This window comes from Bufo gargarizans, chromosome 5 (assembly GCF_014858855.1).
Source record: "Bufo gargarizans isolate SCDJY-AF-19 chromosome 5, ASM1485885v1, whole genome shotgun sequence".
In the NCBI taxonomy this organism is placed as follows: Eukaryota; Metazoa; Chordata; class Amphibia; order Anura; family Bufonidae; genus Bufo; species Bufo gargarizans.
In genome coordinates, this window is record NC_058084.1 from 8,553,579 (window position 1) to 8,616,238 (window position 62,660).

Consider the following 62,660-nt stretch of genomic DNA (forward strand, 5'->3'; position numbering starts at 1 on the left):
TGCTGTTCCCTCAGCCACAGAAGTATTGTATGCTGTGGGCTCAGCTCCACTATACAGCGAGGACGAGCTACTAGAGACCACTCAGCAGCTACTGCCCAGCCAAGATCTGGATGAGACATCCGCCGCTTCCTCTGCTAGGTGGGCAAGTAGTGATGAGGAGAGTGGCTTGGGTGGTGGTGTTGCGAGCGGTCAGGCTCCTGACCCAGAGACCGTTGAGGAGGACATCAGTGATGTGCAGACACTACGCGCTGATGATGAAGTCGATCGCACTTGGGAGCCGGGTGCAGAAGGGGCTTCATCATCATCAGGTGAAGAGGGTGGCAGCTTACCCTTGAGGCAGCGGCGGAGTCAGCAAGGTGGTAGCATAGCTGGAATTCAGCAGTGGGAGCGGGAGCCAAAACATGCCCGGGGTAGACCACCCGCTTCGCAGCAGCTTACCTGCCCGGGAAGTAGTGATGCAGGGGTTCACGGAGGCAGTGGTGGTAGTAGTCAAATCACCTACTCAGCTGTGGCAGTTTTTTGTTAAGTCGCCGGAGGAGGTGAACATGGCCATATGTAGAATCTGTGGGCAGAAAGTGAAGCGTGTCCAGGGTGCCAATGTTGGCACCACGGCCCTGCATCAACATTTGCAGCATCACCATAAAGTGGCATGCACGCGGTTTCAGGCAGTCAAGGCTCCACCACCTTGAAAGAAAACGAATCCTGGCTTTCTCCGCAACAACTGAAAATCGGAACCATGGTGACCGACAATGGGAAAAACATGGTGTTGGCGCTGCATCAAGGAAGTGTTCCACCCATCTGCAAGACATCCTAAAAATGGCCAAGAAACGTTGCATGCACTTCTGCCACTCGTACACCGCAAAGCACACCCTCCTTGAGCTGCAGTGGCAGAACGGTATCCCCCAACATAGACTGATATGCGACGTTTCCACCCTCCATATGTTGGACCGACTATACGAGCAGAGAAAGGCCATCAATGATTTCTTGATGATCCAAGCAGATAGGAGTACTCCCTGGCGTAACTGCAATGTCAGCCAGTGGCAGCTCATGTGTGACACCTACCGTTTGCTTAGACCCTTTGAGGATGCCACGTGATTTGTCAGTCGCCAGAACTACGGGATGAACGTCATTCCACTTCTTCATGTCCTGGAACAGATGGTGGTAACAATGGCTAGTCAGGGGACAGGAGATGTGGCGCCTAGATCTCACGGCCACATAAGCCCTGTGGGAGCTGAACTGGACGAGGAGGACATTGGAGCACAGGCAATGTGTAGCGAAATGGGTGGTTTTTCTACTCAGCTGACAGAAGAGGAGGAGCAGGAGCAGCCAGAGGAGATACAGGCTGATGTGGAAGACTCACCGTGACAGTATGCAGTGGAGATGAAGGCAGGGAGTCCCTCTGAGTCACTTGCACAAATGGCCCGATGCATGCTCACTTGCTTGAGTAGTGACAGCCGAATTGTCACAATTTGGCAGAGGGATGACTTCTGGCTTTCCACCTTGTTGGACCCTTGCTACCGGTCCAAAATGGGGGCCTTTTTTTACACCCACTGAGAGGGAGGACAAACTTAATTATTACAGAGACATCTTATGTAGTCAGTTGGCCGCTGCCTATCTGCGCCATCGTCCATCCATTCGCAGGTCTGACCGGGAGGCCCTCTGCGCTCACGTTCCACTACCATGGCTGCCGTGGCAGGGTGGGGGGGTAGGAGCATTCCAGCTTCATCAGCAGAAACTTGAGTCTACAGTCGCTGATGAGCAGCTTTCTTCACCCACATAGTGAAGAAACTACTCACCAGCAGCAGCAGGTAGACCACCTGGAGCAGGACCTGAACCAACAGGTGGTGGCATACTTGGACAGCATTCTGCCTGCCGTCATTGAAGATCCGCTGGACTACTGGGAAGCCAAACTGGATTTGTGGCCGCAACTGGACAGGTTTGCCCTGGAAAAGCTGTCCTGCCCGGCCAGTAGTGTGACATCAGAGCCCAAGAAGAACTCGCCTGTCCACCCAAAATGTGGAGAGACACCATTGTCAAGATGAATCAGGCCTGGATCAGTCAGGATATCCACCCACCAATTCCTGATGCATCTGATTAGATCATCTATGCCACCACACCCAAACCTTGACAAAAGAGACCGGCTTCTTCTGGCTACCTGCCTCAGCTAATACTCTGATGCTTCCACCCGCCTGATGCCACACATCTGATGCCAAGTGCTCCTTCTTTCACCCATCTTCGTCAGCGGGTACTGGTATTGCCACCCACCTCCACACTTTGTCACCGGGTCACTTTGTGGTCTTCTGATGCTGCTGCTGCCATCTCCACACTATGTCACCTTGCCATTCTGTGGTCTCCTCCTGATGCTGCTGCTGCCGCCACCTCCAGACTCTGTCATTGTGCCACTCAGTGGCCTTCTCCTGATAATGCTACTGCTGCCACCTCCAGACTCTGTCATTGTGCCACTCCATGGCCTCCTCATACTGCTGCCAACTGCAGACTCTGTCATTGTGCCACTCAGTGGCCTCCACATACTGCTGCCACCTCCACACTCTGTCATTGTGCCACTCTGTGGCTCTGTGGCCTCCTCATACTGCTGCCAACTCCAGACTCTGTCATTGTGCAACTCGGTGGCCTCCTCATACTGCCGCCACCTCCATACTCTTTCATTGTGCCACTCGGTGGCCTCCTCATACTGCTGCCAACTCCAGACTTTCAGTCTGGATGACATCATCATTTATTTGACCTTTCTTCTGATCTGTCAGAATGAAGGAAAAATGAGACGCACAACAGATCCTGTCTGTGTAGCAGCTGTAAGGCCTGTATGGACCCATCAGAATTGGCTTATGATTTGGTAGCCAAAAGCAGGAGTGGGTACAAAACACAGAAGACATGCAAATATTCCATTCACGTGTCATCTCTGTTTTAGATCCATTCCTATTTTTTTGGGCATTTGCAATACTGATAGATTACTGACTAAATGCTGGCCGAGTGAAGGTAAATGCTCCACAGACAGGATCAGTTTTTTGTGAGTTATTGTTCGGACTGATCAGAGGAAGGGCAAATTAATCAGTGACATCAACACAAACTTACTGCTTACATCCTCTCCACTCTGTCGGGGGGGGGCTCTACTTGTATAAGCGTTTAATAGAACAGGTTCTGTAGACATCAATGTGGAATCAGCTGACAAGGGTGTAAAAGGAGTGCACTTCTTCTTGGCGCTAACATTGACCTGTAAGGCCGAGTTCATACTTGAGTTATTTGGTCAGTTTTGGCCCCGTGACTGCCCAAATAAGTGAAGTATGCAGTGATTCTAAGAGCGACGCCTGTCATCTGCATGTCATACGGACTCACAGTATTATTTCACTAGCACAGCAGACTCCCTATGCGTGTTACTGCAAGGCACGGTGTTATACACCACTATAAAGGCTCTCTGCAGCTAGAAAATAATTTTTTATGTAATTCGCATCGAACCGGAGAATCGAATTTTTGAAAAATGTGCTCATCTCTAGCAATGATGAGGCAATTTTGCAGAACATTTTTTTTCATTGTAGAATCAAGTTCAAGCACATCACTTGTACTTTTTATTATGCATGGACTGGCAGTTATTACGCAAAGTTGCAATTTCATAGATATTACAGGTTACACGGCTGTAGAAGTAGTTCCAGTGAGCCCTTGAGGAGCCGGAGCAGAGGATGAGAGTGATAGCAGCTCTGATTATTGAATGTGTCACAGTGGTTTCCTTCAGGGCATTGCTCCCTAGGGAAGGAGCAGTGAAAGGAGGGTGCACCCTTTTTTCCCTAAGAGCACTCCCTTAGTTTGGCTACTTGCCTGATGGTAGTTTGGGATGCCCTTGATGTTGGTGATTGTATGGGTGCCTGGCAGGAGGTATAATAGTACAATGGCCATTGTATGTTTGGTAGAAGTCAGGAAACCAAGCCAGAAGAAATAAATGTATATTTTTACTTGAGTGAAAAATAGGAGTTAGTACATCCAACAGTAATTTATTCACAGTGCAAATCCTTTACCCAGATGGCGAAGTATGCGGCTGGCAAATAATTGCACTTTTGATATGCTATCTGGTTAAAGTCTCTCCCTCGAATCTCTGGCTAGCAACTGTAATCTGGTAATTGTGGCTGCAGTGTCCACAACGGAAGGGTTTCTAGAGGCATATCTTGCCAGGACTTGGTTAAAGGGGTTGTCCGGGTTCAGAGCTCAACCCGGACATACTCATAATTTCACCTAGAGAGCCCCACTGATGTTAGCATCAGAGCATTTTATGCTCCGATGCTTTCCCTTGCCCTACGCAGGATCGCGCAGGGCAAGGGCTCTTTTATTTACCATAACACACTGCCGGGAGGAGGCTTCTGCCCAGCAGTGTGTTTGGTGACATCACCGGCTCTGATGGGCTGATTTAGCGCTGCCCTAGTTGTTTTACAGGCTAGAGCAGCGCTAAAGCCCGCCCATCAGTGCCGGTCACGTCATCGGGCTCACTGCTGGATGGAAGCCTCCGCCTGGCAGCCCTAAGGAGAGCCCGTTTCATCACCTGAACTCCAGAAATGCCTTTGCCCTGCGCAATTCAGTGCAGGGAAAAGGAGAGCATTGGAGCATGAACTGCTCCAATGCTCAAGTCAGGGGGCTGCCTGGGTGAAAATGGGGATATGTACGGGTTCAGCTCTGAACCCGGACAACCGCTTTAAGTGTGATAAGTGTCTTGACTGTAATCCCTAACAAGTAACAAAGTTTGTATAGATGTAATCACAGGTTACTCCTATGCTTGGGTATGCAGATTCTACATTCTTCATTCTTTCTCTATTTCTTTTTGTAGCAGAATCAGTAACTTTCACACAGTTTGTTTAGTCTCTGAATCATATGGCCTATGGAGATGGAGCACATGGACATGCTTCCTCCCTCCTCACGCATTTGACTATGACTTTCCCCATGCTGGGTGCAGAGTAACATAGCATAACATTACAATAAGAATAAACAATTTGCAGATCACCCCTGCACTTTAGTACTGCACAGTTAATAGGCCAAGATATCTCTTCAAAGCAATTTTCCTCACATTTCACTTTTCGAGCTGACTTTGGGGCACAAGCATTCAGAAATATGGTTGGAACGTTTCTCACTATGCAACCACAGGGCAGCCCCCAGTGTCATACTAAGTTCTGCACCTTTTGTACAGATTGCTGTACTCACAGTTATGCTTTCCACAACATCTTCAGTGGAATGGGGTATTCTTTTTGCTGCTGGCCAGGCCATTTTCTAATTTTCTAATGTCTAGGCATCGTAAGACTTAAATCTCCTAAACAATCTGCTGCAGAGCCTATAAAGTCTTTTCAGACAGCCTTTCTCCACAGAACATCTACACACACCTCCTCTCAACAATGGATTGCCTTTAAGACAGAGATGACCAACCACCATGCCACAGACCACTACGAGGCTGTGAATCATTTGTTACCAGGCCGGAGGGGGCTCCTGTGCCCCGCTGTTCAGCCTCATAGGCTGAATTCTGCTAAGTTTGAGGCTTATGAGTCAGTGCTACAGTGTAGGTTGGTCATCCTGAGCTACAGGTAGTGTGGAGATGTCATCACACCTAGCGGCCTAGTTACTATGACATTCGCCACCACCTGCGACCAGACACAGGCAGCCAGAACACTGCATCACAGACAGTGAGAGAAAGGGGACACTACTGATAAAAAGACTGACTCCAGTCAGAGGAGACATCACATGTAAGTCACTGAATGGGTTCCAGAACAGGATTAATAATGACAGAGACCTATATGGGTATGGTCATGGTGGAAGTATTTTTTGGCCCTTATATCGTGTTATTATTGTTAATGTTGATTCTGTTATATGCATTTTATTGTGTTTTGTTATTCTCCAGTAATGATTGAGGAATACAGCGCTTAACCAAGAGGGACGGTGCTCTGTCTTGATATAGAGCTAGGTTTGCTCCTACATAGCAGACTTGTCTTTTCTCTCTTGCGGCAATAAGGATTTTAGAAGTGTCCACATAGGAGAGTAGGCTGCAAATCACATAACACGGAGGCTAAGTCATAGGTTCTGGCCTTAAGGACCTACGTATCCTTTGTATGATGATCTGGGAAGCCACTTCCCTATCCGCTAGATCAGTGAAGATTTTTGGCCACCTTAAGCAGGGAGTCAGCGGATGGAGATTCAGGTAGGCCATGGAAACCAAATATTCTTTCTTCCAGTTCTTAATGAGGGTTAAGACTTTATTAATGTGAGCAGTGTGGTGCATAGCATGGGACGCCAGGGGCGCAGAACATGCCACAATAGCAGAGCGCATGTTTTCCAGGCTTTCTACTCTGGCTCCTATTTGTTGTATTGTTTTTCATACTACATGGCTGGATGAAGATGTGATTAGAGTTGAGCGAACACCTGGATGTTCGGGTTCGAGAAGTTCGGCCGAACTTCCCTGCAAATGTTCGGGTTCGGAATCCGAACTCGACCCGAACTTCGTCCCGAACCCCATTGAAGTCAATGGGGACCTGAACTTTTCGGCACTAAAAAGGCTGTAAAACAGCCCAGGAAAGGGCTAGAGGGCTGCAAAAGGCAGCAAAATGTAGGTAAATCCCCTGCAAACAAATGTGGATAGGGAAAAGAATAAAAATAAAAATTAACCAATATCAATTGGAGAGAGGTCCCATAGCAGAGAATCAGGCTTCATGTCACCCACCACTGGAACAGGCCATTGTCAGATATTTTTAGGCCCCGGCACCCAGACAGAGGAGAGGTTCATTCAACTTTGGGTTGCCTCGCAATATAATGGTAAAATGAAAATAAAAAGAGGATTGAATGAGGAAGTGCCCTGGAGTACAATAATATATGGTTAAGGGGAGGTAGTTATAAATGTCTAATCTGCACAAGGGATGGACAGGTCCTGTGGGATCCATGCCTGGTTCAATTTTATGAATGTCAGCTTGTCCACATTGGCTGTAGACAGGTGGCTGCGTTTGTCTGTAATGACGCCCCTGCCGTGCTGAATACACATTCAGACAAAACGCTGGCCGCCGGGCAGGCCAGCACCTCCAAGGCATAAAAGGCTAGCTCTGGCCACGTGGACAATTTGGAGACCCAGAAGTTGAATGGGGCTGAACCATCAGTCAGTACGTGGAGGGGTGTGCACACGTACTGTTCCACCATGTTAGTACAATGTTGCCTCCTGCTAACACGTTCCGTATCAGGTGGTGGTGCAGTTAGTTGTGGCGTGTTGAGAAAACTTTTCCACATCTCTGCCATGCTAACCCTGCCCTCAGAAGAGCTGGCCGTGACACAGCTGCGTTGGCGACCTCTTGCTCCTCCTCTGCCTTCGCCTTGGGCTTCCACTTGTTCCCCTGTGACATTTGGGAATGCTCTCAGTAGCGCGTCTACCAATGTGCTTTTACTCGCGCATCTTCCTATCATGCTCCAGTGCAGGAAGTAAGGTGGGCACATTGTCTTTGTACCGGGGATCCAGCAGGGTGGCAACCCAGTAGTCCGCACACGTTAAAATGTGGGCAACTCTGCTGTCGTTACGCAGGCACTGCAGCATGTAGTCGCTCATGTGTGCCAGGCTGCCCAGGGGTAAGGACAAGCTGTCCTCTGTGGGAGGCGTATCGTCATCGTCCTGCCTTTCCCCCCAGCCACGCACCAGTGATGGACCCGAGCTGCGTTGGGTGCCACCCCGCTGTGAACATGCTTCATCCTCATCCTTCTCCACCTCCTCCTCCTCGTCCTCCAGTAGTGGGCCCTGTCTGGCCACATTTGTACCTGGCCTCTGCTGTTGCAAAAAAACCTCCCTCTGAGTCACTTCGAAGAGACTGGCCTGAAAGTGCTAAAAATGACCCCTCTTCCTCCTCCTCCTGGGCCACCTCCTCTTCCATCATCGTCCTAAGTGTTTTCTCAAGGAGACATAGAAGTGGTATTGTAACGCTGATAACGGCGTCATCGCCACTGGCCATGTTGGTGGAGTACTCGAAACAGCGCAACAGGGCACACAGGTCTCGCATGGAGGCCCAGTCATTGGTGGTGAAGTAGTGCTGTTCCGCAGTGCGACTGACCCGTGCTTGCTGCAGCTGAAACTCCACTATGGCCTGCTGCTGCTCGCACAGTCTATCCATCTGGTGGGCACGTCGCATATGAGGCGGTGAGCGGGAAGGCCGAAGTTACGCTGTAGCGCAGACAGGCGAGCAGCGGCAGGATGTGAACGCCGGAAGCGCGCACAGACGGCCCGCACTTTATGCAGCAGCTCTGACATGTCGGGGTAGTTGTGAATGAACTTCTGCACCACCAAATTCAGCACATGTGCCAGGCAAGGGATGTGCGTCAAACCGGCTAGTCCCAGAGCTGCGACGAGATTTCGCCCATTATCGCACACCACCAGGCCGGGCTTGAGGCTCACCGGCAGCAACCACTCGTCGGTCTGTTGTTCAATACCCCGCCACAACTCCTGCGCGGTGTGGGGCCTGTCCCCCAAACATATGAGTTTCAGAATGGCCTGCTGACAATTACCCTGGGCTGTGCTGAAGTTGGTGGTGAAGGTGTGTGGCTGACTGAATGAGCAGGTGGAAGAAGAGGAGGAGGAGGCTACAGGAGGCAAAGAATGTTGCCCTGCGATCCTTGGCGTTGGAAGGACGTGCGCCAAACAGCTCTCCGCCTGGGGCCCAACCGCCACTACATTTACCCAGTGTGCAGTTATGGAGATATAGCATCCCTGGCCGTGCTTACTGGTCCACGTATCTGTGGTTAGATGGACCTTGCCACAGATGGCGTTGCGCAGTGCACACTTGATTTTATCGGATACTTGGTTGTGCAGGGAAGGCACGGCTCTCTTGGAGAAGTAGTGGCGGCTGTGAACAACATACTGTGGGACAGCAAGCGACATGAGCTGTTTGAAGCGGTCTGTGTCCACCAGCCTGAATGACAGCATTTCATAGGCCAGTAGTTTAGAAATGCTGGCATTCAGGGCCAGGGATCGAGGGTGGCTAGGTGGGAATTTACGCTTTCTCTCAAATGTTTGTGAGATGGAGAGCTGAACACTGCCGTGTGACATGGTTGAGATGCTTGGTGACGGAGGTGGTGGTGTTGGTGGGCAGCAGGTGTCAACATTCCTCCAGAGGCGGAGGAAGAGGCCGAGGCGGCAGCAGCAGAAGAGGTAGCAGGGGGAGCCTGAGTGAGTTCCTTGTTTTTAAGGTGTTTACTTCACTGCAGTTCATGCTTTGCATGCAGGTGCCTGGTCATGCAGGTTGTGCTAAGGTTCAGAACGCTAATGCCTCGCTTCAGGCTCTGATGGCACAGCGTGCAAACCACTCGGGTCTTGTCGTCAGCACATTGTTTGAAGAACTGCCACGCCAGGGAACTCCTTGAAGCTGCCTTTGGGGTGCTCGGTCCCAGATGGCGGTGGCCAGTAGCAGGCGGACTCTCTTGGTGGCGGGTGTTCTGCTTTTGCCCACTGCTCCCGCTTTTGCTCCGCTGTTGGCTCGGTCTCAGCACTGCCTCTTCCTCCGAACTCTGAAAGTCAGTGGCACGACCTTCATTCCATGTGGGGTCTAGGACCTCATCGTCCCCTGCATTGTCTTCCAGCCAGTCTTCCTCCCTGACCTCCTGTTCAGTCTGCACACTGCAGAAAGACGCAGCAGTTGGCACCTGTGTTTCATCATCAGAGACGTGCTGAGGTGGTATTCCCATGTCCTCATCATCAGGAAACATAAGTGGTTGTGCGTCAGTGCATTCTATGTCTTCCACCGCTGGGGAAGGGCTAGGTGGATGCCCTTGGGAAACCCTGCCAGCAGTGTCTTCAAATAGCATAAGAGACTGCTGCATAAGTTGAGGCTCAGACAGTTTCCCTGGTATGCATGGGGGTGATGTGACAGACTGATGGGCTTGGTTTTCAGGCGCCATCTGTGCGCTTTCTGCAGAAGACTGGGTGGGAGATAATGTGAACGTGCTGGATCCACTGTCGGCCACCCAATTGACTAATGCCTGTACCTGCTCAGGCCTCACCATCCTTAGAACGGCATTGGCCCCCACCAAATATCGCTGTAAATTCTGGCCTCTACTGGGACCTGAGGTAGTTGGTTCACTAGGACGTGTGGCTGTGGCAGAACAGCGCGTCCTCTCCCAGCACCAGAGGGTCCACTAACACCACCACGACCATGTCCGCGTCCGCATCCCTTACTAGATGTTTTCCTCATTGTTACCGTTCACCACAATAAGAAAAAAATAATTTGGCCCAATGTATTGAATTCAAATTCAGGTCTTTTTTTTACAGACACCTAACACTATCTGGCTATCTATTTAGGTACCGTATTACACTAATACAGGCACAGCAGTAACCACAGATTTAGCCGAATATAAATTGTAGGCCTATTATTTAGGCGCTGGGTTACAGGTATACGTTTACGGACAGAATTAGACTTGGAAATGCACGGTAGCGTGTGAAGTTATTGAGGATGACCCTATCCGCACCTTCAATCTAATATACCCTTTTATGGATAGATTTAAACTTGGCCTGCTACAGCAGAAACCACTGATTTAGGGAATTGCTAATTTGGGAATTGTATTTTAACCCAGAAAAAAATATATCCTTTGCCAGACAGCAGACAGTATTACAATTGGCTAGCCACAGCTGAAACACCAGATTTAGGGTACTGCTATTTTGGCAATTGTATTTCACCCCTCAATAAAATAGCAAGCACAGCCAAGCCCCTGATGTAGGATATAGCCAAAAAAAACAACACACTATTGATGGTTAAATGTACTTGGTGGCAGCTTGTGCTGGCGCACCACAAGACGCAAAATGGTCGCCGATCACCCCAGAAAAAAGTGACAGAAAAACGCTCTGGGCAGCCTAAAAACAGTGAGCAATTCAATCATCCATAGCTGCAGATCGATCTCTGAATGAAGTCTTTTGGAGGAGTTAATCACTGCTTAATCTCGCCCTAACAGCAGCAGCTGCAACCTCTCCCTACACTGATCAGAGCAGAGTGACGGGCGGCGCTACGTGACTCCAGCTCAAATAGAGGCTGGGTCACATGCTGCACTGGCCAATCACAGCCATGCCAATAGTAGGCATGGCTGTGACGGCCTCTTGGGGCAAGTAGTATGATGCTTGTTGATTGGCTGCTTTGCAGCCTTTCAAAAAGCGCCAAGAAAGCGCCGAACAACGGAACCCGGACTTTTACGGAAATGTTCGGGTTCGGGTCCGTGTCACGAACACCCCAAAATTCGGTACGAACCCGAACTATACAGTTCGGGTTCGCTCATCCCTAGATGTGATGTCTGCATCGAAACGCATTGCCTTTATCTGATATTATATTCTATGCCTTTATCTATTTATAATAAAAAAAATAACATTTTTTACACTCCTTCCTTGGCATTTTTTTATTTATTTTTAGTTCCTGCATTTTAACATTGGGGATTGTCCTTCATCACCTGCATTGTGCTGTGCTTCAGTCAAGGTCTACTACTATATGCCCTAACAGCGTGGAGCTTGCTTTGCACAACAACAGGTCAGTGCGGAGCCAGGCAGCTTCCCTCTACCTAGCTTTATCCGGTAATGTGCTAAGTTGGCGCTATGTTTTTTTTTTTATAAATATACAAAGTACACACATTTATTCCTTTTTATTTCACAAAAAGATTTTAAAAACTATACTGTGGGTAATCACATTAGCTATATTTATTATAGCAGGGAATTTAGTGCGTAAAATATACAAACAAGTTATTACAGTATAAATTTTTTACATATTGTAGGTGTTCTGTCCTTTGTTACATAGTTAATACGGTTGAAAAAGGCATAAGTCCATCAAGTTCAACCAAGGGATAGGTGGGGACGCAAATCCCAGAGGGAAGTGAGACTCAGATTTCTACACATTTTTATAAGCATTAGTTTTTTACTTTTAAGAAATAATCTTTGCAAAACTGTCCACTGTTCCTGCTGTGACCACATCCTTAGGTAGTCTACTCTACAGATTCACAGTTCTTACAGTAAAGAAGCTTTGACGTCTTTGGAGACTGAGCTTCTTCTTCTCCAGTCGGAGGCAGTGCCCCCTTGTCTTTTGAGCACATTTCACATGGAACAGTTTTTCTCATTATTTTTTGTATGGCCCATTTATGTATTTGTATAGGTTAATCATGTCCCACCTTAGATGTCTCTTCTCAAAACTAAATAAATGTAATTATTTTAATTTTTCTTCATAACCAAGACCCTCCATGCCCCTTATCAGTTTAGTCACTCTCCTTTGTACTTTTTATTTGCAAAGATTTAAAGGGATTGTTTCACTTCAGCAAATGGCATTTGTCACAAATGAATATAACGCACTTACTAATGTATTGTGATTTTTCCATTGTGTTATACACTGCTCATTTACAGGGGTTACGACCACCCTGTTTTCTCTGGTGGCCAGGACTCTGGGGGCGTGTATAGTCACGCATGTGCAGAAATTCCTGTCCCAGCCATCTTGTATCGCTGGGCACAGCTGTAGTCGCGACCCCCTGGATACAAACAGTATATAACAAGATGGAAAATGAATCCAGCCAGCAAAGGAGACAATATGGACAATCACAATACATTAGTAAGAGCCTTGTATTAACTTTTTCTACATGATAAATGCCACTTTCTGTATTGAGACAACCTCTTTTAACTAATAGAGAAAAGCTTCTTTGGAGTACTTTAGTCATCTAGGGGTCACATACATCTGGTAGGTCCTTGGTACTACTCCATTTTTGTTTGGTTCTGGGGTTATTTCAAGATCCTCAGGAGCCACTTCTGATTTCAAGTAAAATCTTTGTAATATGGTGGTAAGGAAGAGGAATATTTCCATCCGTGCCAGACCCTCTCCAATGCAACTTCTTTTGCCTATGGTAAGGAGTGACATATAATGATAATTAGTTTGACATATTTGCAGTATAACGATGCTGATCACCTCAATAACTTATAATGGGTTCTTTTAGGTCCAGCAGAGTTGCCCATCATTTTGCATGGAGCTCTGCTTTTTCTGTCAAATATGATGGCATAGTGTCACGACCCTTGGTCATGGTCGTGACTCCTGTAACCGCACGCAGTTGCCTGCGGTCTTGGTGTTGTTGTCAATCACAGGTGAGGGCTTTAGTATGTTGCCTCACCTGTGGTTGCCGCTGGCAACATTGTGTATGTGGCAGCAGAGCAGCCTGAGCGGTGCTAGGCAGCTTGCTGCAGTTGGCATGCGGTTGCACCTGGCAACCTCTCTTTATAGGTGTGCCTTTTATCGGTGTGCACGGGGTGTTATATGTGTTGTGTGCACTTCCCCTTTAAGTTGATGTCTTCCCTTCCCTGGTGTTGGAAGGGTTAACTTCCTTCCTAGTGTGTGTGTGCTCTGGGTGTGTCTGACTGTGGGTGTGGCTACTTGGCCCTATAAAGCCTCAGTGGAAGGCAGTAGTCAGAGAGGGTGCTTCAGCCATGCTTGCTGGAGACATCCTCCTGGTTACTTGCCAGTGAGGGCCACCCTGGTGGTCATAAACGTTATGTCTGGTGTTAGTTTATGGTTTATCTGGTATTGCAGCATATGGTTTACTGGGTTCCCGTGTGATGTCTGTTGTGTGCTGTGTCCTTGGTGTTGGTTGTGGATAGCAGCACTTGCACGTGGGTTCCAGGTTGTGTGTCTGTGGCAGGGAAGTGTGGTACTAGTCTCACTTACCTGTCATTGCCATATGTCTGTTTATGTTTCCCCTTTCTATGTAGCTTGGCCAGTGAGACTCCTGTTCCTCCGTGTCTAGGAGGAACGGGTCGTCTTACCCTGCTCCTAGTCCAGGGCCACCCTGAGGGCGAGCAGGAATATCAGGTTCCGGAGTATGAGCCCTCCTACCTTCAGGGTCAGCTCATACGGATAGGAGACAGGGTCAGAATTAGGGATGTGTAGGAGGTGACCAGCTCCCTAATTCTCTGTCCTGGCCTTGCAGCAACTCCATCTGCTGATACCGCACGGCTGAGGGTTTTCCCCATCCTCAGTCGTGACAGTATTAGCAGATGGAGTCGCTGCAAGGCCAGGACAGAGAATTAGGGAGCTGGTCACCTCCTACACATCCCTAATTCTGACCCTGTCTCCTATCCGTATGAGCCGACCCTGAAAGTAGGAGGGCTCATACTCCGGAACCTGATATTCCTGCTCGCCCTCAGGGTGGCCCTGGACTAGGAGCAGGGTAAGACGACCCGTTCCTCCTAGACACAGAGGAACAGGAGTCTCACTGGCAAAGCTACATAGAAAGGGGAAACATAAACAGACATATGGCAATGACAGGTAAGTGAGACTAGTACCACACTTACCTGCCACAGACACACAACCTGGAACCCACGTGCAAGTGCTGCTATCCACAACCAACACCAAGGACACAGCACACAACAGACATCACACGGGAACCCAGTAAACCATATGCTGCAATAACAGATAAACCATGAACTAACACCAGACATAACGTTTATAACCACCAGGGTGGCCCTCACTGGCAGATGGTAAATAACCAGGAGGATGTCTCCAGCAAGCATGGCTGAAGCACCCTCTCTGACTACTGCCTTCCACTGAGGCTTTATAGGGCCAAGTAGCCACACCCACAGTCAGACACACCCAGAGCACACACACACTAGGAAGGAAGTTAACCCTTCCAACACCAGGGAAGGGAAGACATCAACTTAAAGGGGAAGTGCACACAACACATATAACACCCCGTGCACACCGATAAAAGGCACACCTATAAAGAGAGGTTGCCAGGTGCAACCGCATGCCTACTGCAGCAAGCTGCCGAGCACCGCTCAGGCTGCTCTGCTGCCACATACACAATGTTGCCAGCGGCAACCACAGGTGAGGCAACATACTAAAGCCCTCACCTGTGATTGACAACAACACCAAGACCGCAGGCAACTGCATGCGGTTACAGGAGTCACGACCATGACCAAGGGTCGTGACACATACATTTCAGCAAGAAAAGGGCACTTGTACTTGCCACTTTTCTGGGATTACTTTTTCCTCTTGAGATTGAATGCCATTAAAAAAAGAAAAAGAAAAATACAAGCCACGTGGTAAATGTGCCTTACATATGTGTGACACATAGAGCTTGTCACAACCCAGGCTAAATGGGATTTATGGTCCTATGTCAGAAGACATGGCCACATTGGCTGACCTCTTAGCTCATCTGAAATGATCACTAACTCCCCCTACTTGACCAAAAAAATCTGGCAAATTATGACAAGCTATGGAATATACAGTATACTAATCTACAGTGGGGAAAATAAGTATTTGATACACTGACGATTTAGCAATTTTTCCAACCTACAAAGAATGGAGAGGTCTGGAGTTTTTATCAAAGGTACACTTCAACTGTGAGAGACAGAATCTAAAAAAAAAAAATCACATTGTATGATTTTTTAATAATTATTTTGCATTTTATTGCGAGAAATAAGTACCTACCAATCAGCAAAAATTCAGGCTCTCACAGACCTGTTAGTTTTTCTTTAAGAAGCCCTCCTACTCTGCACTCATTACCTGTATTAATTACACCTGTATGAACTTGTTACCTGTATGAACCTGTATGAACTTGTTATAAAAGACACCTGTCCACACACACAATCAATCACACTCCAACCCCTCCACCATGGCCAAGACCAAAGAGCTGTCTAAGGACACCAGGGACAAAATTGCAGACCTGCACAAGGCTGGGATGGGCTACAGGACAATAGACAAGCAGCTTAGTGAGAAGGCAACAACTGTTGGCGCAATTATTAGAAAATGGAAGAAACACAAGATGACTGTCAATCTTCCTCGGTCTGGGGCTCCATGCAAAATCTCGCCTCGTGGGGTATGGATGATTTGAGAAAGGTCTGGAATCAGCCCTGAACAACATGGGAGGACCTAGTCAATGACCTGAAGAGAGCTGGGACAACAGTCTCAAAGATTACCATTAGTAACACACTACGCCGTAGAGGATTAAAATCCTGCAGGGCACGCAAGGTCCCCCTGTTCACACCAGCATATATCCAGGTCTGTTTGAAGTTTGCCTATGACCATCTGGTGAGAAGGTCATGTGTTCAGATGAGACAAAAATATAACTTTTTGGTATCAACTCCACTTGTCGTGTTTGGAGGAAGAAGAAGGATGAGTACAACCCCAAGAACACCGTCCCAAACATGAAGCATGGGGGTGGAAACATCATAGTTTGGGGGTGCTTTTCTGCAAAGGGGACAGGACGACTCTATCGTATTGAAGGGAGGATGGATGGGGACATGTATCGCAAGATTTTGGCAAACAACGTCCTTCCCTCAGTAAGAGCATTAAAGATGAGTCGTGGCTGGGTCTTCCAGCATGACAATGACTCAAAACACACAGCCAGGGCAACTAAGGAGTAGCTCCGTAAGAAGCATTTCAAAAATCTCTGGAGGGAGCTAAAACTCAATGTAGTCCAGTGACAGCCCCGAAACCTGAAAGAGCTGGAGAAAATCTGTATGGAGGAGTGGGCCAAAATCCCTGCTGCAGTGTGTGTAAACTTGGTCGAGAACTACAGGAAACGTCCTGACCTGACCTCTGTAATTGCAAACAAAGGTTTCTGTACCAAATACTAAGTTCTGTTTTTCTATTGTATCAAATACTTACCGTATTTTTTGCTTTATAAGACACACCTGATGATAAGACGTACCTAGGTTTTTGAGGAGGAAAATAAGAAATAAATATTTTGAACCAAAAGGTGTGTTTTTGGTAGGTTTTGAACTAATGGTGGTTTGTGGATGATGCACTGTTATGGGGGATCTGTGGATGACGCACTGTTATGAGGGATCTGTGGATGACACTATTATTGGGGATCTGTGGATGACGCACTGTTATGGGGGACCTGTGGATAACGCACTGTTATGGGGGATCTGTGGATGACGCACTGTTATGGGGGATCTGCGGATGATGCACTGTAATGGGGGGGGGGGATCTGCGGATGATGCACTGTAATGGGGGGGGGGGATCTGCGGATGATGCACTGTAATGGGGGGGGGGATCTGCGGATGATGCACTGTAATGGGGGGGGGGGATCTGTGGATGATGCAATGTTATGGGGGATCTGTGGATGATGCACTGTTATGGGGGGATCTGTGGATGATGCACTGTTATGGGGGGATCTGTGGATTACACTGATGGGGGATCTGTGGATTACACTGATGGGGGATCTGTGGATTACACTGATGGGGGATCTGTGGATTACACTGATGGGGGATCTGTGGATTACACTGATGGGGGATCTGTGGATTACACTGATGGGGGATCTGTGGATTACACTGATGGGGGATCTGTGGATTACACTGATGGGGGATCTGTGGATTACACTGATGGGGGATCTGTGGATTACACTGATGGGGGATCTGTGGATTACACTGATGGGGGATCTGTGGATTACACTGATGGGGGATCTGTGGATTACACTGATGGGGGATCTGTGGATTACACTGATGGGGGATCTGTGGATTACACTGATGGGGGATCTGTGGATTACACTGATGGGGGATCTGTGGATTACACTGATGGGGGATCTGTGGATTACACTGATGGGGGATCTGTGGATTACACTGATGGGGGATCTGTGGATTACACTGATGGGGGATCTGTGGATTACACTGATGGGGGGATCTGTGGATTACACTGATGGGCATCTGTGGATTACACTGATGGGGGATCAGTGGAATACACTGATGGGGGATCTGTGGATTACACTGATGGGGGATCTGTGGATTACACTGATGGGGGATCTGTGGATCACACTGATGGGGATCTGTGGATTACACTGATGGGGGAGCTGTGGATTACACTGATGGGGGAGCTGTGGATTACACTGATGGGGGATCTGTGGATGACACTTAAGTCATCCACAGATCCCCATAAGTGTCATCTACAGATCCCCCATCAGATGCATCAGTGTGGAGGGAGGAGGCGGAGACACTCATGGCAGGGCACGGTGCAGTGATTCTACTCTAATACACCGGGCCCCGCAGGTGTTAATTACATTCAATCCGATCCATATTTTAATGTATACCGCACTGTTCTGTACTTACTGTAGTACCGTATATATAGCATTAAGACGGCGCAGACCGGCAGCTCCCTCGGTCATGTGCCGCCTGCCCCACCTGCTGCAGCTCCCTCCTCATGCGCTGCCTGCCCCGCCTGCCTGTTCATTCATAAAGTGAGATAGGCGGCAAAGTATCCACTTTATAAGACGCACGGCCATTTCCCCCCCACTTTTTTTTGGGGGGGGGGGGGGGGGGGGGGGGAGTGCGTCTTATAAAGCGAAAAATATAGTATTTCATGCAATGAAATGCAAATTAATTATTTAAAAATCATACAATGTGATTTTCAGAATTATTTTTTTTTAGATTCTGTCTTTTACAGTTGAAGTGTACCTACAATAAAAATTACACACCTCTCCATTCTTTGTAGGTGGGAAAACTTTCAAAATCGCCAGTGTATCAAATACTTATTTTCATCACTGTATACTGGTGCAAAAATGTTCATACATATTACCTAGGGAGAAGGGTACAAAGGCCTCATTCTTCTGGAAGCTGCCATTCTCATTCAGAAAGTTTGTAGGATCAAATTTTTTCGGGTTCTTAAAACATTTTGGGTCCTTCAGGACCGAGGTCAGCATGGGGAAAATGACAACACCCTGCAAACATGAATAAGAGAGCATGAACTTTGTTTTAAATATAAAAGTACATTTCACCAGCAGCAAGATATCTTGAGGTTTTGTAGGGTTCACCATCACATTACATTTCTGCTGTTTGTGGGTGGCTTCTGGTTTACTCACCTTAAACGCCATACATCTATTTTTTTTTCTTCAGATTTCTGTGCATATTACAATTTTGCTAAGTTTGAGGATCACATAAAGTCAGTAAATATAAAAAGCTGACCTTGGGAATGTGGTATCCTCTGAATGTAGTGTCTTGACTGGTTGCGTGTGGAAGTCCCAAAGGTGTGATGTCAGCAAACCTCTGAATTTCATGGATGACAGCATCCGTGTATAGCATCTGGACTCGATCTTCTACAGAAGGACATCGATTCTGGCCAATCACCTGATCTATCTCCTCATGAATCTTTCCTTTGGCACATATTAAAAGGTAATAAACACAAGTCAATTCTTTATTGTCTGTTTTCGTAATTGAGTGTGTATTTTTGAAGAGCATCGTAGCACTTGGTGCCAGGAAGCGGTCAGTTTCAGGTGCCAACATCACCAAAGATCTACTTTTTCTGGATTAATCCACATGTCCCTTGTACTGGAGTGAACACGTATTAAGCAGTAACTGTTGGTGAGAGGGCTCATCAACTACTACAGCATCTATACATGATATCTACTTGGAATCCAGAATTTCTGTAGACCTATTCCTATATCCCAAAAAAATACTACAAAATGCCTCTAATTTGGCCAAAAAGAAGGGTTTACATTAAATTTTAACTAGGCTGTATAACTTATCCTGTTGTAATCTCTTTTCCCTACTAATTGGTGCCCAGAATGGTTGTCTCTCTCACTCAGGAGTAGAAATGGAGCAGCCAATGCTGCAATGCATCATGGCTCAAAATTTTGTAACTGAAATTAAAATCATTTCGAGATTTTTGTGTAATTACTTTTACATTACAGTTTAATGCTAATTACTAGAGATGAGCGTATTTCATATTTTAAAATTTGTTTACGCTTCGTTTACTGGTAAAAGGTGAATTGCGTTATGGATTCCGTTACCACAGACCATAATGCAATTCTATGATGGAATGCCTTTAGAGGCAATCCGTTAATCATTCCGTCATAATAGAAGTCTATGGTCCGCAAATTGCCTCTAAAGGCATTCCATCATAGAATTGCGTTATGGTCCGTGGTAATGGAATCCATAACGCATGTCACCTTTTACAAGTAAACGAATCGCAAACGAATTTCATAACCAGAGATTTGCTTATCTCTACTACCGTAATTACCACCAAAAAGTTAAATGGATTTTTTGCTTTCCACAATCTCTACTTGTTAGAAGTGGAGTTTAAAAAAAAAAAAAAATGATTTCAAAGTGTCTCCTTCAGGAACCCAGCTATACTCTATGGTGAAACTATGGTCAGTAAGTATTCGGTTTCCCTGCTGCCACACCACAGGGGAAAGTGGCACTACACAAGTAATGGGCTGTTTGTGTGACACAGGACAGGATTAGTCCTCCAGAACAAGAGAAGCTCCTTGTCGATAGTCTACATGTTGGCCAAAGGTGTCTCTTTTAGCTCAGAAATGGATACATTTCAAGTATTTTCTAAGACTACTTAAAGGGAATGTGTCATCAGACAATGACCTATTGTTTAAATCATGTTTTTATGTTAAAGTATAACTGCCATTCTATTTTTATTTTTGTAATATGTAGCGGCAGTGATACTAACCATTTTTGTAATATACTTTAATTACTGAAATCATACATTTCTATTAGAACAATAGCTCTAAAGTGGCCCATTTTGAGCCTTAGCGACGCTCCTCTGACTTCTGTTTACATAACAGTGGAGACTTGCTCAACACTGACTGTGTTATGTAAACAGAAGACAGAGGAGCGTCGCTAATGGGCAAGAAAAAAAGTAAAAAATGGCAAGAAAATGTTAACTAACTTTTCAATGGATTTCAATGTTTTGTGTCACAAGATATCAGAGATCACACTGTGACGTGTTGTGCTGAAGAACAGAAGAGCCACCAGGATCCCCAGAATTCAACTGGGGACCACAAAAAAAGAAAAGAACCACAGTGTACTCCTGGTTGTCATCTACAACCCACAACTAGAGTTACTGAGGAAAACTGCTAAAAAATTACATCATGTCCTACATAAGGAGGACCAGCTAAAAAGCATTTTCCCAGACTCACTCATGTTACAGGCAATCTCCAAATCTGAGGACTGTTCTGATCAGGAATTCATTGCCATATATTACACAGACAGGAATGTATCCCTGCAATGTAAGGAAATGCAATAATTGTTCCCATGTAATGACGAAAGACAAGATCTGTATTCCCAACACGCATATACATACAATAAATGTGTGTAGTTTTCACACTTGCAACTAAACCTAATAATAGGCGCTACGTCTTGGCCTGTAAAGATTACTTCACTGCAGTTATCTGCTTATCATTACAGGCAGGATTAGAATGACAGATATGAACTATATATCTCAGCTTATCTACTCCCTCTTGACCTCCGTGAAGGTCACACAGCATGGCTAGGAAACTCTCCCATAGAAGTCAGTGTCTATGGCCCATAGTGGCTGCTATAAAGCATATTTCTAAATGCTGTTAAGAAAAGCTCAGGCAAGATGGTCAAACCAGAAAAATCTGTGATCAGAAAAAAAAAAAAAAAAAAACTGTTAGAAAAAGGATATCTATTGCTACTTAGTTTGAACTAGCATAAACAATTTAGGTGACACATTCCCTTTAAGGCATGGATGTCAAACTCATGGCCCTCCAGATGTTGCAAAACTACAACTCCCATCATTCCCTGATAGCTGTAGTATGCACAGGCATGATGGGAGTTGTAGTTTTGCAACAGCTGGAGGGCCACGAGTTTGACATCCCTGAAGGTCTCCCACTTTTTTTCTACTGTATGGAATCTGTGATCTTAGACTACCACCAAGAAGTCTGCAAAGCACCTTTAAAGGAGCTTTCTGGTACTTAGACAGACAGGTCATCAATATCAGATCAAAGGGGGTCTAATACTCCTAACCCCCACTGATCAGCTGTTTCAGGTATCTACAAGTGCAGAAAACTATACAGTGGACGAAAGTCTCTGTCTACTAAGTGAATACTAGTGTCGATATACTACAGCCCAGCAGCTGTTCACAAGAACAGGAGCTTATCTGTAGTAACCCGGCAGGTGTATACACAGTGGACAGAACCTTGTGCATCCAGATCTAGCCACTGTATAGTTTTCGGTGCCAGGTTGCCAAAAGCAGCTGATAGATGGGCATGTGGGTTATCAGACCCCACTGATCTCATAATGATGGTCTATCCTGATGACAGTCAATCAGTATCCAAGTACTGGAAAACCTTAAGTTTTCACAACCCTCTGATAGGATATTAATACATTCTTACTTTGCACATTGGGGTATTTGAGCAGATAGAGTAAACCATATTTCAGGGTTGTGCTTGTGGTTTCTGTGCCAGCAAAGAAGAGGTCCATGACCGTGCCAAATAAATTATCAAAGTGGAATTCTGTTTTCGGATTGTTCTTCTCCTGTAATATCACAAAGTATTTGGGATTATTATATATGTCTATCATAGGCATTGTGATTGGTCAACTCAATATTAGGCTATATAGATACTATGAGAACTACAGTAGCTTTCTTTCTTTTTTATTAAAACATTTTACATATAGAAGTAAAGTGTTAGGTGTCACCTCCTCCATCTTTATTAAGAAGCAGTCAATGAAGTCCCGAGGACAATTAGGGTCAAGTGTCGCTTTGTGGCTTTCCAAGGACTCTGCAACAAAGTCTTTAATTTTTTCTGAATTTGTAAATATCTTTTGGTGGGGTCCGGGAAGAAAGTGGAGAGTCTTGGGAAAGATATTGAGAAGCTGAAAAAACAAGTGGAGAAAAATTCTTTCAGTATGGTCCTTCAGAATTCATTGGTATTTGATATTCTTACAACCTCCTGATCTTACCAAGAGTAACATGTTAACTTACTATTCCCCAAGTGGAAGACATAAGTAGGAACATCTCTTTTATTAGGGTAAGAAGTGTCCTGAACTTATCACCTTCATAGTCAAAACGTTCTCCAAACACTATTGAGCAGATAACATTGGACACTGCCAAGGTCAGCAGATATGTTGGGTCAAAGGGCGTTCCTGCAAGGAAATATGAATATTTATTTAATCAATGACTTGAGAAACCTCTCTCTCCCATACATGTAGATCATGTAAATGTAGTGAATGGGGAGAAGGATGAAAGCCATTGCCAGACACCTCTGCCAGGAAGATTTCTCCTGAAAACAAAAGGAGAAGGCAGTTAAAATCCAGTGTGCCTAATCTTTAGGCTAATTTCACACTACCAATCTGGCAGGCTGTTTCGGCAGATTAACAACCTCCCTAAGTTCCCAAGTCCAACAGCCAGATACTGCCGCATTCCTGCAGTTTTTGTCAAGCTGAAGGATGATTCCTACCAGTTCCCATTATACGCAATGGGCTCTTATGGCAAGTGGCCGATCTGGAGAGCTCCAACAGGCTGTTCCTCTGCCGAAACATCCTGCCATATTGCTTTAATGCTAGTGTGAAAGCCTTAGCTCTTTCAACATCTCCCCCGGCATCAAACATAGATTTATTATGTATGGTCAGCTTTACAGTCCATATCTTAGCAGAGTTCATCACATCCTAAATCAAAAATTTGGGATTTTTATTAGAACCAGGTCATATGATGGGCATGATGACATTTGGGCAGCACTGGAGCCCTAGTTTCTGCCCATTTCCCAAAGACATACAGATAGGAATTAGGGAACTTAGATTGTGAGCTCAATTGGAGACAGTAAACAATGATAATGCCATGCCCCTGCTGTATGTGCCGGCATCGGTGAAAACACCGATGCTGGCGCATTAACTGTAGCTGTGCCGCAATCAGCTTTGACTGTGGCATGTGCGGGGTGAGTGGAGGGAGGGAGCACTGTGGTGACAGGGACCCGATGGCTGGGAAGGCAGCCCCGATTCCTTCTATAGCCATCATAATGCCTTCCATGAAAGCCTGTGAGATCCAGCCCCCTGGGTCTCACAGGCAAGCAGGCTGTAAGTGTATTACACTGTGTAAAACACTTGCAGCCAATGCAATACAATTAGAGATGAGCAAAGTTTTGAAAAATTCTATTTGGCTGCTTCGCCAAATTTTACTAAAAAATTTGCTTAGTTACGAATCTGCCTGACTTTTATATGTATTTCTATGCTGAAAGAATCTTCTCAAAGAAGAAGTTGCTTCGAGAAGTTTTGTTTTGCTGTGGCCAATTTCCAACATAATTATCTAACTGTTTAACACCTGAAGTCACAAGCTTTTGATCTGTATATATGTGCTTACCTCCATTCTTCCTAATCTCTTCTGCCAAGTAACGCGCCTCCTCTTGTATACGTTCTTCAATGCTCCTCTTCCCCATACCAAAATTTCTCAGAGTAGAAAGAGAAAACCTGCGCAGCTGTTTCCATCTCTCGCCATTGCTCATTATCACTCCTGAGAATAAAAATCAATAAACATAGATATACATTTTTGCCCAGATTCTGCAATGATGATTTTTTTTTTTACAGTTGTTTATAGTGGTTGGAGCTTTATTTTCTGATACAGAGCTCCAAATAACCTGCAGAGCCATAGATTTAAAAGACAACATTCTAACTTCCTGCAGCCACCACTAGGGGGAACTTATGAGCTTACTGCCAACAGTTTTTGTTATTGTGTTCAATCAATAACAGATGCAAAATGCTACTTAGCTCCCTCTAGTGGTGGCAGCAGGGAACCAGAACATTTAAAATGGTTCTGTGAGATTTAAGTACTAATGACCTATCCTCTGAATAGGTCATTAGTATCTGATCGGTGGGAGTCAGACACCTGGGACCCCCGCAGATCAGCTGTTTAAGAAGGCACCGATGCTCCTGTGAGCACTGTGGCCTTCTCCCTGCTCACAAAGCACAGCGCCGTACATTGTATAGCGGCTTTTTCATGGTATCGCAGCTCAGCCACATTTACTTCTATGGGTTTGAGCTGTGCCTAGGCCATGTGACCGATGAATTTGTCATCCCTAGCGCTGCTGCTGACCATTATGAAGATATATTAAGAAATTAGCCAAGGCAAAATTTGTCACTTATTTGGATTTGAAGACGCAGCAATACTCATGTGAGTGCTTCTAGTGCTTGAAAATAATTTGTGCGCCATATAATTTGCAGCGGCCGCACAACGTGATTACAACTGCTCTTTGCATTTACTTTAATTGAACAAGTAGTTGTAATTACACTACGCTGCCTATACAAGCGGGATGATGCACAGGTAATTTTAAAGAGGAAGCAGCACTCGCAAAAGTGCTGCAATCCCTTGAAGCAGCTCACTGTCAAGATCCATTCACACATCCGCAAAATGGGTCCGCATCCATTCCGCAATTTTGCGTAACAGGTGCGGACCCATTCATTTTCAATGGGGCCGGAATGTGCTGTCCGCAAAAAATAGTAGAACATGTCCTATTCTTGTCCGCAATTGCGGACAAGAATAGGCATTTTCTATTATAGTGCCGGCGATGTGCGGTCTGAAAATTGCAGAATGCACATTGCCGGTGTCTGTGTTTTGCGGATCCACAAAACACATATGGACGTGTGAATGGACCCTAAGGAATGATGGGGATCATTGGATATTAATGAACTATCCTGAGTATAGGTTATCAATATTTTAGTCCAACAACTTTACCATACCATATTTTCTTATTTTCAGCTCATGCTACCTGCTTAAAGAGGGTAGTCCACGGAAAAAATACTATAGTTTTCAAACCGGCACCTGGATCTAAAAACTTTTTTAATTGCATATAACAAAAAATTTGGTATAGTCACTGAGTTATTCAATAAAATGTATCTGTATAGCGCCACCTGTTTGTTCTTTTTTTCATTTCTTTGTCCTGCTCACTGAGATGGTCGCACATGCTCAGTTTCATGCTTCAACTGCTTCCTGAGCTGTGATAGGGAGAGCTGAGACACGCCTCCTGAGCTGCAGCATAATAGACACTCCCCTTAATCTATCAGCTTGATATAAATCTAGCAGAGCAATGAATGGGGAGTTCTCTGAAACCATGTGAGGTACAGTACAGACCAAAAGTTTGGACACACCTTCTCATTCAAAGAGTTTTCTTTATTTTCATGACTATGAAAATTGTAGATTCACACTGAAGGCATCAAAACTATGAATTAACACATGTGGAATTATATACATAACAAAAAAGTGTGAAACAACTGAAAATATGTCATATTCTAGGTTCTTCAAAGTAGCCACCTTTTGCTTTGATTACTGCTTTGCACACTCTTGGCATTCTCTTGATGAGCTTCAAGAGGTAGTCACCTGAAATGGTTTTCACTTCACATGTGTGCCCTGTCAGGTTTAATAAGTGGGATTTCTTGCCTTATAAATGGAGTTTGGACCATCAGTTGCGTTGTGGAGAAGTCAGGTGGATACACAGCTGATAGTCCTACTGAATAGACTGTTAAAATTTGTATTACGGCAAGAAAAAAGCAGCTAAGTAAAGAAAAACGAGAAATGAAGGTCAGTCAGTCCGAAAAATTGGGAAAACTTTGAAAGTGTCCCCAAGTGCAGTCACAAAAACCATCAAGCACTACAAAGAAACTGGCTCACATGCGGACCGCCCCAGGAAAGGAAGACCAAGAGTCACCTCTGCTGCGGAGGATATGTTCATCCGAGTCACCAGCCTCAGAAATCGCAGGTTAACAGCAGCTCAGATTAAAGACCAGGTCAATGCCACACAGAGTTCTAGCAGCAGACACATCTCTAGAACAACTGTTAAGGGGAGACTGTGTGAATCAGGCCTTTATGGTAGAATATGTGCTAGGAAACCACTGCTAAGGACAGGCAACAAGCAGAAGAGACTTGTTTGGGCTAAAGAACACAAGGAATGGACATTAGACCAGTGGAAATCTGTACTTTGGTCTGATGAGTCCAAATTTGAGATCTTTGGTTCCAACCACCGTGTCTTTGTGCAACGCAGAAAAGGTGAACGGATGGACTCTACATTGTCATGGTCTTACCTTCTTACTGTTCTCCTTCGTTTGACATGTGCTGGCGGCCATCTTGGTTTCTGGGTTTCTTGTAGCCTCCCACCCTGCGGCTTCTCCTTCCCACTGGGAGGAGCTGGATGCCTAGCTCATATATATAGGAGGTCTGTGGCTTCAGTTCCTTGCTTGGTCCTCCTGTGTTCACATGCTTCTAAGACTGCTGCTGCTTCTGGTTCCTGATCCTGGCCTCGTCTGACTACCCCGTTGGTTCCTGATCCTGGCTTCGTCCTGACTACCCTGCTGGTTCCTGATCCAGGCTTCGTCTGACTACCCTTCTGGTTCCTGACCTCTGTCTACGCAAGACCCTGCTTCGGTTTAGCCATCCGTTTGGACTTTTGCTTACAGCTTGATTTTCAATAAAGCCTTCTTATTTCCACTTATCTCTTGTTGTACGTCTGGTTCATGGTTCCATGACATTAGGACCAAGCCATGAATTCTGACGGTACAGGGCCATCCTCGCTACCTACGCTGGTTGCCAGACTTGATCAGCAGGATCACCTGTTGGGTCGGTTCGCTGTGGCGTTGCAAACCCTGCTTGAACGCACGGCTCATTTCGCTTCCGTTGCCGATGGGTCGGTTGTCGCTCCTGGGCCCGCTCCTACTGCCGCTCCGGTTGTTGCGCCAGAGTCTACCCCGACACCTGTTGCTGCGCCTGCGGTGTCTCGGGGTATGACCGGTTCTGCCCCCCTTCCACAGCGCTTTGGGGGAGAGCCAACTCAGTGCCGAGGTTTCCTTAACCAGGTGGGCATTTATTTCGAGTTGCTGCCACATGCCTTTCCTACTGAGAGATCAAAGGTGGGCTTCTTGATCTCGCTGCTCTCGGACAAGGCCTTGGCCTGGGCCAGCCCTTTATGGGAGAACAACAATCCGGTGGTTGCCGAGTTTTCCGGTTTTGTTGCTTCTCTTCGGAAGGTATTCGATGTGCCGGCTCGTGCTGCCTCTGCTGCGAAGCTCCTTATGTCCATCAGACAGGGTTCACGATCCGTAGCTGAATACGCCATTGAGTTTCGTACCCTGGCAGCAGAGGTGGGCTGGAATAATGAGGCTCTGGTCGCTGCTTTCTCTCATGGTCTCTCGGATGCCTTGAAGGATGAGGTTGCAGCTAAGGACCTACCAGTGGAGCTCGAGTCTCTTATTTCTTTCCTGATTTTGATTGACACCAGACTCAGGGAGAGACCTTCCTTTAAGGAGAGCCTGCGGAGGTCTTCTAACAGATTGGCGCCTACGTTTGCTGTCCCACCCGTGCCTCCCTCTCCTCCCACGCCTCCTGGGGATGACTTGTCTGGGGGTGAACCCATGCAGCTGGGGTTTGCTCGCCTGTCCGAGGGGGAGAGGGTACTCCGGAGACGCGAGGGCCGATGCATGTACTGTGGTCTCGGTGGGCATTTTCGGTTGGCATGTCCGAACCGTCCGGGAAACGCTCGCACCTGAGATCCTGTCGGGGGCAGATCTTGGGTGGAGTCTCCTCGTCCCCGGTTTCCCGTGTTGACAAACCACTGATCACTGTTGTCCTCTCCTGGGTCGGGGGCTCGGTGACGACCCAGGCGTTGGTGGACTCTGGTGCTGGTGGTTTGTTCATTGATAGTGTGTTCGCTGCCGCCAATTCCATTCCTCTGCAGCCTCGAGGTTCCCCACTGGCTCTTGAGGCGATAGACGGCAGACCCCTTCTGCCGCCACACGTGACTCATGAGACCCTTCCAGTGGGGATAGCCATTGGTGCCGTTCACAGAGAGTCGGTCTGTCTCCAGGTGATTTCGTCTCCACACTACTCGGTGGTCTTGGGGTACCCCTGGCTCCAGAAGCATAATCCGACTTTCGATTGGAGATCGGCCGAGATCCTCTCGTGGTCACCGCAGTGTGGGGCTAGTTGCATCCATGGGCCTGTCAAGTTGCTGTGTACTTCCTCGGACTCTCTGTTGCCTCCTGAATACGAAGAGTACCGGGATGTATTCGATAAGGTGCGCGCGGTTGCCCTACCTCCGCACCGCCCATACGATTGTGCCATAGAGTTACAATCTGGTGCCGTTCCTCCTCGTGGCAAAGTCTATCCACTGTCGGTAGCGGAGAATGAGGCCATGGAGGAGTACGTGAGGGAGGCGCTTTCACGCGGACACATTCGCAAATCCTCGTCCCCGGCAGGGGCTGGATTTTTCTTTGTGAAAAAGAAGGGCGGTGAGTTGAGGCCTTGCATCGATTACAGGGGTCTCAATCGCATCACGATCAAGAACGCTTACCCGATACCCTTGATTTCCGAGCTGTTCGATCGCCTCAAAGGGGCCACGGTCTTTACCAAACTCGACCTGAGGGCGGCATATAACCTGGTAAGGATCAAGGCGGGCGATGAGTGGAAGACCGCGTTTAACACCAGGACCGGTCATTATGAATCCTTGGTTATGCCCTTTGGGTTGTGCAATGCGCCCGCAGTCTTCCAGGAATTCATCAACGATGTTTTCCGTGACCTGTTGCAGCAGTGTGTGGTGGTCTATTTGGATGACATCTTGGTATATTCTGAATCCATGGAGGCCCACATTATGGATGTCAGACGAGTGTTGCAACGGTTACGAGAGAACAGGCTGTTCGGTAAGCTTGAGAAATGCGAATTTCACCGATCCCAGGTAACCTTCTTAGGTTACATCATTTCCGCTGAGGGGTTCTCCATGGATCCTGAGAAGGTTTCGGCTGTCTTACAGTGGCCCCAGCCCAGTGGTCTCCGTGCCCTGCAGCGCTTTTTGGGCTTCGCCAATTATTATCGGAAGTTCATCAGGGACTTTTCCATGCTAGCCAAGCCTCTCACGGATCTGACCAGGAAGGGCAGTAATTTCCAGGTCTGGCCGCTCGAGGCCATCCGAGCTTTTGAGGCTCTAAAGTCCGCCTTTGTGTCGGCTCCGATTCTGTCGCATCCCAACCCTGGGTTGCCCTTTGTCCTCGAGGTGGACGCGTCTGAGACGGGAGTAGGCGCCCTTCTGTCTCAGCGTAGAACACCAGAGGGTCCTCTGCTTCCTTGTGGGTTTTACTCCCGGAAACTGTCTTCCGCGGAGTGCAACTATCAGATTGGTGACAGGGAGTTATTGGCCATCGTGCAGGCCCTTAAAGAATGGAGGCACTTGCTCGAGGGTTCGGTGGTTCCGGTTCTCATCCTGACGGACCACAAGAATCTGACCTACCTTTCTGAGGCCAAGAGATTGACACCACGTCAGGCCAGATGGGCTCTGTTCTTGTCACGTTTTAATTACGTGGTCTCCTACCTACCCGGTTCCAAGAACATCAGAGCGGATGCCTTATCACGGCAGTACTCCGAGCTGTCCGGGGAGGAGTCGATTCCGACTTCGGTCATACCTCCGAATCAGATCCTGGCCGCCATTCGCACCAGCCTGACCTCTCCCCTGGGTGAGCAGATTTTGGCGGCTCAATCTGGTGCTCCCTCTGGGAGACCCAACGGCAGGTGTTTTGTGCCTGAGGAGTTGCGCACTCGGTTGTTGCGAACCTACCATAACTCCAAGGCCGCGGGGCATCCTGGAAAGAATCAGCTGTCCTGGGCTGTTTCACGTCTGTTCTGGTGGCCTTCTCTACGTTCCGACATCGCCGCATATGTAGCGGCATGCTCCGTTTGTGCCCAGAGTAAGTCCCCTCGGCACCTTCCGTTGGGCCTTTTGCAACCCATAGCCACCGGGGAGCGCCCATGGTCACACCTGGGGATGGATTTCATTGTGGACCTCCCTGCATCCCGAGGCCATACGGTCATTCTCATGATTGTGGATCGGTTTTCCAAAATGTGCCACTGTGTTCCTCTCAAGAAGTTACCCTCTGCACAAGAGTTGGCCACGATTTTCGCCAGGGAGGTCTTCCGGTTGCACGGTTTGCCCAAGGAGATTGTGTCGGATCGGGGGAGTCAGTTTGTGTCCAGGTTCTGGCGCGCCTTTTGCTCCCAGTTGGGGATTCATCTCTCTTTCTCCTCGGCCTACCACCCTCAGTCCAATGGGGCCGCAGAACGATCCAATCAGGCCTTGGAGCAATTCCTTCGTTGCTATGTCTCCGATCACCAAGACAATTGGGTTGACCTCCTGCCTTGGGCTGAGTTTGCCAGGAACACGGCGGTGAACTCTTCCTCTGGGACGTCTCCCTTCATGGCCAATTATGGGTTCCAACCTGCCGTGTTACCGGAGGTATTCTCTCCCCAGGATATTCCGGCTGTGGAGGATCACCTTTCCGTCCTACGTGCTTCTTGGGTACAGATCCAGAGGTCCCTTGAGGTCTCTGCGCAGCGCCAGAGACTCCAGGCTGATCGCAGACGAGCGCCCGCTCCTTCCTACCAGGTCGGAGACCGTGTATGGTTGTCCACCCGCAACCTCAACCTTCGAGTGCCCACTCCCAAGCTGGCGCCTCGCTTTGTTGGTCCCTTCCGAGTGCTTCGCAGGGTAAACCCGGTAGCCTATGCCCTTGCGCTTCCTCCTGGCATGCGGATCTCCAACGTGTTTCATGTCTCCCTGTTGAAGCCATTGGTGTGTAATCGTTTCACTTCCTCGGTTCCTCGGCCCCGTCCGGTCCAAGTGGGCAATCGTGAGGAATATGAGGTGAGCAATATCCTGGACTCACGCCTGGTCCGCGGTCGGTTGCAGTTTTTGGTCCATTGGCGTGGTTATGGTCCAGAGGAGCGTTCCTGGGTTCCCTCCGCAGATGTCCATGCTCCTGCTTTGCTCCGAGCCTTCCACGCACGCTTCCCTCAGAAACCGTTCCTTACTCCGCGGAGGAGGGGCCCTTGAGGGGGAGGTACTGTCATGGTCTTACCTTCTTACTGTTCTCCTTCGTTTGACATGTGCTGGCGGCCATCTTGGTTTCTGGGTTTCTTGTAGCCTCCCACCCTGCGGCTTCTCCTTCCCACTGGGAGGAGCTGGATGCCTAGCTCATATATATAGGAGGTCTGTGGCTTCAGTTCCTTGCTTGGTCCTCCTGTGTTCACATGCTTCTAAGACTGCTGCTGCTTCTGGTTCCTGATCCTGGCCTCGTCTGACTACCCCGTTGGTTCCTGATCCTGGCTTCGTCTGACTACCCTGCTGGTTCCTGATCCAGGCTTCGTCTGACTACCCTTCTGGTTCCTGACCTCTGTCTACGCAAGACCCTGCTTCGGTTTAGCCATCCGTTTGGACTTTTGCTTACAGCTTGATTTTCAATAAAGCCTTCTTATTTCCACTTATCTCTTGTTGTACGTCTGGTTCATGGTTCCATGACATACATGCCTGGTTCCCACCGTGAAGCATGGAGGAGGAGGTGTGATGGTGTGGGGGTGCTTTGCTGGTGACACTGTTGGGGATTTATTCTAAATTGAAGGCATACTGAACCAGCATGGCTACCACAGCATCTTGCAGCGGCATGCTATTTTATCCGGTTTGCGTTTAGTTGGACCATCATTTATTTTTCAACAGGACAATGACCCCAAACACACCTCCAGGCTGTGTAAGGGCTATTTGACCATTAAGGAGAGTGATGGGGTGCTGCGCCAGATGACCTTGCCTCCTCAGTCACCGGATCTGAACCCAATTGAGATGGTTTGGGGTGAGCTGGACTGCAGAGTGAAGGCAAAAGGGCCAACAAGTGCTAAGCATCTCTGGGAACTCCTTCAAGACTGTTGGAAGACCATTTCAGGTGACTACCTCTTGAAGCTCATCAAGAGAATGCCAAGAGTGTGCAAAGCAGTAATCAAAGCAAAAGGTGGCTACTTTGAAGAACCTAGAATATGACATATTTTCAGTTGTTTCACACTTTTTTGTTATGTATATAATTCCACATGTGTTAATTCATAGTTTTGATGCCTTCAGTGTGAATCTACAATTTTCATAGTCATGAATAAGGATGAGCGAACCCGAACTGTATAGTTCGGGTTCGTACCGAATTTTGGGGTGTTCGTGACACGGACCCAAACATTTTCGTAAAAGTCTGGGTTCGGTGTTCGGCGCTTTCTTGGCGCTTTTTGAAAGGCTGCAAAGCAGCCAATCAACAAGCGTCATATTACTTGCCCCAAGAGGCCATCACAGCCATGCCTACTATTGGCATGGCTGTGATTGGCCAGTGCAGCATGTGATCCAGCCTCTATTTAAGCTGGAGTCACGTAGCGCCGCCCGTCACTCTGCTCTGATCAGTGTAGGGATAGGCTGCAACTGCTGCTGTTAGTGCCAGATTAGGCAGTGATTTACTCTTCAAAAACACTTAATGAAGTGATCGATCTACAGCTGTGGATCATTCAACCTCTGCTATTTAATTGCTCACTGTTTTTAGGCTGCCCAGAGCGTTTTTCTGTCACTTCTTTCTGGGGAGATCGGCGGCCATTTTGTGTCTTGTGGTGCGCCAGCACAAGCTTCCACCAAGTACATTTAACCATCAATAGTGTGTTTTTTTTTTTTTTTGGCTATATCCTACATCAGGGGCTTGGCTGTGCTTGCTATTTTATTTAGGGGTGAAATGCAATTGCCAAAATAGCAGTACCCTAAATCTGGTGTTTCAGCTGTGGCTAGCCAATTGTAATACTGTCTGCTGTCTGGCAAAGGATATATTTTTTTTCTGGGTTGAAATACAATTCCCAAATTAGCAATTCCCTAAATCAGTGGTTTCTGCTGTATCAGGCCAAGTTTAAATCTATCCATAAAAGGGTATATTAGATTGAAGGTGCGGATAGGGTAATCCTCAATAACTTCACACGCTACCATGCATTTTCAAGTCTAATTCTGTCCGTAAAAGGGATACCTGTTATCCAGGGCCTAAATACTAGGCCTACAATTTATATTCAGCTAAATCTGTTGTTACTGCTGTGCCTGTATTAGTGTAATACGGTACCTAAATAGATAGCCAGATAGTGTTAGGTGCCTGTAAAAAAGGCCTGAATTTGAATTCAATACATTGGGCCAAATAATTTTTTTCTTATTGTGGTGAACGGTAACAATGAGGAAAACATCTAGTAAGGGACGCGGACGTGGACATGGTCGTGGTGGTGTTAGTGGACCCTCTGGTGCTGGCTAAATATCTGACAATGGCCTGTTCCAGTGGTGGGTGACATGAAGCCTGATTCTCTGCTATGACATGAAGCCTGATTCTCCGCTATGACATGAAGCCTGATTCTCTGCTATGGGACCTCTCTCCTCTGTCTGGGTGCCGGGGCCTAAATATCTGACAGTGGCCTGTTCCAGTGGTGGGTGATGTGAAGCCTGATTCTCTGCTATGACATGAAGCCTGCTTCTCTGCTATGGGACCTCTCTCCTCTGTCTGAGTGCCGGGGCCTAAATATCTGACAGTGGCCTGTTCCAGTGGTGGGTGACATGAAGCCTGATTCTCTGTAATGGGACCTCTCTCCTCTGTCTGGGTGCCGGGGCCTAAATATCTGACAATGGCCTGTTCCAGTGGTGGGTGATGTGAAGCCTGATTCTCTGGTATGACATGAAGCCTGATTCTCTGCTATGACATAAAGCCTGATTCTCTGCTATGACATGAAGCCTGATTCTCTGCTATGGGACCTCTCTCCTCTGTCTGCCGGGGCCTAAATATCTGACAGTGGCCTGTTCCAGTAGTGGGTGACGTGAAGCCTGATTCTCTGCTATGACATGAAGCCTGATTCTCTGCTATGACATGAAGCCTGATTCTCTGCTATGGGACCTCTCTCCTCTGTCTGGGTGCCGGGGCCTAAATATCTGACAATGGCCTGTTCCAGTGGTGTGTCACGTGAAGCCTGATTCTCTGCTATGACATGAAGCCTGATTCTCTGCTATGGGACCTCTCTCCTCTGTCTGGGTGCAGGGGCCTAAATATCTGACAGTGGCCTGTTCCAGTGGTGGGTGACATGAAGCCTGATTCTCTGCAATGGGACCTCTCTCCTCTGTCTGGGTGCCGGGGCCTAAATATCTGACAATGGCCTGTTCCAGTGGTGGGTGACGTGAAGCCTGATTCTCTGCTATGACATGAAGCCTGATTCTCTGCTATGGGACCTCTCTCCTCTGTCTGGGTGCCGGGGCCTAAATATCTGACAGTGGCCTGTTCCAGTGGTGGGTGACATGAAGCCTGATTCTCTGCAATGGGACCTCTCTCCTCTGTCTGGGTGCCGGGGCCTAAATATCTGACAATGGCCTGTTCCAGTGGTGGGTGACATGAAGCCTGATTCTCTGCTATGACATGAAGCCTGATTCTCTGCTATGACATGAAGCCTGATTCTCTGCTATGGGACCTCTCTCCTCTGTCTGGGTGCCGGGGCCTAAATATCTGACAATGGCCTGTTCCAGTGGTGTGTCACGTGAAGCCTGATTCTCTGCTATGACATGAAGCCTGATTCTCTGCTATGGGACCTCTGTCCTCTGTCTGGGTGCCGGGGCCTAAATATCTGACAATGGCCTGTTCCAGTGGTGGGTGACATGAAGCCTGATTCTCTGCAATGGGACCTCTCTCCTCTGTCTGGGTGCCGGGGCCTAAATATCTGACAGTGGCCTGTTCCAGTGGTGGGTGAAATAGTAATATAGTAACATAGTACATAAGGCCGAAAAAAGACATTTGTCCATCCAGTTCGGCCTGTCATCCTGCAAGTTGATCTAGAGGAAGGCCAAAAAAAACTGTGAGGTAGATGCCAATTTTCCTCACTTTAGGGGAATAAAAAATTCCTTCCCGACTCCAATCAGGCAATCAGAATAACTCCCTGGATCAACGACCCCTCTCTAGTAGCTACAGTCATGTGAAAAAATTAGGACACCCTTTGAAAGCATGTGGTTTTTTGTAACATTTTTAATAAAAGGTTATTTCATCTCCGTTTCAACAATACAGAGAGATTAAAGTAATCCAACTAAACAAAGAAAACTGAAGAAAAGTCTTTTCAAGATCTTCTGTAAATGTCATTCTACAAAAATGCCTATTCTAACTGAGGAAAAAGATAGGACACCCTCACATGTATTCCCTCTTAAATTGGCTCAGATCTCACACAGGTATATCACACCAGGTGCACATAATTAGTAGATCGTTACTCTGCATGTTGAATGAGGCTTGCCCTATTTAAACCTCAGACATTTAGTTTGGTGTGCTCCTGACTGTTGAAGTGAGAGTGAGCACCATGGTGAGAGCAAAAGAGCTGTCAGAGGACTTCAGAAAAAAGATTGTAGCAGCCTATGAGTCTGGGAAGGGATTTAAAAAGATCTCAAAAGATTTTGAAATCAGCCATTCCACTGTCCGGAAGATAGTCTACAAGTGGAGGGCTTTCAAAACAACTGCCAACATGCCCAGGACTGGTCGCCCCAGCAAGTTCACCCCAAGAGCAGACCGCAAGATGCTAAAAGAGGTCTCCAAAAACCCTAAAGTGTCATCTCGAGAACTACAGCAGGCTCTGGCTACTGTTGATGTAGAAGTACATGCCTCTACAATCAGAAAGAGACTGTACAAGTTTAACTTGCATGGGAGGTGTGCAAGGAGGAAACCTTTGCTTTCCAAGAGAAACATCGAGGCCAGACTGACATTTGCCAGAGATAAAGTTGACAAAGACCAGGACTTCTGGAATAATGTTCTTTGGACAGATGAGTCCAAAATTGAATTATTTGGACACAACAGCAGAGGACATGTTTGGCGTAAACCAAACACAGCATTCCAAGAAAAGAACCTCATACCAACTGTGAAGCATGGAGGTGGAAGTGTCATGGTTTGGGGCTGCTTTGCTGCAGCAGGACCTGGTCAGCTCACCATCATAGAATCCACAATGAATTCTACTTTGTATCAGAAGGTGCTTGAAGAACATGTGAGACCATCAGTTAGAAAATTAAAGCTGAAGCGGAACTGGACCATGCAACATGACAATGACCCAAAACATACTAGTAAATCAACCAAAGATTGGCTGAAAAAGAAGAAATGGAGAGTCCTGGAATGGCCAAGTAAAAGTCCAGATTTGAATCCCATTGAGATGCTGTGGGGTGACTTGAAAAGGGCTGTACGTGCAAGAAACCCCTCAAACATCTCACAGCTGAAAAAGTTCTGCATTGAGGAGTGGGGTAAAATTTCCTCAGACCGATGTCGAAGACTGGTAGATGGCTACAAGAACCGTCTCACTGCAGTTATTTCAGCCAAAGGAGGTAACACTCGCTATTAGGGGCAAGGGTGTCCTATCTTTTTCCTCAGTTAGAATAGGCATTTTTGTAGAATGACATTTACAGAAGATCTTGAAAAGACTTTTCTTCAGTTTTCTTTGTTTAGTTGGATTACTTTAATCTCTCTGTATTGTTGAAACGGAGATGAAATAACCTTTTATTAAAAATGTTACAAAAAACCACATGCTTTCAAAGGGTGTCCTAATTTTTTCACATGACTGTATATCCTGTAATATTATTACACTCCAGAAATACATCCAGGCCCCTCTTGAAGCCCGAGTCTCTGCTATGGGACCTCTCTCTAATTGATATTGGTTAATTTTTATTTATTTTATTTTTATTTTTCTTCATTTCCCTATCCACATTTGTTTGCAGGGGATTTACCTACATTTTGCTGCCTTTTGCAGCTCTCTAGCCCTTTCCTGGGCTGTTTTACAGCCTTTTTAGTGCCGAAAAGTTCGGGTCCCCATTGACTTCGGGTTTGGGGCGAAGTTCGGGTCGAGTTCGGATCCCGAACATTTCCGGGAAGTTCGGCCGAACTTCTCAAACCCGAACATCCAGGTGTTCGCTCAACTCTAGTCATGAAAATAAAGAAAACTCTTTGAATGAGAAGGTGTGTCCAAACGTTTGGTCTGTACTGTACATGGGCTGGTTCTAGCTTTGTTAGAAAGAGATTGTCATGTCCTATATGATGTTCGATTTTTATGTTTTACATTAATCATGGGAAGAACCCCTGTAATGTTTTTCTCTCTACATGGTTCTTCTACCCTTTAATACTAATATCTGTGCTTCTTCTACATCCTAGTCATGTCATTGTCACTTTAAGCGGCAAAGGACATCAGCCCTGTATTCGGCAAACTCTGATAATGCAGTGCCATGTTCTGTAACATCTGCATGGATTTTTTAAGCCCTCCCTGTGTTTGCGTGGGTTTCATCCATGCTCTCCAGTTTTCTCACAGAACAAAACCAATACAAAGGAGAAAGAGACCAACATAAATAATGGCAGCCTCTGTACAACTCAGCAGAATATGTTGGCTCTATATACAATAGAATCATGTAATGACTGTTTACTTACCATAATCTTTGAAGAGCAGATTACCCAATGCTGAAGGCCCCCTGACACTGAACATATCCCCATTGTCTATCAAAGCCTCTTTCACACAATCATAGCCAGTCAAGACCACCGCTGGTGTACTGGATGCATAGATGGTGAACACTGGCCCATAGGTCTCACTCAACTGAAAGAGAAGCATACAAAATAAAAATTATATTAAATTCACTGTCCTACCTTATATCAATGGGGCTGGTATTTCTGATTTCAGTTTCACGAGTTCTCTCTTTAGACAACCTCTTGAAAGGTCACTTGATTATAAGCAGATCACAGAGTATTCCCCTGCTGGGACTCCCAGCAATCAGCTGTAAACTAAGAGACAGCCTGCCAGTAAGTGTTCAGTTTCCCTGCAGCGCCACCACAGGTGAAATTAAGCAATACAAAGTGTCCATCCAAATCAATAAATTCTTTGTAGTGCAGTACAGGACGGCCCTCCAGAGGAAGACACGCTCTTTCTAGGCAATATATTTTGTGGTCAAGAGATGAGGGTCCTTAACAACAGTAGGGCTGAAACGATTACTCGATTAAATCAAATAATTTGACACAAAAAAATTCTCAATACAATTTTTTTTCTGTCATGTGACCACAGAGCGGCACTGATGGGGCAGTTGATGGCACTGGGGGAGCCTGATGGCACTGTGGGGCAGCTGATAGCACTGGGGGGGACGCTGATGGCACTAAGGGGGCAGCTGGTGGCACTGAGGGGCAACTGGTGGCACTACGAAGGCAGCTGGTGGCACTGAGGGGGCAGTTGGTGGTACTGAGGGGGCAGCCTGATGGCATGGAGAACCTGATGGCATGGGGGGGGGGCAGCTGATGGCATGGGGGGGCTGATGAGTTTTTATAAAGAAAAACGTTCTTTTAATTAGTTTTCTGTTAATAGAGTACTCGATTACAAAAATAGTCGATAGCTGCAGCCCTAAACAACAGAATCCTTTGGTAAAGAAATCCTGTCCCCTCTGACATATCTGCTTTAGTAACTCTTTTCATCCCTTTTATAATAACAATTGTGGAGTGTCTATTCTCATGATTCACATACAAGACTTATAGTAGTTATAAATGATTCACTAGCTGTTTGTAATGAAGGTCCAGCAGGATGTCAATGTTTCCGTGTGTGTCCTTGCACAGTCTGACACTATTTAATCAGTGCTGCCAGTGTCAGACTTTGCAGGGACACCCCCCCCACCCCCCCAACTGGTAACACCCATCTGTACCTTCACTACAAACTGCTAGTAATTTATTCATAATTTCTAGAAGGAATAATAAAGGAATGGCATATCATAGAGTCATACGAATAGATGCTCCAGAATTGTTAGTACATGGGAAATACAAGAAGTTACTAGATCAGGAGAGTTGACAGCATTTCTGATTCCCTAATAAATGAGAATGGGTTTCCTAAATGACACCACGCCCTGCTACTGTCTCCAATGGTTAACTAAAAATGTGTATTTATTCCAGGTCCTTTTACACTGTGCCTTAATAGTATTGCTATGAAACTGTTATGTTCATGTACTGTGCCTGGTTCACTAGCAGGTGGCAGTGTATCTGGCAGAGAGAGTACCTTTAGATAGAATGGAACTTACCATTCCGTTCTCCCCCTTTTGGGCAGAAGTGGGCTAGTCCTGTTTTCTAGCAAGGTAGTGGTTTCAGGAAGCTAAGTTCAGTTCTAGTCTAGTCTGTAATTAGAAGCAGATGTGTCAAGATGGTACAGTGAGGGGAATGGCTGCCTCTCCTGCAACAGGAGTCCCTAAAGGGAAGCAGCTCTTAGAGCACCGTGACTCCTTACAGATACAGACAGAGTATCATGAAAGGGTCAACAACCAGAGGCACCTTGCTCAAAAGGTACCAGAACAGTCATAAAGTCCAGCTACTGGACTGTGTTTAGCATAGTAGAGAGAAAAAGTAGAATATCTGAGTTTGCCTGCCAGTTTACCCCAAAACCTGCTCGAGCCAAGAGAAAGACCAAAGATTGTCCGGATGCAAGATTATTCAAGTAAAGCTGTTCAACTTTATAAAGTCTGGACTCGACTTAGGCTCTGAAGCAGTAAAGGGGAGAGTTGTAAGAGGTGGAGAATAACCCTGGGGAGCGACGGCATCCAGGTAGGAGCACCATGACACACACAGAAACCATTAGGCTGAACCACACCACTCGGCAATTCCTCAAAAACCTGGGACACGATCGGCCCTGGGGGGCGGCACGTTGCACATGTGAATACATAAAAGTTTGTAATATATCTTATAGTAGCCATAAAAAACTGGTTTAATTACTAAATAAATTGTCAGCTGTAAAAAGAATCCAGGGAGGAGGGAGATGCATCTGCGTTTCTCTGCATAGTCTACCTCTGGTGTATGAAGTACAAATGCTGTGGATTCTGAAATTAAGCCATCTTTAACTCAGTCCTGATAACTCACCTTCATCAAAGACTGGGGCATTTCTTTAGTGCTCACGTGCAGCATGGTGCCCAGTATGGGCAGTGGTGGTGGTCCGGGGGGCAGATTTTTCTTTTTCAGATTCCTCCTCCATGTGAAGAAATACAGGATAAGGCTTACCAAGATGGCGAGGAGAAGCGTCCCTGATACTCCTAGCTCCATCGTAAATCTAAACCTGCAATGTTAGAGAAAAATATTACAGTCAGCACATACAGTGTCGGACTGGGGTGCATAGGGCCCACCAGTAAAATCTATTTTGGGGGCCCATCATACTGATACATTCAAATATAATAAATAATCAAACTTTTTTATATGAACGCAGGCTGGTTGCAGGGGGTGGGAGACTAGGGGCCCACCTTACTCAGGGGCCCATCGGGGGATTCACCTATACCCCTGTGGACCAGTCCAAGCCTGAGTACATATAGAAATGTTTCCTACACCCTGCAACCTTTACACCTGTCTGTCCAACCTGCTAGATTTACACAGACACAGTGACGTCATACAGAGACAGCTGACAGGTCTACACTTCTCTCTATAAGGGATCTTTCACATGAGCGGATGCCGTGCGGGTAATCCACTGCGTGAAAGAGAGCCAAGCCCCGTTCCAGACAGCAGAGACACGGAGCATTAACATGATTAATAATGCTCCGTGCCTCTCTGTGACCCTTTTACTACAAAATCACAGTGAGATAAAGTTGTCACTGTGATTTTGTAGTAAAAAGGTCACAGAGAGGCACGGAGCATTATCAGTCATGTTAATGCTCCGTGTCTCTGCTGTCTGGAATGGGGCTTGGCTCTCTTTCACGCAGTGGATTCCACGCACGGGATCCACTCGTGTGAAAGAGCCCTAAATGAATAGTCACGTGCACGCCAACATATTAGGTCAAAAGGACCTACAGAACCATGTGATAAGTGGGTCTAGACAGACCTATAATGTAATAAAAGTTACGGTCTATAATAAACTACTATGTAGGACAAATAAGGGAAAGGGACAGAAGTGTTCACAAAACTCATAAGCTTCATAGAAAAACTTATTATGGCCCCCACCCCCATCCAATTTAAACACATCCAGACAACAAGAAACACAAAGCGTGGCATCCGAGACCTCCAACAAATTGACAAGTTTTTTTAAATAAACGGAAGAAACTTTGATTATGCAAAAAAAAAAAGTTCTAATAAAAGACAGTCGCCCTCCGCATCATCCACTTTACCTGACTTCTATGTCCTACAAAGTGGAGCACCATAGTTTAATGTATTTACAACAGAAATTGCATAAATACATTGATAAATCTTGCCCCATAACAGCTCTAAATCAATATTTCCATTCACATAAAAGATTACAAAACTGGATGCCTGCAGACACCACTAGGGGGAGCACAGTGCAAAGGAATTTATACAGTTGCCACTGGCTGCAATTGAAACTGTAATAATCTCTTTGCACTGAACTCCAGCTACCTAAAGGGGTTCTCCAAGAATTAAGAAAATGAAAATACTTAAATATTAGTTTATTATAAATATATTCACAAATAACTTTCATTAGTTATAATGTCTTGCTTTGTCTAGGGAGCAATCATTAGGAAAAACAAAATGGGCACTGACCTATTAGTAGACACTAACGTTGAGCGAGCATGCTCGGCCGAACACCTGTTCGGCTCGAGCATCGCGATGCTCGGCACTCGGCGGTGCTTGGCTCGAGTCTCCTCCCCTACTAGATATCTCAGGTAGTCAACTGTCCGTCCAAGCAGCAAAGCATGAGGTGAAACGCATTCTTTGTATCTGAATAACATTCTGAAGAAAAGGTACATCTCAGCTAAGGGTGGGCGGTATAGGCGATATGCGATATAAATTTGTGCCACGATATGGATTTTGTGCATATCGCCTATATCGCCGGACTGCGATATGACCACGGAGCGGCAGTTCCGATCGGAGTCCCAGCAGTGTAATGCTGGGGCTCCGATCGGTTACCATGGCAGCCAGGACGCTACTGAAGTCCTGGCTCCCATTGTATGTTAGTGAGCAGCATTATACTCACGTGCGCCGGTCGCTCCTTCTTCTGTCTGTGCGGCGCATTGCTAATGCTTATAGCTCACGTGCGCCGTGGCCGCCGGGCACTCCTTCTTCTCATAGGTCTGTGCGGCGCATTGCTAATGCTATAAGCATTAGCAATGCGCCGCACAGACAGAAGAAGGAGCGCCCGACGGCAACTGCGCACGTGAGCTATAAGCATTAGCAATGCGCCACACAGACAGAAGAAGGAGCGCCCGGCGGCCACGGCGCACGTGAGTATAATGCTGCTCACTTCAGTAGCGTCCTTGCTGCCATTACACTGCTGGGACTCCGATCGGAACTGCTGCTGCCACCAATGATGTGGGGCGGAAGGGGGCCCCTGCCAACAATGATCATTACTGGGGAGGGAGGGGGGGGGCGCACTGCCCACTGCCACCAATGATGGAGGGGGAGGAAGGGGACCCTGTGGCCACTGCCACCAATGATTAATACTGGGGAGGGAGGGGGGTGGGTTTGAGTTACCAGAGGGGGCTGAGGGAGAGGCTGGGGGCTCATGAGACTGGGGAGCGGATCAGAGGCTGGAGGGCGGATCAAAGGCTGGGGGGCACATGAGGCTGGGGGGCACATGAGAGGCTGGTTGCCATGGTCAGCTCCCTGCTGTTGTGTGCACAAAGCACAGGGCAGCAGGGATAGTGTAAAGTCCTACTCACCCTGATAGAGCTCTATTAGGGTGAATATGACAAGGGTTCTAGCCCTTACGGGGGGTAATAGTTATTAAATAAAAAGTAAAAAAAAAAAGTTGAAACCCCCCCAACATAGAAAACAATATATTGCGATATATATCGCATATCGCACATGCTTAAAATTATATTGCAATATAGATTTTAGGCCATATCGCCCACCCCTAATCTCAGCCTTTTTACATAATATCTATTATGGACCATGGTGGTATAATAATAGTATGGCTATAATATATCTCCTGTATATAATTATATATTTACGGCTGGAATAAGTTAGACATCTTCCTGTATATAGTGATATGGGCCATGCTGGTATAACCTGGGCATCTCCTGTATATAATTATATATGTACAGCTGGTATAAGTTATATATCTCCTTGTATACAACCTGGGAGTCCAAGATGCATCCAGACATTGTCCTCCTGCTGTTCCCGAACCATTTCAGTAGTGTTTCCCTCAATTTCTGTCCTTTTCCTGTGAACCAGACAGCCTCCCCTCTTCAGAGCAGGGGGTGCCTGGTTTAATGCTCTTGTTCTCCCATTGACTTCCAGCACACAAGCACTTTGGTGCTCGATCAACACTAGTAGACACAAAGCCTGTCCTAATCACACAGCAGGACAAGTTATTTCAGAACACTGAGATAAAGAGCTGCCTCATCCTCCTCTCTGCTCTGCTTTTCCGGGATGATCCTGAATACAGCTGATAATATCTTCAGCTGAATCTCTATAGGAATGGAGTTCAGGAGGGGACATGAAGTACAGAGAGGACGGACAGGACAGACTGTAGTTATGTGGGGCTGTGGTAATGGAGACTGTAAACAAGTGGTGCTGCTCATCAGCCACACCCCCACCTATTTCTGTACTTAATGTCTCCTCATGGATGTCATTCCTACAGAGATTCAGCTGAAGATCTTATCATCTGTATTCAGGATCATAACCCCTGATGAGCAGAGCAGAGAGGAGGATGAGACAGCTCTTTAGCTCAGTGTTTTTGAAGTACCTTGTCCTGCTGTGTGATTAGGACAGGTTTTGTGTGTACTAATAGGACAGCGGCCATTTTATTTCCCCTGATGATTGCTCCACAGACAAAATGAGCCATTATATCTAATGGGAAAATATTTATAATAAAGTAATATTAAAGTATTTTTTCTTTTCTTAATTCCTGGAGAGCCCCTTTAAAAATGCAGGGGAAGATTCATCAAACTGGTGTATTCAGTATATTGGGCAGACTAGATGGGCCAAATGGTTCTTATCTGCCGACACATTCAATGTTTCTATACGTAGAACTGGCTAAGGGTATTTTCACATTAGCGTTATTCTTTTCCGGCACTGAGTTCCGTCACAGGGGCTCTATACTGGAAAAGAACTGATCAGGCATATCCCCATGCATTCTGAATGGAGAGTAATCCGTTCAGGATGCATCAGGATGTCTTCAGTTCAGTCATTTTGACTGATCAGGCAAAAAGAGAAAACCGTAGCATGCTACGGTTTTATCTCCGGCGAAAAAAACTGAAGACTTGAATGAATATTTTTTTCCATAGGAATGTATTAGTGCTGGATCCGGCATTAAAAATACCGGAATGCCGGATCCGTCCTTCCGGTCTGCGCATGCGCAGACCTTTAAAAATGAGAAAAAAATAAATACCGGATCCGTTTTGCCTGATGACACCGGAAAAACTGATCCGGTATTGCAATGCATTTTTCTGACTGATCAGGCATTTTTCAGACTGATCAGGATCCTGATCAGTCAGAAAAAATGACATGCGTTTGCATACAGTTTGCCTGATCAGGCAGGCAGTTCAGGCAACGGAACTGCCTGGCGGAATCAAACAACGCAAGTGTGAAAGTACCCTTAGTTGATCATAGCAACCAATCAGATTCCACTTTTCATTTACAAAGGAGCTGTACAAAATGAAAGGTGGAATCTGATTGGTTGCTATGGGTAACTAAGCCAGTTCTACTTTACACCAGTTTGATAAATGACTCCTGCAGTGTTTTCATGTTGGGAACAGGAGAACGAGCCAAGTACTGGTAACACAGGCCAATGCAGAGTAAATGGGGTGGAATGATTGCTACTGTAGCCATTCCTCTCTCATTTAGTGCTACTGATTATCGGCAGTACATCCCTGATTATGCAGGGAGACGCAAATCAGTTGACAAACGATTGATTGATCCGGAAAACCCCAACAGGCTGCCGGCTTGCTGTGCCACCTGTGTGAAACTAACCTTAGGTACACTGCTCTCCAAAGCTATAGACATGACTGCTGTGTGTGGAATACTTCTAAGACACCATCCACACTTAGACCCAACCTGGCCGGTCCTTTCTGTAGGGTATTACTGTTATTGGCAGCCTCAGATTCTGCAGAAGAAGAGTTAAGGAGTACAGAGAATCTAAACCTGCCCTATACCCATACAAAACCATCTGGGGGAAGATTTGCACTGAACATTGTTGGAACCATGTTCTGGCACTTTTGGAAGTACTGCAACCCTCAGTAAAGAGAGACGTTTATTCTGTTAAAAGGGTTTTCTGAGATTTTTATACTGATGACCCATCTTTAGGATAGGTCAATGGGGGTCCGACACCTGGGACCCTGCCGATCAGCTGTTTGAAAAGACATTGGCGCTCCTGTGAGCACCGCGGCCTTCTATCATTTTTTCCTAGGTCAATGACGTCACATTCATCGGTCACGTGGCCTAGGAGCAGCTCAGGCCCATGAAAGTTAATGGGGCTGAGCGCGATACCAAGCACAGCCACTATACAATGTACAGGAGCGCCAATGCCTTCTCAAACAGCTGATCGGCGGGAGTCCAGGTGTCAGACCCCCACCATTCACATACTGATGACCTATGCTGAGGATAAGTCATCAGTATAAAAATCTCGGAAAGCCCCTTTAAATCTGGTCTGGTTACTGAACCTTACACTATACGCCAGCCATTAGACACCTTACATGCCCTTCCTTGTACCCATACAAACGTTAACACCAAGGGCACTTTAACTACTAGAGATGAGCGAATCTAAGTTGACGAAGTGGAATTCGATCACAATTTCAGGAAAAATTTGATTCGCACCGAAGCCGAATTTTCTTGCGCTTCGTGGTAACAAATCACATTTTTTCCCTAAAATGGCTGCTGCACGTGTGAGGACATGGAGAAAGGAACTCTGGGAAGGCAGGATGACCCATAATGCCATGCCATGCATGCAGCCAATCAGCAGCCAGCCAGACCTGTGATGTCACAGCCCTATAAATAGCGTCAGCCATCTTAGATTCTGCCATTTACCAGCGTACTTAGTGCAGGGAGAGACGTCTGCAGGCGCTAGGGATAGTGTTAGAAAAAACATATTTGTGCTAAAAAAAACTATTTACAAGTGCAGGACAAGATTATTCAAGGTGTAGGGAAACAATAGGGATTAATCATTCCACAGCATTTATGTAGAACAGGGTTCAGTAGAGGAGGTGACAGCCTGGGTAATAGGAACAATCCGATTACACCTTGCTGAACTGATGGGCACCCAAATTGCTATTATACAGCTCTGTAATTCCAGCAAACCGTTTTTATTGGGGTACAAGTGCTGTTTGATATAGCCATTCACAGTGTTTATTACAAGGAAATATTTCTACGTCTTATTTGCCCTTGTGCGGTGCAGTTATATGTTCGAAAGCATTTTTTGGCTTGTATTAGTGGGGAAAAAGGGCTTATTAGCCATTGTGTGGTAAAGTGCGAAAATTACAGCCCTTTTTGGCATGTATTAGTGGTAGCCCAAAAATATATTTGCCGTTCAGTGGTGCAGTTGCCATATAGGTTGTAAAGCATTTTGTGGCGTGTATTAGCGTAAAAAGGAAAAAAATATTTGCCTTTCAGCAGTGCAGTTACCGTTTATGTTTTAAAGCCTTTTGTGGCGTGTAATACCATACAAAGAAAAAATATATTTACCGGTAAGCTGTGCTGTCATCTGTTTTAAAGCCATTTTTGCCGTGCATTAGTGGCAAACCAAAAATATATTTGCCGTTCAGCGGTGCAGTTACCATATATGTTGTAAAGCCTTTTGTGGCGTGTATTAACGTAAAAAGGAAAAATATATTTACCATTCAGCAGTGCAGTTATCTGTTCTAAAGCCATTTTTGCCGTGTATTAGTGGCAAAACCAAAATATTTTTGTCGTTCAGCGGTGCAGTTACCGTATATGTTGTAAAGCTTTTTGTGGAGTGTATTAGCGTAAAAAGGAAAAATATATTTGCCGTTCAGCGGTGCAGTTATATATTCTAAAGCCCTTTTTTGCGTATATTCTAAAGCCCTTTTTTGGCACAATAAAGTATTTGCCGTTGTGTGGTAGAGTGAGAAAATTACAGCCCTTTTTGGCGTGTATTAGGCCTCTTTCACACGGGCGAGTTTTCCGCGCGTGAGTTGAACGCATTGCACCTGCACTGAATCTGGACCGATTCATTTCTATGGGGCTGTGCACATGAGCGGTGATTTTCACGCATCACTTGTGCGTTGCGTGAAAATCGCAGCATGCTCTATATTGTGCGTTTTTCACGCAACGCAGGCCCTATAATAGTGAATGGGGCTGTGTAAAAATCGCAAGCATCCGCAAGCAAGTGCGGATGCGGTGCGATTTTCACGCATGGTTGCTAGGTGACGATCGGGATGGGGATGGATCATGTGATGGACCATGTGATGAGCGCAGTGACGTCACCAAAGGTCCTTTTCTCCCAGATCCTCAAAGAAGAAGTAAGAAGACAAGCCAGGCTGCGCGTACAAGTAGATAAGGTGAAGTTTAATTTTTATTTTATTTTTTTACCCCTCCATCCCTAATTTACTTAGCATTCTGTATTAAGAATGCTATTATTTTCCCTTATAACCATGTTATAAGGGAAAATAATAAAATTTACACAACACCGATCCCAAACCCCAACTTCTGTGAAGAAGTCCGGGTTCGGGTCTGGGTACCAAACATGCAGATTTTTCCTCACGCGTGTGCAAAAAGCATTAAAACGCTTTGCACTCGCGCTGAAAAATCACGCATTTTCCCGCAACGCACCCGCATCCTATCCGGCCCTCATACGCAACGCCCGTGTGAAAGAGGCCTTAGTGGAAAAAAAGGCTTATTAGACGTTGTGTGGTGAGGTAAGAAAATTACAGACTTTTTTGAGGTGTTTTAATTTCCTTTTTATTTATTTATTTATTTGATCTAACAGTGTGTCAGACAGAGAAGTGCTAGGCCCTGCACATGGAAGTGGCAGAGGCCTAAATGTTTCTGGCAAAGACACAGGTCACAGCAGAGTAAGGGGGCATGGCAGCAGGAGTCACAGTGAGAGGCCCGAGCTCCCGGTCTCATCTAGCGGTCGTGTATTGACCAGCAACCCAGCGGTTCTTGAATGGTTGACTCGGTCATCCACTTTGTCCCAAGTGACATCAAACACCGCCAGCCAACAGTCGGTGGGTTCGTCAGACACAACCCTTAGTTGTTAAACAAAACAAGCAATGCAACAGCTCACAGCAAACCAAATAAAGTACAAAATTGCATCATACTATCAAATGCTGAACTAATAAGTTAGAGATACTTGGCAAATCGTTTTGTACAAAATTATTTGAGCCCGTCTGCCGAACGTCAAGGCAATCTCTAGTTAGACGGGTTCCTAACACTAAATATACCTGTTATGTGCCATAGCGGCTATCATATAATTCAGAAAGTGCAGGTTCCACTTACATGCTGGATCCGCCTGAATTTCTGTCATTTTCGGTGCCAAAATGGCCTCCATTATATCCAGGGAAAGCAGTCACCAGCATGCACGCCGGGCCCACTCCACACCACCCCCGGCGCCACATGGTCACCAAGGACTGCAATGAGAGTCCACACACTATCTCTCTCCTGGTGCCATATGGCTTCAGTGAGTGATGGGGAGCGGGCCAGGCTATATACTAACATTAATTAAAATCAACCTGTGGGACAAACGAGCTGGTCAGTAGTGCACGACTGAGGAGGCAGCCACACCTCCAGCACAAACTGCAGAGAAAAAAAAGGGGGTCAGTCAGCACATCCCAAAGCGCAGGGGCACGTTGCTATGGCTGAGAACAAGACTGTTAAACAAAACAAGCAATGCAACAGCTCACTGCAAACCAAATAAAGTACAAAATTGCATCATAATATCAAATGCTGAACTAATAAGTTAGAGATACTTGGCAAATCGTTTTGTACAAAATTATTTGAGCCCGTCTGCCGAACGTCAAGGCAATCTCTAGTTAGACGGGTTCCTAACACTAAATATACCTGTTATGTGCCATAGCGGCCATCATATAATTCAGAAAGTGCAGGTTCCACTTACATGCTGGATCCGCCTGAATTTCTGTCATTTCCGGTGCCAAAATGGCCTCCATTATATCCAACCCTTAGTTGGCATGGCCCACAAGCAGGCCCTGTGCCCTCACCTGTCCTCAACCTGCCTCTGTCCTTTTCTGTTCCCTCAGCCGGAGAAGTATTATATGTTGTGGGCTCAGCCCCACTATAGAGTGTGGACGAGCTACTAGAGGACAGTCAGCAGATACTGGCCAGCCAACATGTGGAGGAGACATCCGCCGCTTGCTCTGCTAGGTGGGCAAGTAGTGATGAGGAGACTGGCGTGGGACCTGGTGTTGCGAGTGATGAGGCTTCTGACCCAGAGACTGTTGAGGAAGACATCAGTGACATGCAGACAGTACTTGATGATGATGTAGCTGATCGCACTTGGGAGCTGGGTGACGAAGGGGTTTCATCATAGAGAGAAGAGGGTGGCAGCTTGTCTGTGAGGCAGTGGGGAGCCAGCAAGTTGCTAGCGTGGCCGGGCGTCAGCAGTGGGAAGTCAGTAGCCAAACGTGCCAGGGATAGACCAGCGGCTTTGCAGGAGCCTACCTGCCCGGAAAGTAGTGGTGCACAGGTTCACGGAAGCAGCGGTGGTAGCAGTCAGTGTTGGGGGTAAAATCACCTACTCAGCGGTGTGGCAGTCCGCCAGAGGAGTTTAACATGGCCATATGTAGAATCTGTGGCCAGAAGGTGAAGCGTGGCCAGGGTGCCAATGTTGGCACCACAGCCCTGCGTCAACATATGCAGCATCATCATAAATTGACCTGGGAGAACCGTGGCTCTGATGTGGTAGTCCAGCCTGCCGCAGCACCCGCTGCATCACCCAGAGGCACACACCTGGTTTCAGGCAGTCAAAGTTCCACCACCTCAGCCAAAGGGAGCTGTCTGTTCTTCCCATCATCTGCTGGTCCTGATGCTCCTGCTCCTCCTACTACTCCTCGTCAGTCATTCCATCAGCAATTGATCACCGAAGCGATTGCCAAAAGACAACAGTATGTGTGCGGCGCAGAAGCTAAATGTGCTCCTGTCCAAGTAGCTGGTGCTGCAGTCCCTCCCTTTCCAAGTGGTGGACTCTGCTCCTTTCATAGAACTAATGGTTTGTGCCGAGCCGAGGTGGAGAGTCCCAAGCCGTCATTTCTTTGCCAAACCGGCAGTACCAGCCCTGCACACACATGTAGAACAGAAGGTGGGACAGTCCTTGAGCCTGTCGGTGTCTGCCAAAATGCACGGCAGCACCGACGTGTGGAGCTGTAACTACGATCAGGGACAATACATGTCATTTACAGCCCATTTCGTGAATGTGGTTCCTGCACAGCCACACCAGCAACTTGGCAAGGTGACGCCGCTTCTGCCTCCACGTTCTCACGCCGTTGGTCCAGCGACAATGTCCGCCTCTGCCTCCTCACCGTGTCCTCTGCCTCAACTACAGGGACAAATCAGTTTCCCTCCAGCATACCACATGTGCAGGGCACGGCGGTGTCACTCTGTTCTGTACCTCGTTTGCCTGGGTGAATGGAGTCACACAGGGAAGGAACTGCTCCTTGTCCTTCATCAAGAAATCTAATCCTGGATTTCTCTGTGACAAATCAAAATCAGAACTATGGTGACCGACAACCGGAAGAAAATGGTGTCGGCGCTGCGTCAAGGAGGGCTCAACCATGCGCCCTGCATGGGACATGTGTTCAATCTGGTTGTCAAGCGGTTCCTGAAGTCTTCCACCCATCTGCAAGACATCCTAAAAATGGCCAGGAACCTTTGCATGCATTTCAGCCACTCGTACACCGCAAAGCACACCCTCTTTGAGCTGCAGCAGCAGAACGATAACCCCCAACATAGGCTTATATGCGACGTTTCCACCCATTGGAATTCCACCCTCCATATGTTGGACCGACTGTACGAACAGAGAAAGGCCATCAAAGATTTTTTTATGATCCAAGAGGACAGGAGTACTCCCCTGTGTAACTTTGATGTCAGCCAGTGGCAGCTCATGCGTGACACCTGCCGATTGCTCAGGCCCTTTGAGGAGGCCACGTTATTTGTCAGTCGCCAGGACTACGGGATGAACAACGTCATTCCACTGCTTCATGTTCTGGAACAGATGCTGGTAAATCTGGCTGGTCAGGGGACTGGAGACGTGGCGCCTAGATCTCATGGCCATATGAGCCCTGTGGGGGCTGAACTGGAGGAGGCAGAGAAAATTGGAGCACAAGCAATGTGTAGCGAAAGGGGTGGTTTTTCAACACAGGTGACAGGAGAGGAGGAGCAGTATCAGCCAGAGGAGCAGCAGGGAGATGGGGGAAGACGAGGCAGGGTACCCAGACACAACGTGGCAGTATGCAGTGGAGATGGAGGCAGGTAGTCCCTCCGAGTCATTTGCACAAATGGCCTGATGCATGCTCACTTGCTTGAGTAGTGACAGCTGAAATGTCACCATTCGGCAGAGGGATGACTTCTGGCTCTCCACCTTGTTGGACCCTCGCTACCGATCTAAAATGGGGACCTTTTTTACACCCGCTGAGAGGGAGGACAAACTGACCTATTATAGAGATATCCTATGTAGTGAGTTGGCCGCTACCTATCTGCGCCATCGTCCATCTTCTCTCAGGTCTGACAGGGGGCCCTCTGTGCTCACGTTCTTCTGCCATGGCTGCTGTGGCAGGGTGGGGGTGGTGGGGGTGTAGGAGCAGTTCCAGCTCCATCAGCAGCAACTTGAGTCTAGAGTCACTGATGAGCAGCTTTCTTCACCTGACTAGTGAAGAAACTACTCATCAGCAGCAGCAGCTAGACCTGGAGCCTGACCTCAACCAGCAGGACTTCTGGGCAGCCAAACTGGATTTGTGGTCGCAACTGGCAGAGTTTGCCCTGGAAAAGCTGTCCTGCTCGGCCAGTAGTGTGGCATCAGAGCAGGTGTTTAGTATGCCGGGGGCCATAGTTACCCCAAGACAAACTCGCCTGTCCATCCAAAATGTAGAGAGACTGACTTCTGTCAAGATGAATCAGGCTTAGATCAGCCAGGATTTCCACCAACCAATGCCTGATGCATCAGACTAGATCATCCATGGTGTCACAACAACACTTTGACAAAATAGACCGGTTTTTCTGGCTACCTGCCTCAGCTACTATTCTGATGCTGTCACCCGCCTGATGCCACACATCTGAAGCCAAGTGCTCCTTCTTTCACCCACCATCTTCAGCGGGTACTGGTATTGCCACCCACCTCCACACTATGTCACCTTGCCACTCTGTGGCCTCCTGATGATGCTGCAACCTTCACACTATGTCACCTAGCCACTCTGTGGTCTCCTCATGCTGCTGCCACCTCCACACTATGTCACCTTGCCACACTGTTGTCTCCTGATGCTGATGCCACCTTCACACTATGTCACCTTGCCACTCTGTGGTCTCCTCATGCTGCTGCCACCCCCACACTATGTTACCTTGCCACACTGTGGTCTCCACATGCTGCTGCCACCTCCACACTATGTCACTTTGCCACTTTGTGGCCTCCTGATGCTGCCGCCACCTCCACATTGTCATTGTGCCACTCTGTGGCCTCCTGATGCTGCTGCTGCCACCTCCAGACTCTGTCATTTGGCCACTCTGTGGTCTCCTCATGCTGCTTCCGCCTCACCATCATGTCATAGGGCCACTCTGTGGACTTCTCATGCTGTTTCCACCCTCCCCACTTCATGACTAGGCCACTATTTTGCCTTTCGGCCTGGCTGACATCATCATTTATTTGACCCTTCTTCTGATCTGTCAGAAGGAAGGAAAAATGAGACGCACAACGGATCCTGTCTGTGTAGCGGCTGTAACGCCGGTATGGTCCCATCAGAATTGGCTTGTGATTTGGTATCCAAAAGCAGGAGTGGGTACAAAACACAGAAGACATGCAAATATTCCATTCACCTCTGTTTTGGATCCACTCCTGTTTTTTTTGGGCATTAGCAATACTGATGGATTACTGGCCAAATGCTGACCGAGTGAAGGCGGATGCTCCACAGACAGGATCCGTTTTTTGTGGGTTTGTTCTGACGGATCAGAGGAAAGGCAAAATAATCAGTGACGTCAACACAAATTTACTGCTGACACCCTCTCCACTCTGTTGGGGGGCTCTACTTGTATAAGCATTTAATAGAACAGGTTCTGTAGACATCTATGTGAAATCAGCTGAAAACGGTGTAAAAGGAGTGTACTTCTTCTTGGCCTGTAAGGCCTCATGCACACGACAGTATTTTTTCAAGGTCCGCAAAATAGGGTTCCGTTGTTCCGTGTCAGTTTTTTCTTCCGTGTGTCTTCCTTTATTTTTGGAGGATCACCAGACCAGAAAAGAAAAAAAATCTAAGTCAAGTTTGCCTTGAAAAAGATAGAAAAAAAACTGACACGTGTCACGGACACAATCTTGTGTGCCTCCGTGATTTTTCACGGACCCAATGACTTGAATGGGTCCGCGAACCGTTGTCCGTCAAAAAAATAGGACAGGTCCTATTTTTTTGACGGACAGGAAACACGGATCACAGACGCGGATGACAAACGGTGCATTTTAACGAGTTTTCAACGGACCTATTGAAAGTCAATGGGTCCGCAGAAAATCACGGAAAACGGAACAACGGACACGGATGCACACAACGGTCGTGTGCATGAGGCCTAAGGCTGAGTTCATAGCTGGGTTATTTGGTCAGTTTTGGCCCCGTGAATACCCAAATAAGTGAAGTATGCAGTGATTCTAAGAGCGACGCCTGTCATCTGCATGTCATACGGACAGTATTATTTCACTACCAAAGCAGACTCCCTATTTGTGATACTGCAAGGCACAGTGTTCCACACCCCTATAAAGACTATCTGCAGCCAGGAAATAGCAGGTTTTTTTTAATGAGATTCGCTGCAAATAAACACGATCGAAAAAAAAAAATAAAAAAAAATTTGGTGAAGCGGCAAGTTGAAATTTTTAAAAATTCGCTCATCTCTACTAACTACTACTAACACTAGGGAATGTCCAAAGGAAAGAAAGGGTGCGCCTTCCTTTCACTGGCCCTAGGGAGCAATAATGTTAGGAAAACCACAATGATAGACTTTTTACAGCTAGAGCCACTACCACTCCCATCCTCCTCCTTAGGGGCTACCATCCTGCCTGCCGTTCATAAATGACCCTTTCCTTCATTGCAGAGGACGGCGCTTATTGTTTATTACCATCACCGGCCCCCCGGTTACATCTATGTTTTTATTTTTATGTTTTATTTGTATTTTATTACAGGTTTTATTTTATTATTTGAAAAATATATATTTACCGAATCCAACCAAGGACAACATCTGCATGGAGTTTGTATAGGTTTCCTCCGGGTTCTCCGGTTTCCTTCCACACTCCAAAGACATACTGATAGGGACCTTAGATTGTGAGCCTCTTTGAGGACAGTCGGATGCTAATGGCTGTGAAGCGCTGCGGACTATAGTAGCTCTGTACACAGTACGTGCATACAGTAAATAAATTAATAAATACATATATCATCTTTTTATTTTAAGATATTTTTGCCACATAAAATGTCTCCCAAAAGATCATTAACAGACCTTTGGGAGACACTGACCTGTTTTTTTTTTTTTTGCACTATTTTAATTTTGTTTCTTTGATTTGTATTATTTTTTTTTATATATTTTGCCTCATCATATGTCCCCCAAGAGGTCAATTAAAGACAATTTCCTTTTTTTATTTTATATTTTAGTTTTTTTTGTAATTTTTTATATATTTATTACCTATCTAAAAAAAAAATCTAAATATATAAAGGACGTATATATGTGTGTGTGTAGGTATGTATGTTCTGCGATCACTAAAAAACGCAACCATCGATTTCAACGAAACTTGGTATACACATCCCTTACTACCAGGAAAGAAATCTTGCGGGGGTCACAGATCTAGGACGTACCGTTCCTGGGATATTCCAAAAAAATGACCTGCAGTAGCCAATGGAAGCCTGACAACCTTTCTCTTCATATCCCAACTGCCATGCACACGGTCACATGTCCCTTATCAGCCAATAGAAGCTCGCAGGCCCTTAGTCTCCACATACACACAGTTTTACTCCAGGTTTCCATAACAACCCAGCCATTTTTTTTCCACTGCTATAGGTCAGCTTTAGACTAGGGGTACATGACGACAATAAGTCGCACGACACATAGGGCACAACTACACTGCTACATGTGTCACACAACAATTTTTATAATGATAGTCTATGGTGTTGCACTGCGACACGTGACATGCTGCGACTGCGACGTGACAGTCGCAGAAAAATCCATCTTTTTTGTGACTGTCGTGTCACAGTCGCAGCATGTCACATGTCGCAGTGCGACACCATAGACTATGATTATAAAAATTGTTGCGACAGAACGTCGTGCGACACATGTCGTCGTGTAGACCTAGCATTAAAGGGGCAGGGTGCTGTGGAGGTTACTTTTAAAGGGGCGGATACTGTGGAGGTCACTGTTAAGGGGGCAGGGGCCACTATTAAAGGGGAAGCTGCTGTGGAGGTCACTATTAAAGCAGCAGGGTACTGTGAGGTCACTGTTAAGGGGGCGGGCCCCTGAGGCAGTCACTGTCAAGGGAGTGGGGTGCTTTGAAACTCACTGTTAAAGGGGCGGGCTGCTGTGGAGGTCCATTTTTAAAGTGGCGGGGCACTGTGTGTCAGTGTTAAGGGGTGGGGGACTGTGGAGTTCAGGCTGGGTTCAGACCTGAGCGTACTGAACGTACGCTCTGTATGCGCGATTGTACTGGCGTTTGCAATCGCGCATACAGAGACAAGCAAACGCCCATTGTCACGCGTTCCCGCTGAAGTCTAGGTACGGGAACGCGCAACAAGACGCCCCAAAGAAGCTCCTGTACTTCTTGGGGCGTCGGGCGTTTTACAGCGCTGTAAAACGCTCTGGTCTGAACCGGCTGTCACTGTTAAAGGGGCGGGTGCTGTAGAGGTCACTGTTATGGGGGATACTGTCGATATCTATTAAAGACACACACAAACATTAAATGAAATAGATGAAATATACCCGGGCGAAGCCGGGTCCTTCTGCTTGTATGTATATAATATGTACCACTAAAGGTCATTAAAAGAACCCTAGAGGTTGCAGACTTTTTTTATTTGTATTTTTTACTATTAATATACTATACATACATTCTTTCTTTCTCATTGTTCTTTTTTAATATATTTTTGATGCACTATGTGTCCCCCCAAGAAGCAATTGAAATGGCATTCTTTTTTTCTTATTTAGCACTTTTTCCTTGTTATTTATGTATTTTTTTCTTTTATTTGTATCTTCATGTTTAATTTTTAGCCTTTTTTTTTTTTAATATGTATTTTTGCCACACAATGTGTCCCCTAAAAAGGCCATTATTAAAAAGCCTCTGGGGGACACACTTTATTTTGTATTTTGCACTATTTCCCCGGTAACTGAGGCATACAGTGGAGCCCCTGTTACATGGGGGGGGGGGGGCAGCCTTCTGTGGGGCTTTGTACCAGGTAGAGCTGATGAGGGTCTGCTAAGACCCGGCAGCTCTACCCCCAAGACCCCGCTTCTCCTATTCACCTATGTGAGGGAAGGCAGAAGGTCTGTGCCGGAGCTCTGGTCAGAAACACAGATGGTTTATCGCACGATCAGTTTTGCTTCTGTCCAGCAGGAGAAGGACCCGGAAACAGCGGCTCAGCGACCCCCAGGGGGCCCCTGCTGTAATGTCGTCAGGACAGGAAGAAAGAAGTGTGCAGAGGACTTGTTCTCACCCGGAACGTCCTGGCTCTGCGTCTTCCCTCTGGTGTGAACAGGACGTGTCAGGCTTGTTTGGTGCGGCACCGGCCGTCGTCTGCCCCCTCCCCACATGAGCAGGAAGCAGCAGCACCGTATACAGGGCAGGGGGTGTTCCTCCAGCTCTCTAGGAAATGTATACAACCTACAGGCAGCAGTGCGACCAGCACTTACTATGGGGAAGGGCACACCAAGCTTTATAGCGTTGTGGATGTGGAAGCCCTGAACAAAACATTAGGAGGGAAAAAAAGCCTGAAAAACAAGCTCCTGAGGCTGATAGTGCCTTCTGATATTTGCTATTAGGAGCTGACCCGTGCAGTTGTTTTATTTCTATGTTTTTGTTAGTGCTTTTTACAGCTTTTTCCCCCAATATTTATTCATTTATATATTTATTATATTCACTTACATATTGATCAGCGCTTCACAGACAGAAGCAAATCATTAGAGACTCTACACTGCACTGCACCTATAGAGGGACATTCACCAACTTCCGTATGCCGGAAAACTGGCATCATAAAGGTGCAAAATTTGACGTATGCCATGCAGATGAGGACAGTGATTGGTTGTAACCGTCACATCCTGTATGTATGTGCAGGTTTTAGGGCTACATGCACACGACCGTATGTGTTTTGCCGTCCGTCCATATGCCATCTGTTTTTTTTTTTTCCGGATGCATTGTAACAATGCCTAAAACGGACAAGAATAGCACACGGTGTGCTGTCCGCATTTTTTGCTGACCCATTGAAATGAATGGGTCCGCATCCTATTCGCAAGAAAAAACGGAATGGACACTGAAAACAAAATACGTTTGTGTGCATGTAGCCTAACGCTGTAAACAAGCAGTGACAGGAGGTCCGCACCGGCGGCACACATACAGAGGTAAATATAACATTTTTTACTTTACAGCATTTGGGTGGCATGTCTGAAATGTAGATTTTTTGGGGGGGAAAACTTCTTTAGGCTACTTTCACACTTGCGTTCAGAGCGGATCCGTCTGGTGTCTGCACAGACGGATCCGCTCCTATAATGCAGACGATGGGATCCGTTCAGAACTGATCCGTCTGCATTATAGTATAGAAAAAATTTGAAGTGTGAAAGTTGCTCAGACGGATCCGTTTGGAATTGAGCCATATTGTGTCAACTTCAAACGGATCCGTCCCCATTGACTTACATTGTAAGTCTGGACGGATCCGTTTGCCTCCGCACGGCCAGGCGGACACCCGAACGATGCAAGCAGCGTTCGGGTGTCCGCCTGCTGAGCGGAGCGGAGGCTGAATGCTGCCAGACTGATGCGTTCTGAGCGGATCTGCATCCACTCAGAATGCATTAGGGCAGTACGGATCCGTTCGGGGCCGCTTGTGAGAGCCCTCAAACGGAACTCACAAGCTGAGCCCCGAACGCTAATGTGAAAGTAGCCTGCATTATACATGCATGGCGAAAGTCGTCAGTTTATATACGGTGCCCATTCACAAGAGCAGCGGGCACCATAGCTGCCGGGTTTCTGCTGTTTTAGACAGCATAAATGTGACCTCGGCACCTGAAACCTGAAAATCTGGGTGCACGCGCTTTTGGGCCTGGAAGGGCTCCCCACGGGGCAATTGGGGAATGCTGTTCATTTTGATTTGCTGAGCCTCTCTGAAGAAGCCCAGGTATCAGAGCTGTAGCTTCTGTGGAGGCCTGCAGGTGGCAACGTAAGCTAAGGCTAGGTCTACACGACGTCATTTTTCGCACGACAATTTTTGTAATGATAGTCTATAGTGTCGCACTGCGACATTCTGCGACGCGACAGTCGCAAAAAATCTAATCTCATCGCGACACCATAGACTATCATTATAAAAATTGTTGCGTGACAAATGTTGCAGTGTAGTTGTGCCCTATTTGTCGCGCAACACATGTCGTCGTGTAGACCTAGCCTAAAAGTGATCTGAAGATTGCATATTCTAGCCCTCTAGAGGGTGACCAGAAAAAAATAAAATAAAAATTATATATACACTGAACAAAAATATAAACGCAACACTTTTGGTTTTGCTCCCATTTTGCATGAGCTGAACTCAAAGATCTGAAACATTTTCTACATACACAAAAGACCCATTACTGTCAAATATTGTTCACAAATCTGTCTAAATCTGTGTTAGGCTACTTTCACACTTGCGCTTGATCGGATCCGTTCTGAACGGATCCGATCATATTAATGCAGACGGAGGCTCCGTTCAGTACGGATCCGTCTGCATTAATAACTTTAAAAAAATTTGCAAGTGCGCAAGTAGCCTGCGCTGATCCGTTCAGACTTTCAATGTAAAGTCAATGGGGGACGTATCCGCTTGAAGATTGAGCCATATGGTGACATCTTCAAGCGGATCCGTTCCCATTGACTTACATTGTAAGTCTGAACGGATCCGCACGCCTCCGCACGGCCAGGCGGACACCCGAACGCTGCAAGCAGCGTTCAGCTGTCCGCCTGTCCGTGCGGAGGCGAGCGGAGCGGAGGCTGAACGCCGCCAGACTGATACAGTCTGAGCGGATCCGCATCCATTCAGACTGCATCAGGGCTGGACGGAGGCGTTCGGGTCCGCTCGTGAGCTCCTTCAAACGGAGCTCACGAGCAGACCGACGAACGCTAGTGTGAAAGTAGCCTTAGTGAGCACTTCTCCTTTGCCGACATAATCCATCCTACCTCACAGGTGTGGCAAATCAAGGTGCTGATTAGACAGCATGAATATTGCACGGGTGTGCCTTAGACTGCCCACAAGAAAGGCCACTCTGAAATGTGCAGTTTGATCAGACAGCACAATGCCACAGATGTCGTAACGTTTGAGGGAGCGTGCAATTGGCATGCTGACTGCAGGAATGTCTACAAGAGCTGTTGCCCGTGCAATAAAGTTTAATTTCTCTACCATAAGCCGTCTCCAAAGGTGTTTCAGAGAATTTAGCAGTACAGCCAACCGGCCTCACAACCGCAGACCACGTGTAACCACACCAGCCCAGGACCTCCACATCCAGCATGTTCACCTCCATGATCATCTGAGATCATCCACCCGGACAGCTGCAGCAACAATCGGTTTGCATAACCAAAGAATTTCTGCACAAACTGTCAGAAACCGTCTCAGGGAAGCTCCTCTGCAGCTCGTCGTCCTCATCGGGGTCCGGACCGGACTGCAGTTCGTTGTCATAACCGACTTGAATGGGCAAATGCTCACATTCGATGCCGTCTGGCACGTTGGAGAGGCGTTCTGTTCGCGGATGACTCCTGGTTTTCACTGTTCAGGGCAGATGGCAGACAGCGTGTGTGGCATCGTGTGGGTGAGCGGTTTGCTGATGTCAATGTTGTGGATCGAGTGGCCCATGGTGGCGGGGGGGTTATGGTATGGGCAGGCGTATGTTATGGACAACGAACACAGGTGCATTTTATTGATGGGATTTTGAATGCGCAGAGATACTGTGACGAGATCCTGAGGCCCATTGTTGTGCCGTTCATTCACGACCATCACCTCATGTGGCAGCATGATAATGCACGGCCCCATATTGCAAGGATCTGCACACAATTCCTGGAAGCTGAAAACATCCCAGTTCTTGCATGGCCAGCATACTCACCGGACATGTCACCCATTGAGCATGTTTCGGATGCTCTGGATCGGCGAATACGACAGCGTGTTCCAGTTCCTGACAATATGAACTGAAAGTGTTGCGTTAATATTTTTGTTCAGTGTATATATATATAATCGGAAACGGACAGCAACTCCAATGATACCAAAAATATTTATTGGGCCACAGTGGCACAGTGAGGCGACGTTTCGGCTCCAAATCCCGAGCCTTTCTCAAGCAACAAAACACAAGTGATAGTGCACAATATAAATAGGTGTACATAATTAAAAAATAACAATGATCAATAATCGTAAATAGTGTACAATACAATCAAAAAATCAATATATCATGATTATAAAGAGTGACAGTATAACGAAGCGGATCCAATGATACATAATTGTGTTTGTGATATACAATAAAATAATGTGGATCAATAAAATAATGTGGATTTATTGTATATCACAAACACAATTATGTATCATTGGATCCGCTTCGTTATACTGTCACTCTTTATAATCATGATATATTGATTTTTTGATTGTATTGTACACTATTTACGATTATTGATCATTGTTATTTTTTAATTATGTACACCTATTTATATTGTGCACTATCACTTGTGTTTTGTTGCTTGAGAAAGGCTCGGGATTTGGAGCCGAAACGTCGCCTCACTGTGCCACTGTGGCCCAATAAATATTTTTGGTATCATTGGAGTTGCTGTCCGTTTCCGATTATATGCAAGGGTAAGCAGTGAATTCCCTGGACATAGCAACCGGTCTAAATGGTGTGAATTGGTGCTGCCATACGTTTCTTTTTATATATGTATTAAGGCAGATTGCCTGGATTTGTGGGAGGGGCTGAGGTCCGCCTCCAGCCTATTTAGGGCACTCCCCTTACCTGGCTCCTGCATCATTGAGGTCTGAGCTTTTGAGAGAGGAGGTCGCTTGTGGAGTGTCTGGAGAGTTGCCTGCGAGTCGCTGAATTTCTGGGAGTTTTTCGTTGCCATCAGTCCTGGATTTGGAGCACTTCGGTTCTATTTTTCCGGCTTTACTCAGGTTCACTGGGGGTCACGTTTTTGCCCGTTAAATTGCGAGTCATCCATACGGTGCAGCCGGGGCCTCACGGTTGTCCCCTGTACCGGTTCAATTCATTTCACCAAATGCTGCACCATGTCACTGTTTTCTCATACAAGTCACCAGTATTTCATTTCTGTCACCCCTTGTTCATGCACAATTTGTCTACACCGTACCACTATTCCGGTCAGCACCCCTGCGGCAAGCATGCAGTCGTTTCCTGGGCATCCCCCATTTCTGTTAATTTCATTTCACCAAACGCTGCACCAATGTCATAGCTTTCTCGCCCAGGTCACCAGCATTTCATTTCTGTCATGTCTTGTTCATGTATAAATTTACCTACACCGTATCACCACTCCGGACAACACCCCTGCGGCTGCAGGCAGTAGTTCTGAGTCATCCATACGGTACAGCCGGGGCCTCACGGTTGCCCCTGTACCGGTCCATTTCATTTCATCATACGCTGCACCCATGTCACGGTTTTCTCATACAAGTCACCAGTATTCATTTCTGTCACGCCTTGTTCATGCGCAATTTGTCCACACCATACTACCATTCCGGTCAACACCTATGCAGCATGCGGCATGGTTTCTGGCCTAATCCCCCATTTCTGTTTATTTCATTTCATAGACGCTGCGCAATATCACGCCTTTCTCAGTCACCAGCATCTCATTTTGTCATGTCTCGTTCAAGCAATCTTCCCACAGGCAACA

At 46.7% G+C, this 62,660-nt stretch overlaps 1 protein-coding gene across 1 annotated transcript; it reads right to left on the bottom strand.

Moving 5' to 3' along the window:
• Positions 1-12,292: 12,292 nt before the first annotated feature.
• On the bottom strand, positions 12,293-57,343 carry LOC122938209 (cytochrome P450 2G1-like). Its single transcript, XM_044293575.1, has 10 exons — positions 57,271-57,343; positions 40,409-40,601; positions 37,961-38,123; positions 24,054-24,203; positions 22,683-22,843; positions 22,397-22,573; positions 22,093-22,234; positions 18,911-19,098; positions 18,525-18,666; positions 12,293-12,859 (listed from the first exon to the last, which is right to left on the bottom strand). The coding sequence occupies exons 2-10, from the start codon at positions 40,586-40,588 to the stop codon at positions 12,678-12,680; spliced, it is 1,485 nt and encodes a 494-aa protein (XP_044149510.1). The 5' UTR covers positions 40,589-40,601; positions 57,271-57,343; the 3' UTR covers positions 12,293-12,677.
• Between the last annotated feature and the right edge of the window lie 5,317 nt (positions 57,344-62,660).

Excerpts from the sequence above, each read along its gene's own strand:
- LOC122938209 (XM_044293575.1), bottom strand. The coding sequence starts at position 40,588 with ATGGAGCTAGGAGTATCAGGGACGCTTCTCCTCGCCATCTTGGTAAGC. Across the intron at positions 22,574-22,682 it reads TGTCTTCCACTTGGGGAATA|CTTCTCAATATCTTTCCCAA; the intron begins GTAAGTTAACAT and ends TTGTTTTTTCAG. Across the intron at positions 12,860-18,524 it reads CTTTGTACCCTTCTCCCTAG|GCAAAAGAAGTTGCATTGGA; the intron begins GTAATATGTATG and ends TCCTTACCATAG.